We start from the raw sequence: 58,605 nt of genomic DNA on the forward strand, positions 1-58,605 counted from the left end.
GAAGGCATAAACAATGTTTTTGAGGCAATTTACCATAGTTTTCTTTATTTTATATATATTATTATATATATCTTTATTATATATATATATATGGGTGAAAAATAGAAAAGAAAAAGGTTGGTGTAAATAGAGGAATGAAGCTAAATATAATATACAATGCATTACCAAATCTGTGCTTAGCGCCCTATTTTTTCAGTGGCATTATAGCACTGAATTATTTATCAAACATTAACAGTATGTACATGTATATTTAATGTAGAAATAATCATCCATTTGCAGAGGGGTTTTAAATTAGCACATGGGAGAGGCTGCTTCCTTGGGTGTTTGCACAACTTTATAGAAGCTGCTCTCCCCCAGCCTGTGAACCCCATTCTATTTTTGAACATATTTCTCCGAGTTTTGATGCTCTTTGACAGAGGTCTAATAGAAATGCTACTGATTCCTCAGGCATATGTGGACTTTGATACCTTGAGGAACAGAAGAGAAAGAATATGAGCAGAGATGGGGACACCAGTACACCCAGCAGGGCCATGTCAGAGGTATGGGGAGGAGGCAGGGGGAACAGGCAAACCAGGAGCTCGGTGGGCACGTCACCAGTAAGCCTAAAACAGCCTGATCCCACTACCTAAAAGTCTTTTGCAGGGGGTGAGATACACTTGTCATTATATGACAAAGCACCATAGGCAACCAAGCCATTGCTTAGCCATCCTCCAAAGCAGTCCAGCTTTTCCAAGTTTTCCAGCACCAACATCTCCCCACCCAGCTGAATTCTTGCCACATCCCAAGGGTATACACCGAAGTGTAATTTCACTGACCTATGGGTGCAGACCCCAAGATGTTTTCAAATCCTTGAGCTGATGTTCAGATGTACTTCTTAAAATGAGGGTCCTGTTAAGATGCCAGGAGAACATTTTTGTATCTTTTTTTCCCTCTCCCACAAACACATGCAGCCCCCTTGAAAATCCCACTGCCTTTCAGTTGAAGGTTGGCGTCAAACATAAGCCACACCAGCTTAACTGTCTGGCAACAAAATTTGAAGCTTCAGCTCAGTTTTTGAGTGCATTGTTTGCAGTTTGAGAAAGATCAGGCCTTTGGTAATTTAATTTATTAGATTCCCAAAGCTGAAAAGTGACTGTTTTGCTAATCCTACAAACTACAGCTTAATTATCAGCCTCTGGCTTCCTTCTCTACCTGGCATAAAAGTTATGGTATTCTGCTTAGGTAGTGAGATGATCATCTCCCCACAAAGACTCTGTTTGAGTTATTCTGGGCAGCTCTCAAGAGAGGGGAAAAATAACAATAACAGAAGATTACCTACAGCTTGCAACACTCTAGCTGGGGAAAGAATTGCAGTGGTACAACTAAATATTTATAGTAAAACACTTACTAAAAAGCTCTGTACAGTAAATAATTACCATATTGCTTTAGTCAGGACTTCTCTGATGCAAGCCAGGCAGGGCCCATTCCTGTTGGTATTTCTGGATGGAAAGAAGCCATTACACGTATCTCAGTTGCGTGCTCCAGGGTTGTCGGGGAGGATAAAGCACCTGGGAGATGCCTGCAACTTCTTCTGCCACCACCACAAATGCTTGAATGCAGGACTGACTGGAAGGCTGTGGCAGCGGCTGTTTCCCGGGACATCCCATGGTCTGCATGAAGACACACACTCAAACCCAGCCAGGCACCATGTCCCACGTAGCACCATGCTGCTCTCTCCCAGCAGTGGCCAAGAGACCTTCCATCCAAGACCTTCTTGGGTCTGGATCTCCAAAAGAAATAGATGTTGGGCTGAGGTGATTTGCATTTGGCTTTTTGTTTTGTTTTCCTTGGTGATCTGTGTGTGCTTGCTTTTTTGTTTTGTTTTGTTTTTGTCTGAGTGGACAAATCTGCTTTTAATTTTTCTGAGATCCAAAATAATCTACTTCTTTAACCCCACAAAACTTTCATCTGAGGATCAAAAATTTCTTGGCATGTTAAGAATATTGTATTTTCCTTGCAGGATAATATATTTTGATCCTCTTGTGAACGAGCTGTCCTGCCAGTTTTAAACCAGGGAGGCCCCTTAGGAATCTAAAAGACTTGAAAGACTTGATCCTTCTCTGCATTAATGCACACATGTATTGTCACTGATTGTTTATTCTCTCTTTAATCTATTTAAATGTATAATATAGACTTCAAACATATTTTATTTCCATTTCAAATTGCACATGAGCCATTAAGCAGAGAGATTTGTTCCCTGCTAGTTTTTAAATGTTGGTACAACAACCAGGATTTGCTGTGGCCTTAGCCTTAGAATAAGTCTGTAAATCTATACAACTTAGAATATTGGTTTTATTTCTTACAAAATCCCAGGGCATATAGACAAGGCAATCTGAAATGGCTGACAGCTCAGAGGTGGTGGATTGAGTAAGCCCTCTTTGTGATAGATGAACATAGAAGCTATTAAAAGCTCTCCTTACAATGAAGAGTTTTCATTTTTAAGAGGTTTGGAAATAAAAAGTTATAGGATAAGGTTGCCTTTGAATGTGTTTGCTTGTGTTTACAATACACATCAGCATAGTGAAATATGTCTTAGTGTCCATGGGAGGCAGGACAAATAAAAGACCATATTTCAACCATCAGTTGCCCCAGGAGCATTTACATCGTTAATGAGGATGATAGCTGGAATTTTTCTCTTGAGAGGCATTGAAAGAAGCTGATTGATGTCACTGGACAACAGTGACAAGTAACTTCTGTAATTCAACCACTAAACTGTGTTTCACCCCCTAAAAGCTCGGGGTACTGTGGTAAATTTGGTGAGAATTCTCTGGTTTGTCCTGTGAAATAATGCCATTCAATTAAATGGCAAAGATAGGGAAAAATGAAGATACCAAACATATCGTGAAGAGCTCAGTGTGCCCACAGCCACTGGGCATCCTCACAAGGCACTGCCAGAAGAAGTCCAGAGCTTGCTGGATGCACTGTGTGGGAAGGCAAGGCTCACCCTGCTGTCTCTAACAGGAGATGTGTCCCTCGAAAATATGTGCCTCCCAGAAGCTGATTGCTCCTGGAGGGCTGTGGCAAATGAGCAGAAATTAATACATCATTGAGGTTGTCTGGACACCTTGGAGACCAGAGAGGAGAAAGCCAAAGACAAAACTCCTGTGTTTTATTTTTAGGCTTCATATGATAGAACTGGATTTTTTATTATTATTATTATTCTAATCCTTAACACATTGCCATCAGGGCAAGCGCTATACATCATCAGGAGATCTGGACAACATCTTTTATACAGATGGAGCAGCTAGACATTACTTGCACAGTCAAAATTGCAACGGATGGTTGTTTTTATTGGTAGCCATCAGGAGAATCTTTCCAAGCTGCCTAGAAAGATGGTTGTGTGGAAAATGTATTAGGGTGGAATGAGGCCATGCTATTTATAGAGTGAATCTGCTGAAATAGTTCTTTGTGTGATAATTCTTTGTCAAAATTATCTGAGTCAACACAGCACCTCTTTACCTCTTTTGGAAGATGGAGCATTAGAGCAATTTGGTATGTAGAAACAGAAAAATATCATTCACGATCACACATCAGCTTAGTGATGCAGTTTGGTCTTCAATCCAGATCTCACGGCTCTCATAGCCGGTTGCTATTAGGCTATAGGATAAAACCCAAAAAAGGAAATTATTCAGCACAAGAGAACATTTGCGAAAAGTCCATTCACTTTGGTACCAGCTTTAGTGTTAGCTTCAATTCAGTAAATTTCAAAGATCATCAGGATTTATGGCCGCAGATCAGTTTTGGTAATAAAATCTCAATGTTCCACTTTCTTCATGTATTCCAGCTTCTTGCTGTGACTGCTTCAGTTCCTAAGGGAGTGTAACGAAGAAAAGCTGGGCACAGGTAGTGTTGATTCAATGAATTTGCAGCTTGCTTAAAGATCACCACTCTGCCCTAACAGGATTTTATGGGAAACAAAAGAAGAGAGGGGAAACAGCTTCTCTGATGGAAGAGAAATCTTCTGGCTCTGTTAACAGCAAACTTGCTGCCACGTGATGATACAACCCAGCAACACATAAGTAAGCACTGAGATCAGATTGGTTCCACATTCAGTGGAAAAGAAAAAACAAAACAAAACAAAAAGACATAACCATCGAGCACCATTAAATCACTGCAATGACCTCCAAATGAAAAGATTTCATGCGGGCATCACTGGACAAAAATCCTGTAACGAGTTTTGTCTTGGCAATGGTAAGCTTGTTCCAAATGCCTTTTAAATGGAAACACTGGGCAGGGACCATTCCAGGGACATCTGGAGTGAGGAGCGCCCAGGGGTGGGTTTAGACATCCCCTGTCTTGGCCAGGTCCTGCCCGGCTCCTGACAGCACCAGGGAGCCCCTGCGGCCATGAGACTTTCCTTCTGAGTGGGGAACCAGGCAGAATCCAAATTTCTGTCTTCCTCTTCCTCCCCTCAGATCAGGAAACAGGGAAGGACCAGGCTGAGGCCAGGGAGTGGGAGTGCATCTCCAAACCCTCCATCCTCAGCAGGACAAAAGGCCCTGAAGATGCCAAGCACTTATCCCATCTTGGCCAGAGCAGAGCTGTGACCGCTAGTAGCAGATGGACGTTTTTTCAGTTTTTATCTGTAGACTTGTCTGAAGGAAAACTGAGGGAAAAACCTCTGGGATCGCACTCCTCTGGGGCCTCATTGTGTTCTGCTGGTTCGAGGCAAGACTTATGAAATATCGAATTTATAGTAATAAATAAAAGGCTAGTTATGGATAGGCTATATAGTTATATTTTGACTAGAAAACCATGCAATGCACTCTTCCCTGGAGTCAACTCGAGTGAGAGCCCATTGGATTTCCTTCTTGATTAAGCAATACTGTTGTAAAGTAGGAAACGACAAAGCTTAAGACTGCTGAACATGACATATTGTGTTGTATTGCTTGACTGAAGCAAGGACACATGGCTGAATATAATTTCTGTGTTGGAATGACTTTTGTATTATTATTATTATTTTAATTGCCAGCATGATGCTATTTCACTGCTGAACGCTGAAAGCCAAAGCCAAAGCTAATCTTCAGTTTTTTCTTGTTTTCTTTTCCTCACACCTAATCAGCTGTATCCAGGACTTATGAAGGGCAGGTCTCTTTTGCAGTCTGGTGGTATGACTACAGTTTGTGTCCACATACCAAGCTACCTCTAAACTTGCTCCCTGGGGTGCAGCAACAGAGCAACATAGCACAGATTTCGAAGCAGGCAGCTTGCCCGGCTATTTTGAAGCCAATTCCGAATCCTGCGTTACTGTGTGCAATCCAGTTTGGTTGTTTGAATCTGATTGGGAAACACCTCAGTCCACAGCAATTAGGCTCTCAGAGCACTGTGTGCATGTCTCCTGAGCTGGATGCCCAGTGTGCTGCAGGAACCCCGCACTAATGGAGCAGGGGTGAGCGGCTGGCCGCTGCTTCATAGGGGAGGGCACATCACTGCCGAGTAATGAGCAATTCTGTGCAGAGGTTACAACATCAGTCCACCTCTAATTCTGGTGAAATCTATGTTAAATCCATGAGAACAGCGTTAGTTTTTTCTTGGACAGACTGGTTTTGGGGATATAAGTCCTGCCTATAATATCCTGTCTGGAAGAAAAACAAGTAATATGAGCCTCAGCATGATCTCTCCTAGTGTAGTTCTTTTTTTTTTTTTTAATTATTATTATTTCTGTTCATCCAACCAATTGTTTTGAATGTAGGTGAATTTGGCAAAAACTAAGGAATCCAGAGCAAAAAGGGAGAGGTGGCAGGCATCACCGCTGGTCTCTGAGCAGGGAGCATCAAATCTTTCTGCAGGTAAATGACTGAAGCAAACACTTCCAGCTCTGTTAGTCAACATCCTTGTTTATTTTTATTTTTTCCATAAGGAGAAAATTGCTCCTGACTTTCACTGTGTGAGAACCAGTGAGTGAAGTCCACTGCTGGCATGTGCAGTGGGAACATCAATGAGGGTCGGGGGGTTTGTGTGCTTGAGGGGTTGGAAGGCCCCTTGTATGGCTTTCCTTGTGTTCCCAGCGGCTCCAAGGCACAAACCAGGGCTACTGGGACTCAATTACTCTCCCTCTGAAATAGAAAGGCTCAGACATGATGTTTTCTTGTCATTTTCATTAATTATGATTTACAGTTAAGAGGACCAATTCAAGCGAGCTGTCAGCGCGGGAGGAACGGTGACAGAGCTGTTCAGTCCTTTCTCCAGGGATATGATGGCATTAATAATATCATCATTTTCATTTTTTTTAATCTTTTATACAATCCATAAGAAAAAGCCTTTGAAACACCTCCTCCTATAGCCTGTCTCTGCCAGTAGCTGGTAGCAGTTGCTGAGGGAAGGGACTAATTATGTACTCTCAGATAGGCAACTGCTCTAACTAACAGGCAATTATTTGCTGGATTCTTGTATTTAAAAGTAGAGAATTTAAATAGTAAATGCAACACATAATTACTGAGACAAATTGTGAAATGTTCAGGCAAAATGACACATGGCATCTCAGTGGGATAAGTCTGTCAGGGTTTGGGAATGGATTTATTTATTTGGAGTAGCTTTCATTTTCCCTGCTTCTTTTTTCCATCTGGCCATCCCAGACTTTCATCAGCTTGACCGGTGGCCATTCACCTGTGACAGGATGGTTGGCCTGCACTTCACAAATGTTTTTCCCAGCATTTATTTGTGCAGCAGGGGTGTCAGCCATCCAGCCAGATAAGCAATCGCATTGCTTCTGTTGATACTGTTCAACAGTACTGTTGTACTGTTGTTGATGCTTCAAAGTATTTTTTTCTTCAACAAGATGGTGTTTCCCACACTTCCCATCCAACAAACAGGCAGCGCACTGGCTGCTGACTCCTCAGTGCCAAGAGCCCAACCACTGCTGTTTCCCTTTTATCATCCTCTGCCCTACAGGTTGCTGGGGAGGGGACAGAGGAGGCTCTTTCCCCCTGCACCAGTAAATGAGATAGCAGCCAGCAAGGTCAGCATCAGCGCCTCGATTACAATCAGCTGGGTTATCTGCTCACCACCATCAGGAACTGTCTTTATTAACAAAGGGCCTTCAGTGCAGCAGCAGATAGCTACTGGGGCAGGTTAGTAGAGAAAGAAGCCGCTTTTACAACCTGCTATTTCAAGATAAAAAATTACCTGGAGCATTCCTGATATTTGGGGTAAAATCCTATTCTGCTTCTCATCTGCACCCCTCCTTGTTTTTTTTTTTTATGCTTTCTCTCTATTTTATTTATTTTTCCCAATCATAGTGTATTATATCTATAAAAGATATGTATTTTTATATTCTGTCCAGATTAAAAATACTAGGGATTTTCAGAGAAAATGCATTATCAAACCTCTGCTTAGTTTTGTAGGGTCAGTTTTGTTATTATGAATTCAGAAATATCAGAACAGATCCTCTGTTATGATAAAACAGTGTAGCTATGGCAGTTAATATAAAGTGAAAACATGCTCTCTGTAGCTAAATGTTTATTTAAACAACATTATTTTTTGTTTATATATATATATAAAAATAGGTCTAGTCATCTGAATTACTGTTGAAGAAAAACCTTGTTTTATTCCAAATAAAAGCTAAATTTTAGGCAAATTTAGTCAGCTCTTTGTTGTTGGTAGCTGCCTCATGTCACCTAAACTGATCTGGTTTCACTAAGCTGGAACTTCTTCTTCAGTTCTGTTCTTTTCAAGAATGAGTGGCTAATGGGCAGGAAAAGGATCTTAATCTATGGATCTCTTCTTCATAAATAAACTTGCTGATTATTCATTACTTGCTTTACCTGTTTGACATTACATCACTCATAGCATTGACTAATAAGGCATCACAGAAGTACAACTACATTATATTAATGTTCCAGTAATGTACTATTGCTTATGTATCCTGAAATATTGCATATTTGCAAAGTATACAGCACAGGAGAGGCACTAATCTTCCTGCAAGTCCATGAATGAATGAATGTGTTCCAGCACCATGTACTGTCCTCATAAATCAGCTCATTATCTCTTAGGCATCAGTACATATAATTGAAATTGATGTCATGTTTATAACCCCTGCTCACAGAGCGCGCGTATGGAAATGGGCTCAAATCTATTGAATAGATGTTTTGACCTTAGGCGACCTTCATTTAATTGTCTTTCATACAACATGGAAGAAAATAGCAGTGTCACAGAAGAAATTAATATAATTTTAGTGAGTTTTCTCTAGCAGTCTCATAAGGTCAATTATGAAGTTCAGTAATCATGATGGATGTTCTTTTGATGCAGATTAATTGAGAGTTCAATATTGAGATTTTTTTACCTATTTTCAGAGCTTCACATGAGTTGCTGAGCAATATTCCAAAAAGATGTACTTCACTGGAGTGTAGCTTACTGGGATATGAGAAATGGAAATTTATGTCAGGAGTTTAGCAAAGGAGCGAGCATTGGTGTTAGACCACCTACCAGATAAAATTACACACGCAGTGCCGCATCACAGAAATGCAGTGTGTGAAGAATAGAAATGCCGCGGCTCGCCCTCACTGCTGGGGGAGGCTCTCCTGTTTTGTCTCCACTCAGGAGTCAAAAGAAGGCCCTGAGATGAAAGCCCAAACCCCTCATCGCTCCCAGCCGCAGTGAGGGGTGGCCATGTTGGAGGAAGCGGACAGACAACGCCTCGGTGTGGGCCACACGGCCTGTTGATATGATCATGCAGGCTGCACAGCCTGCTCTCCATCGGCGCCCCGGGGCAAGAGCAGCCCGTCCAACCTGGGGGACACAGAGCAGCAGGGACAGGCACCCATCACGGGTGCCACAGCCCACCCCGTGCACGCCAGCCCCTGTGTTCGGCCCTCTGGAGCCTCCAGCAAAGAAAGGATTGCAGAGGCAAACAGGGTCATGCGCTTGATGGGAAGGAAAGAGGGAGAGGGTGGAGCCAAGCTTTGAACTCGCTTGTGTGACCTCCTGGGAAGCGATTGTAATGTACACAGTTTTGTAGTTAACACTCACGTTGTTTAATTTTCTCAGTAGGGAGAAGTGCCACGAGTCTTTCCAAGGTAAATAAACCATTGCTACTTTGCACTCTGCGTGAATGCCAGATCCGAAGCCCACCGCTTCTTCCCCCACAGCCTTTCTTTTCAACACCTGGCCTTCCCATTCTGCTCAGACAACAACAATCCCTCACAGCCCGCTCCTCGCCTCCCTCAGGCATTTCCCATCGCAGCTCCTGTAACTTCCCTTGCTCAGCTCTGCAAAGTTGCCCACTTCCCACTCAGGTCCCTTCCAAAAATGCCCACCAGGGCTCTGCCCTCCACCTCCCCACCCCTTGATCCCTGCTTTGGGTGATGTTTAGCTCTTCCAGTGCCTCTGATGTGAACACCATCCTCTGCTATATTGGGGGAAACTTCCCAGCCCCGTGCCCACGAGCAGGTCTGCAAATATCATCCCCTCTGCCCACCATCTCCTCCCAGCCATCAGCCCTGGGACTCCCACACTTCCCACCAGCCCCCTAGTCTCAGTTTCTGCTACCCTCCAGTGCCTTTCCAGTCACTTTGTGTTTCCAGTAGCACGCTGTCCCTGATAACTTCCAGGTCAGGGATGAGTTAAAAGAATGAGCTCTTTGATATTCAGAAAAATATTTCAATCCTGGGCTCTCTGTGGTGTATCCAGATTGAACCCCTGCCTGCACTAGACTCCCCAGCTTGTCTTCACTCTTCGGGAGAGCTGTGCTGCTGGCAGTAAGCCCCTTCTCGTCCTCTTGAATCGAAGCTGTTGATGCCACTGATAAGGCCAACCATAAGTGTAGGCAGATGGGCAAGGAGCATGACGTTCTGTGTCCAGCTGCAGAATAAAAGTCTTTATGTCCATGCAATGTGCAAAGGGGGTACAGATGATATATCCACACAATGACAAAAACCAAACACCTTCTTGAATTACTACCAGGCTTGAACATGTTAAGACAGATCAATTACTTATAATCTTATAAACCAGGATATCTTTTTAAAATGAGTAAAGCTGTTGAGTGCCTCTGCCAGAACTGACACTCAAAAATAAGACACGGAGATTTTCCAATATTCTTCTTAGGTAATTTGTTTAAGCAAAGATTTTTCTATTTTCATCATTTAATAATTCCTTTGCCAAAGCTGTCGGAGTTGAATTTTGAATTTCAATTCAACAGGAAAAAAATGTTGGCTCATTTGACAAGACTGACTTAGTGCCTCTCATTGACTTGAAGCTATAACTACAAGTTGTGTCATAACTACCACTACTTCTGCTGAATATATAATGCCAGGCACTGGCCAATTACACATCCAAAGTTCTGTACATATCAGCATCTAATTTCTTGTTCCCAGTACAAAAGCTGAGGTAAAATCCAGATCTAATGAACTCTATAGCTAAAATTCCAATTTCTTCAGGTGGAGCTAAAAATCTCCTCCCAGATTTCCACAAACCACATGCATAAGAAGATATTTTCCATGCTGGCAAATGTATGGCTTTTCACATCTCATATTTAAACCCTCAAATAAGAACCTGCAATTTCATTCATGCCACCACATACATTAATCTCTCGCTATCTTATTTGATGTGAATTACTACTCAGATATTTTATGGCACTCTCCACTGCAGTTTCCAAACCCCTCACAAATCGTAATATTTTACCTCTGTCAAGTACAGAAGGAAACCTGCAAGTATTTAAGTGTAGATTAGATGCAGCTCTGTAAAAACTGATTAACTAACTTGGCCAGGACAGATGCAAACCACGGAAAGTCATGGGCCTGGTCCAGCAGCAAGCAAGCGTAGTGCTCAGAGTGTGCAGCAACACTGCAAACAGGACCTGGGTCTGCAGGGTCCCGGTGATTTCACAGGGCAGCCACCTCTTCTCTACCCACTTGTGTCAGTCTCGGATGCCCACCACTTTGAAAATGTGAGATGTGAGCAGCTTTGCTGGACCCGTGGCAGTAACCCGTGTTCCCGTGTGTGTCAGAACTGACTCGTGGATTGCCTCCCTCCTACCCAAGGGTTTTCCTCATCTGTGCTGAAACCACACTGAGGGGAACATTAATCATTGCTTTAATTCCTTGCAAAAAGCAACAACCCTGAAATCCCAACTAACACAGATGGAAGTTTTAAAAGAACTTTATGTCTGATCCCGATCTCCTTTAGCTCCGCATCCAGCCAGTGGGAAGCCACGAATGTGCTATTTGCATTCAAGTCAGATGAAGGAGAAGTGGTTGGGGAAACCCATTCTAAAAATTCAGCATCACATGTATGGCATGATGTCAGAGCATGAAAATGCAAACAACACTGATGACTTTTTTTTTTTTTTTTGCCTTTGACTCAGGGTGGGAAGGACGCATTAAAGTCTCCCTGTAAAGAGGCATCAAAGAGAAGAACGTGATGACCTCAGTGAAATTGCAAATTATGCCACAAATCTCAGAAATATGACCACTGCGGATCTCACAGGAAGCCTTTTGAAAAGGGGTTTTACTGTATGTAAGAGCTGCAGATCAGGAAAGCCGAGATTAGCAATCAGAGTAGGGCTTTTAAACACCAGCCTGAGAGGTGAGTCAGGTGGCCGCTTCAGAGAGGGCAACCTGCTCTAATAAGCCGCTGCACTAATAAGGAGAAAGCTCATTTCATCCACCATTAAATATCCATTAAGGACTTTAATTCTTGCCAGCTCACTTGTGTGAAGTGCAGTCAGCGGAGATCTATGTTTATTAAACTTCACTATTCATTTTGCCCAAAATGGCCTTGTACCCTGACAGGGAAAAGCCAGCAATTCAATAAATGAATCCCATGAAAACTGTTTCCAACCATTTTCCTACTAATAACATACATGTAAATGGAAATAGGCTTTGGTTGCCTTAAGGAAGCAGATGCTTTTCAAGCTGTACTTAAAAAGACTGAATGTCAGGCTTTTCAAAGCTGCTCATGAGAGGCAGCCCCCGCCAACTTTCACAGGGTCTTGTGCTCCTAAGCATAGCTAAATGGTGTCAAAAAGTATGAGAGTGTTGTGTCTAAGCTCTTGTAAATACGTTAGATGACTGATAATAGTCCAAATCACTCTTCCCCTGCAACCCATAGGTGCAGCTTTGCATCAGAGGTGATATTGATGGTGTTGAACTATGGGGAGCCCATTGGCATTGCAGGGTGGTCCAAGCAAGGCAGCAAAAGGTTATATATTTTCAATTGTCTTTAGAAACAAGGAGTTGTACTTCTTTAAAAATAGTAATCACAAAGGGAGTCCTCAAAAAAGGCCATTAATAAATGGTCAAAATCAGTTGTTTCTTCCTCTGGTTCTAGTTGTAGCTGTCTTGGATTTCGAGGTGCTCCATGAACTGTAGCACTCAGTTAGCCATAAGCTCACCTGGGGAGAGAATAGAGCAGCTGGAACTGCAGGTCACAGGATCACAGAATCATTTGGACTGGAAAAGGCCTTCAAGACCATTGAGTCCAACTGTCAATCAAATCCAACTGAACCATGCTTTGTTCTGTGTTTCCTAGTATTGATGCTCCAGGTGCTTCTGGATTTGGTGCTGTACTTCACTTATTTTCAGCCTCATTCTTTCCTTTTGAAGCTTACATCTCAGAGACTTTTCCTTCACACTGTTCAGCTGTCCAGTAAGAAACTAGATAAATCTTCCTTGGCCACCATGAATGATCATTTGCCCATGATCCATTAGCACTTGCTATGGCAGTTAATCAATTTTTGCCTGCTAAAGCGCAGACACTCAGAACAGATGAGGAGGCTGGACCTCCTCTGGGAGAATGAATCTGGAGAAGTGGGAAGGCAAGGGTGAAACAGAAGGCTGATGTCGATGAAGTGCCTCAGATGTAAAGCAGGAACTTGGCAATTATGGTGTGTGCTACTGCCCAGCTTCACACAGCTCTTCTTCACACAATTGCAAATCTCATTCAAGCCTTTACTTTCCATCTCCAATAGTTTCTTAGGTTGAATATTTTCTTTAAAATAGAATTTGGAAATAAAAATTCCCACACGTGTTTTTTAAAAAACACCTTTACTTGTAATTTAAAACTTCTCTGTCAAATCTAGCTTGATGTGCTTTGTTTTGCAGAGTGCCATACCAAAAGAGGCTTCTGTTCTTGTTCAGCTGAAGGCTAAAGGCTGTCTTTCATGGTGTTCACAAAAACTTCAATATCCTTCTGTATAATCCATCCTCAGGGTGTTTATGTCTGATCAGACTCGGGAGGAACACAAGCCCTGTGGAACACGCAGTCCTGTTTCTTAACTTACAGGAGTTAAGATTAACGTCAGATATTTCTGGGATCTCATAGAAAATGAAACCCCTAAGACATTTCAGATTTGTCACCTTCTAATTTTGGAAAAAATACTTTACACAAACTTAGATACTGTATCTTTAATTCATATTTCCTGTCCTATATCAAAAACAACTAATTAAGTTTCTGAAAATGTTTGAAAATATCAGCACTGCTACACTTTCTTCTTCTTCTGATCAAAAAGCATGACAAATAAATCCTCTACAATAGCTTTCATTTAACTACTGGCACTGCATATCACTCTACTTGCAACTGCTACCAGTTTAACAGACTTTTTTTCCTATGGGAGAACGTCTAGCCAGCCTCAACTAAATATTTGGGGTTACAAGCTGTTAAGAGCACTGTATTAGATTTATTTTTATAGCCCTAAAAGTGATCATGGCTGCTCCTCAGCACAAACTTGGTATTAGAGCCCCTGCTTCAAAGAGCCTATAAATATAAACCATGGAAGATCAAAAGAAAACGAGTTGCCATGGTGGAGGAGGTCTCATAGACCCATACATGGCTACCTGCAGTATGGTAGTAAAATTTGTCATGGAAGAACTTATTTTGTGATAGAGCTGGTCAGAACAAGTCTGATTTTACTTTCTTATATCGAAAATATTTAACAATATAATCAACAACAACAACAAAAAAGCAACTAAAAATATTCTGAGTCATGTTGAAAAGCAACCTGGAAACACAGAATGTTCCACAATATCAATATTGTGGTCCCCATGGACCTCCAGTATTCTTTTCTTTAGTGCAAACATTTATGTGTTTTTAAATATATAGCACTAACATGAAAATGCCACTTAGATTTTCATCTAAGTCCAAACGCCTCCTAAAGATTAAAGCTTCGTTCTATAAAGAAAAATGCAGCTTCTCATAATCTTTCAAAAATGGGCAAAAAGATAGGTAATTCTAGTTATTTTCCTTGGTCTCTCAGAAAGCAGAATACAGAGACATAAACTCACTTGAGATGGGAAAAAATAAAAAAGAAAACAATAGGTTATTGTTAAAATGCTCTCTGAATTGATTAGCTTCAGAGAAGGAGACTGTGTCCATGATGATGCACTTTAGCTCTGGCACAAGTACATAGATGAAGAGGTAAAATCTACTGACCCTCTCTAAAGTAGAAGCTGGTTTTTGTCTGCTCACTTGTTTGTTGCCCTTTCTCTGTTTTAAATCCTCCTGATGTAAGATGTCAAATGCTGTTGACTTTTGCAGATTTCCTTGGAGCTGTGTATCCGCAGCTCCCAGAAGATGGCCTCCATAATTACCATTGTTGCTGTGATCAGCATATTGATCTGCAATAAAACAGCACAACATCACCTACTTGAATGTTTCTTTTATCTTTGGGTTGAAGACTTGGAGAGCTTATTTTCATGTGAGAATATATCCTTCTTTTTTTTTTTTTCATGCAAACTATTGAAAATATTAACAAATTAGTAAGGTTTTATCAGAAAGCGAATTTTATACACAGCAAATATCTCAGAGATGGATCATTTTTATTTATCAGGTAAAGTGTCTAATAAATAAATCAGTCAGAGTCAAGTCCAAATGCTTTATTTAAAAAAGGAAAATGACAAACATGAGAATGCCAAATTATTTAGATTTTTTTGCAATCTTTTGCCTACCTTCTTAATGCAGCTAACACAAGCTACTTCCAAGATAGGTCTATGGCTTGCTGCAGATTAAACTACAAGGGCTAACTTCTCCTTTCATTAATATGACAACACCAACAGATTAAAGAATAGGCTGTGTTGTTCTCTTCTTAGGCACATGTGTCTGAATTCTGCACCTAGTGTTGCTCCTTTATATGCTGTATTCGTTTGCTTTTTGCTCTGGGCAGATAAGCTGAGTGCTATTAATATGCATTTCCTTGTATTAATATGTTAATATGCAATGGCTAAATGCAGATAAGTAAGGAGGTGGAATGAAAAATAGTCCTCTAGCCATCCGGATTTTCAGACATGTTCTGGTTTTCACTGTTTCTTTTTCAAGCACTTTGTTAAGATTTTGACTTTCCAAACTGATAAAAAACAGCACCTGAAGAAAAGCCAAGAAGAACATAAAATGAGGAAGGAAACCCCCACCTGCATTCATATGGGTCCCAATATCATTTGTGAGATCACAGCCATCACAGGCTTCCTTTCTGCAGTCAGATTAAGCCAAGATGTTATTACTCTACTGGGTGCTGTCTGTTTTTTAAGTAACTTTTCTTTGAAGCCCTGTTTTTCAACACTGTCACTCCACCATTGCTCTTCTGTGAATTGTATGCTGTTGCTGCAACTGGGCCAAGCACACTAACTGCTTAACCAAATTCTCCTCTTACTTCTTACATGTATATAAACTCAACACTAAAGAGTGTTGATATGCTCCTTTGGAGGGAGGGAGGGAGAAGAGTCACTGCATTGCGAGTTTTTCTTTTTCATTAGGAGGATCATATCATACAACCAATTTTCATCAGTTGCAATTAGAATAAAAAACAGGAGTCATTTAATGGCAAGAGACAGATTATTTGCTTAGAAAATATACACAACACTAATGTCAACAGAGGTCTGTTAGCAAAGATGTGCTCCAGATTTTTAGGTGTCCTAGTCACCTGAAGCAAGCAGTGGCAAGTGTGAACTTTCCTACTTTGCCTATAAATGTGAGGGTATAACAGAGATAAAAGATATTCCAAGTTCTTTTAGAAATATCTACAGGGAGAAGTCGTGCCTTGGTCTCCTGCAGCTGTATGGTATCATGAATCACTGGGTCATTGGATAAAAGTCTGTTCTTGTTATTGTGTTCTTTGGTGTATCACAGCCTAAATTATTCTTGGCCAAAAATACCTCCAGCCACAATTGTTGACTGCATTCAGCTTAAGTCTGTGAATAGTTTGGGGGTGAAAATAAACTGCAGATTTTGGCAAACAATTTCTTTGCTTCCAAGAATTTCTTGGCTTTGTGCAGAGCAACACCACACACTGCAAACACAAAGGCTCTCTCCTGAAGCTGGAGTGGGTTTGTTGGGCAAAAGCCAATGAATTGTGTAAGCAGTATGGTGATACTAATCTCAGAGATTCATGTGGGTATTAAGAGCTCAGTCCTCAGGAGCTCTGGGCCTTGCCCTGTTCATGTAACAAGGTTTGACCTGTTTGCCTCCAGAAATGATAGGCAGAAAATGCAAAATTTACCTAGACTCAGGATAATTCTTCTGAATCAACTAAAGGTATACATTTAAAATGCTCGAGTTAAGTTTAGTTAGGTGCACAGACTTGTGGTACAGCAATGCTAATTTAATACTAATCACCCTTACTAAGATTCACTTTGATTCATTTTTTGCATAGAGATAATATAACTTTGAAGAAAGAAGAAAATGTACCTGAATTTTAAATGAAGCTATCCACTTGTGTTTCAGCACAGTTTAACCTGTACAGATACATTTTCATTCAGATTAACTCTCATGAGAGTCCCAAAGTAGATAAGAAGACTGTTACTTTCTTGAGGGCTTGTTCTGGGGAACACACTAGTTTTGAGTAACAGATATATTTTATATGTGACCTCAGCATGCAAAGATTTGTACTCAAGTTTCAACACAGTTAATATTACAAAATTGATCTGCTCTACTACCCAGAATGTATCATTTTTGTATTGCTGTGTTATGGCTGGCTGTAAGCAAAGCACAAGACCCACGGTCCTCCAGAAAAAGCCCACATGGGGAACAGTCCTCTCTTTTCTAACAGTTAAAAATGTCTCCTTGCACACATTTTACAGCCCTTTGTCTCCTGCTCTTAGCAATCACATTTTGGTGCAAATAGTAAATTTGACACAGAAAGCAAAATAAGAAAGAGGGAAATAAAGGGAAAGGATGGCACAAAGAGGCTTATAGAAGAGAATACTTTTTTTTTTTTCAAGGAACTTGAAGAAGATCCACCAAGTCCAGCTCTTAGAGACTGAGATCACTATTCGGTGTTTCTGTTTAGCAGAAAAGAGAAATGACATTGTTTTAATTTATAACTAAATATCGTAAATCAGAAGTCTCTGTTTCATCTCCTTTTGCTGTCATGACAATTGTAGCTTTCCATTTACTTACATGTCACTATCCCTTATTCTTCACAACTCAATTTGCTTTTGTCAAGGCATAACAAATGTCGTTGACTAAGCATGTAAGAGATGAAAAAGAAATCAACAACTACAGGGGAAAAAAAAAGTATGAGATTCTGATTAAAGCTCAAGAACCAAGGATATACAGAACCAGTTACACAGATTGTATAATATCACCTTTCATTTGAAATGCTGGCTAGCTATTTTCTTGTACTATTCTTCATAAATTATTAGTAATAAAAATTATTACCTAAAAAAATCTCAGCATAAATAAAGAAAATACTATATTTCTAGAAGAAAAAAAAAGGGGGGGGGGATAGGGGAGTATTTTACTTTGTTTCAGAGAAATGTGTTCAGAGACTCAGAATGCAAATCATTATGCAACTGTACCTTAGTTTCCCTTACCACTGTAAGAACAGCATGTTTGTTTGTTTTCTGAAGTATGTGCTGCTTATCAGCCTCCATCAATTTCCTAGAGTGGCAACAATCTAAAAATGTCAGATGTACCTATATAGAGAATCTAGCACATCAAGATTATAATAGGGGTTTGAAACAGCCTTTGTATTAGTTAATTAGATTGCATGTAGCATGGTAATGAGGTCACAGGGACTCTTTTGATGACCTTTTTTATAAATATCCATTAATTAATGTATAATTAATCTTCACATTCATCAGAGACATTGCATTTGAGCTGTACATGAAAACAAAATTAGAAAACATCATATTCTGTGATGTAAATGATTGTTGATTAAATGGCTACTGTATCTAGATGATTCCCAAATCATCAAACTAATAGACTATGAAGGTAATCAGATAACAACGATTTGTACAGTATTATAGTTTGCTCTGTGCACACGTGTCTGATGACTACAAGCTAAATCATAAGGCAGCTGCGTGAACACAATGCAGACCCGTCAAGATATCCTAAAACAGCATCCCTTGTTTACAAACTCAGGGTCTTACCTCTGCTAAAGTTTGGATTTCATGAGGAGGAAAAAAAAGAAACATTTTCTACTATAAGCAACTATTTAACGTCACGTGGACATTTAATCAGATCCTCAGAGTCACTGGAAATATTCCTTAGTGACAGAACATGTAATTTATTGTAAGAGCAAGGTAAAATACCTCTGGATCCAGGGATTTTGACTGCCATGCTCTCCCATCCCCTCCCTCCAGTAATTGCTGACTCTTGTAGCCCCTAGATCAAGCAGCTGTGACGCCCTCCTAATACGGCTACACAAACTGGGGCTCTTTTTTTTTTTTTCATTTCATTTTATCTTCAAAAACTCTTGTCAAGCTTTGGTGGCAATACTGAAGAAAATAGATTCCCCTGTGTTTCTCTTCTCTTTGCCCTCAATCCCTCCTCCCTCAGCATAGCAGAAAGAATAAATATTAGCAGAGCCTAATGGCCACCAGCTCTGGAAGTGTGGATTTAAAATATGAGATTAATTCAGTAAAATGACTTTAAAAGTGGTACATCTTGACCAATATTATTAATGAAGAAAACATCATGCTTTCTTGCTTCACAGATGAGGAGATAACTCTTAATGAGAAGCTATATACTAGGACTTAATACGGGGAGCTGGCAAGAAGGAAACTGTTGGCTTACGAGATACTCAGTGTTGTAATATTCACAAGTGGCCATACTGATCAGAGAGGAGATGACTAAAATTTCTACGGGATCTTATCCTTTATGTATTTGCCACAAGCATATGAAATGGTAGTAGCATAAAGAGCTACAGTAGAGTAGAGACAGTGAGAAAATCAGTACTGATTGGAAGAGACAGGGAAGAGGTGAAGAAGAAGAAGGAGAAGGAGAAGGAGAAGGAGAAGGAGAAGGAGGAGAAGGAGAAGGAGAAGGAGAAGGAGAAGGAGAAGGAGAAGGAGAAGGAGAAGGAGAAGGAGAAGGAGGAGAAGGAGAAGGAGAAGGAGAAGGAGAAGGAGAAGGAGAAGGAGAAGGAGAAGGAGAAGGAGAAGGAGAAGGAGAAGGAGAAGGAGAAGGAGAAGGAGAAGGAGAAGGAGAAGGAGAAGGAGAAGGAGAAGGAGAAGGAGAAGGAGAAGGAGAAGGAGAAGGAGAAGGAGAAGGAGAAGGAGAAGGAGAAGGAGAAGGAGAAAGAGAAAAGTCATGTCCCTTCTCTGGTCCCCTCATGAAGTCAGCAGTCCAAAACTGTCCTAGTACTTGAGGAAGAGCAGGAGAACAAGGCATCACAGAGGGCAGGCAGTACAGCCACTGCAATTGGAGTGGCAGTGACTAGGAGCCAAGCTCCCTGGAGACACCTGAAAGCAAACAGCTCAAGAAGAGATGGTGATAAAACCAGCGGCTTCCCTCAATCATGCTGCTTCTTGCTCGACTTTGCTCCTGTAACGATATCTGACCGGGATTGTCTCTTGTTCTTGGGTGCCTCTTAGCTTCCCATTCTTACTTGTGCTGAAATGTGAGGGTAGAAAGTTTTGGTGGAGATCTGCTAGGGGGTCTGTTGGTGCTACTAGGTAAGAGTCTCCTTAAATCTTAACAAGTACTGTCACAGAGAATCTGCCTATAGAGTATGGCTGCACTGCCAAGTCCTCCATTTGCAATGGCTCTGATTCCAGCTCAGACGCACATTTTTTGAAAAATCACTCCCAGATCACTATAATCCAAGTAATCATTTCTGCATGGTCATAAGAGAATATTAAAAAATGTTCTATATGTCGAGGCTTGACCATTTCTAGAAAATGGTTGTAAAAATAGTGCTTTATTGATTCTAAATGATTTCCAGATCAAAATTGTTCAATTTTCAAATTAAAGCCTCAATCTGCAAGCGTTTATAAGTAGCAGCCTTCTTCATGTCAATAGCTTTATTGAATTCATGTTACGAATTGAGAAAATGAAACCAAGTCCCCTCAGCTTTGCATACTCAAGCTAGGACTCAAATTGTGTTCTGTCTTGCATTATACAAATTACAGAACTGGATTTTCATTAGCACCAGGGCTAATCAAAGACATTTGATCCAAACTGTTTTGACAGAAGATTGGCTACTTGACAAAATTAACATTTTCATGAGAATGCTTTCCAAAAAAAGAGGACTTTTTTCGCTAAAAAGTTCTCTCCTTTCTTGTTCCCTCCCACAGTTTTAGACACACGTATACATATATATCAGGGATTCAGAGATGCCACCATAAATTTGAAGTGCTCTTTACATTGAGGTTCCTGTGCCACACCACCTCTCCTGTGTTGATCTGATCTTCCAAATTAGAGGGCAAATGAGGATGCTTCACAGGAAACAGCATCCAGGCAGAAATCCAGGGATTAAAAAAAAAAAAAAAAAGTAACGGACTCCTGTTCTTCATTTTCCATTAAATACTGCTACAGCTTTCTGATTCCATTTTATTGGTATTTGAAAGTATTTGGGTCTCTGAGAAGTTAAATATTTCTTTGAAATATGTTCCTCTGTTTCAGATTAGATATCACGCAATGTTTTCTTGTAATTGGTAAATCATATGAAAAAGAACTTACTGGAGCATAGCTATTGCCCTGGAAAATAGAAATTAAAAAATACTTTAAAATAGTGCCAAGTTGTTTGATCCCTTACATAGAAAACTGAAAACACAGAGAAAAAATAATAATTCTGGGTTTACAATCAAGAGTAACATTTGAAAATGTCCTTTCAGCTAATGTTGAACGTGTATTTTAAAAAATCCGTTAATATCGTTTACTGTCATAATTATAAGTATCCTTTGGATTTGAATGGAAATAAAAAATGAGATCAATACTAACAGCAAAATGCAAGACCAAGACATGTCTGAAAGTAATACTCATGTCTGTTTTTGAGTTAAAATCAGTATATCTGGCAGAAAATACAATGGTGATCATGCAAAAACTTGACCTCATTGTTTAAATATTGAAAAGAAAAATAAACAGCTAAAATTGGGAAGCTCTTTGTATATGTAATGAAATCAGACTTTTCATTAGTGAAATGTTCAATTTTACGTTAACATATATTTTGGACAACTTACTTTACAGCTCCTCCAGTCAATGTGAGGGTCTCAAGAACCAGGGCATGCTTGGACCATTACGTGCTCTGGCAGGATGAGGTGCCCTGATGAGGGAGACTGAGGTTTCCATCCATCACTGCTTTTTCTTCTGCAATGAATGTGATTCAAGGCATAGTACATTTGAGTAAGAACATTGTCCTTCATTACCATTTCCCTTTGCTGTTACCTCTGCCAAGTGACAGGAGAGATAAGTTTTCACACAAAAGAGGAAAATGAATGCACTTTCAGCACAGACATGCATTTCAAATTGGCAGTGTGCTTTCCCTAATGCACACAACGTTATTCCTCAAACAGAGGCATTCAACAAACTGTGAGGTGTTTGCGTTTGATTATACTGCTGAAGGCTGAAATATAAAACATGAGCCAGGATTTCAAAACATGGTAGCTGTGGCCTGGCTGAAAATGTGTTCCTCAGCTGCTCTTTGGGCTGGAAATGACACAGTTGTTACAGCATGAAGCTTAGTGCTGGCTAATTTACGCAATTTCTCTGAATAGTAAAAAGATCTGTGCAGATTTTTATACAAATAAAGTTATTAATGTCGTAGTATGGAGGGTATCAAGAATACAGAAATCAAATTGGATGCTGGCATTCCACTATTCATGCAGATAAAACACACATTTGAAGACAGACACTAAACTCAAATGTTGGCTAGGATTATTTCTGTACATTTCTGTGCATTTTGATCCTTTCCTTACATTTGCTGTAGAAAAAGTACTAAAAAAAAAAAAAAGAAAAAAAAACAACAACAACAATAACAAAAACCCATACCAAGCTCGTTGAGCTACCTGGATGAGAGGCACTGTATGGTTAATAAGTGCTAGGCGTGTGATATATTCTTAATACTCCTTTAAGAGTTCTCTGCATAGACATAATAGGAAAACCCATTGCTGCTTTTATCGGGAGAGAATCCAAAAGCTCCCACTAAGGTCAAAGCTAAGAATACACACTGCTCATTGGTGAAGGTAACGTTATCCACACATCCTTGATTTTTATAACTGGCACTGTGATATTAAATTTAACATAAGCATTATTTCAGAGTCGCCTGCAAAATAGGTGGATAGAAAGGGGCAAGGAGTTATGATGGTAAATCCTGGCTCATTTCCCTCTCCTTGGTAACAGTCTGAGAGCAGAGATTATGGGAATGAGAGGAAAAGTGGAGGATTCAGCTGATAATTCTCTTATTTGCATAATGAGTCTCAAGTCCAATATCACACAGTGTGGTCTCAGCTCTCACTCTCACTCATCCTTTACCTACTCTTTATTTCTTCAGTTCCTGAAGCTAACCCCCTTATTAATGTGGAAGGATGCAATTTAGAAAAGTACAGTTTAATTTGCTTCTTTCCTTCTTCACAGATCCAACATTCAAGCATGAAACAAAGCTCTACCAACCTAAAAACAATTTATTCTGCATTAAATGACTTTTATTGAATGACTTTAGCGCTGAAGGTTTGCTTTTCTGCTGAAGGATATTAATGATTAAGAGCAAAGAGGCACTTTGAGGGTTCACACTGTCTCAGGCTGCAATAGCCAACACACAAAGTGAGGGACATACTACACATGTAGGCTCTTAAAACACTGCATTTGCTACCACTTGTGGTAAACTTGCATGCAAGAGAGAAGAAAGGACAATTGTCCTTTGGTGGATGGATACAAGGAAAACAGCCCCACGCTGTCAATCGTACTGTAACAGTTGTGAAGATGCTTTCTAAAGTTGTGTTTATGCTCCAGAGGTTCCCTTCTGCAAGGACTACTGCCCACATGGAGAAGGTCCCAACATGGAGCTCGTGGGGTCCCTGTCTATGATGGAGGAGCCCTGGGGGACAAGCAAGGGTAGATGAGTAGCGAAGAGATTGTGGCACCATTGGGCAAGCTCAGTGACCTGGTTACTTATGGGGTCAGTGGGAGGAAGGGTTGGAGAACCAGGCCTGAAGGAGCCCTTTCTGCTCGGCCGCTGCCTGCCTCCTCTCCCAGCTGGGACAGGCCCTGCCTCCCTGAGTAACACGGTTTGAAAGCAGCGCTGTGGAAGGTATGGTGCCTCATGCCATGACCAGGAACCAGAGGTTACAGGGTTGACAGCATTTCAGGATAGTGCTCTGAACCACTGGCAGCATCAGATCGGAGCTAAGCCCAGTCTGGTCCTGGCAGACATTTGGAAACAAGAAATCATGTGCGCTCAGCCAGGCTCATCATGAACACCACTAGATATTTCAAATGTGATGATTTCCTGCTTCTGAAATGTCACTTAGATGCCAGGAAACTGCTCTGTGAGAGAATGGGTGCTTGAAGGTATTGAAAGACAATTTTGTGTGCTGAAGTGCTGGTCATTCATCTGCTGAAAGTGAGGTTCTTCGGGGAGCACCCTAAAACTAAATCATCTTAAAAATAACAAATTCTCAATGCAAGAAAAAAAAAACAGACCAATTTTTTGTGAAAGATCTGGGATAAAACAGACTCAAAAAACTACCTGTGTATTTATTTCATTTCATTTATTTCATTTATTTCATAGTCTTCTTTCATCCTGACTCTATGCCGGGATGAGTCCCAAGCCTGCATTTTTCTTTCTTCCCCATTGTGGTTTCTGCAGTGCAGCTGTGGGATGCTGGAGCTGGACAAAGGAGCAGAGGCTGAGGATATTGATACAGACCCGAATTTAGCTTCTATTCTAATGCAGCATTTCTTTCCTCAATAAAACAAACAAACACAAATAAATAAATAAATAAACAAACAACAAGAACAACAACAACAATAATAATAATAATAATAAAAAGGATGCAAATAATACTAAATAATAGAGATTAAAAAAAAAAAAGCAAACTTATTTGCTCTTATCCTACAGTTCTTTTATCCAGCTTTTCTGAAAGGACCTTCATATTCCATCATTTTCCAATGGTAGATATGCTTGTGTTGCCTTTTATTTTATTACCCAAGGGGCTGTAGTGTAAAATGCAATTTTCCTACTTGGATTCCAACCATACCTGCCATGCATAATAAAAAACATGCATTCATTTCAAAAAAAATAAATCATTTTCCTTTCGGAGGCATATTGTTATAGATGGCTGAATCTGCAGTGTTTCTGATTAGCCTAAAATGAAAAGGAAAGGGAAAGAAAGAAAAATTTTCTCCCTCTGGATGTCTGCTCACAGTGTTACACCAGCTTCTGGGAAGGAGGATTGCCTGTTTCTTTATGTAGGGTATTGCTTGTTATCCATGTGTATCCCACAATTAAGCGTGAGACAATCGCTCCAGTGTCTGAAGGCCCAGGGGGAACGTACGCACGCAGATGCGTTCTGCTCTGCTAATGTGCTGGCCAGCAGCATCCTGCAGCTGCTCGCAGCCTTCCCCCCTCCTTGCTGGCTGATTCCAAGGGCCGGCGCTGCTCGGTGGGCTCAGCAGGGACAAAGGCACAAACCCAGTGCCGGAACCCCTTTCTAAGCAGGGAGACGACAGGGATGCCGGTCTCATTTGGCACCCATGGGAACAGAGCCGTCCTACCACGCTCACATTGGAGCGGTATGATTCTGATTGATGCTTAATGCCTTAATTTCCATGCAGGTCAATGGGATCTGGGCTTGCCCAGCACCCTGGAGGAGTAGGTACTGATTACCAAGCAGGCAGTGGAGCAGCAAAAAGCACTGAACACAGGAAAGCCAGCTGTGATGCCATCCAGAAAATGAAGACGCTGTCATGATAGCTCACAGGAAATCATTAGCCACCGTGTTTTATAAAATAATGGCAGTGTATACTGGTCCCTGCAGTTCGTGCTTGCTTCTCCACTAAATATAACACAGGTTCATAACAGGTAAGGCGAATATTCCAGCACCTCTGAAATCTTCATTAACAATGGATACTCTGTAGATTCTCTGTCCTTGGCTTGCCTATCTCTGGGCACACAGCCAGCCTGAGAGCCTAGAAAATCAGTAGAGTCCGTATGAAGATATTTGTGACTAAAGGCCAAGAAGAGATCCCGTATACATCTGCAATATCTGCTTAAGGCTGCCATTCCTTCTCCCAGATCTTAATCCAAACCTCACTGAAGCCAAGTAAATGACGGCTTTGGCTTTCCCTGGGATTCAGATATGTCCCTAAGCCATCTGACTGCATAAAGCCCCTACTATTGCAAAGGTTCCAGGGAAGGGCTCACATTACTTATCATATCTGCTAGGTTTTCATATGGCTGGGGTGCTTCGGGGATAACATATCAGCAAATGCTCATTTTGAACATGCTTGCTATTCTTCCTCTGTGTCAGAGTTGTAACATGAAGTGAGGTTAGCTGTGTCTGTTTAACTAGAGTCAAAATAGAACCACAGCATGTAACAAACATAAATTTGCAGAAGGTGGGAGTTGTGTGTGATTCGGCAAGAAAAATACCTCCTGGGACTCCTACTGTCTTATCAAGTGATCTTAACGTTATAGTGGCACTGTTAATTTTGGATACCATGCTTCTTTTGACTGAATAAATAGCTCAGTAAATAAGCACAGAATTTCATTAGTCATTCATTCAGATCTACAGTTTAATTCAGTATATAAAGTCAGATTTGATTTTTCTTCCATCCTGTAGGGGAAGAAAACATTTGAGCAAAATGTGTTCAAGTATTCCACTAAAATTCTCCCAAAATTATTCAATCAGAATCCAGACTTCTGGATACATTTACACCTAATGCCCACATATAAAGCTCCAACACAAGCTGTACAAGATGATTAACCTCATGTTAAACAAACAAACAAACAAATAAATAAATAAATAAATAAAAAATCAAACCAAACAAACAAAAACACCAACTAGGAAACTTGACTATCATTGTCTTTTCCTCTTGCCATCTGTTCCTTCTGTTCCTGATTGCCTTTGTTAGAACATCTATAGGACTACAAGTGCATTTTGTAGCCATCCTACCAGTGATAAGATTTGTATTTACAGTAAAGAAAGCAGTAGCAGACCTCACAGGAGTGACCTTCATTCACAGCTACTGCTCACAGAGGCTTTTCTGAATGTGATCTGTCACCTACCACCTCATCTGCAGAGCTCTGGGAAGGAAGAGCATCGACTAAGCTGTAGCTCATTTATCCCCGTGTTCTCTCATCCTTCAAAGGAAGGTGCCACAAAGCAGAGGGAATGAGGGAACCCTTTCATCAACTCATCAACTTTTCTCAGTCTTTCTCTGCCTCTGTCAGCAGCTTAATGTTAAAACTTACGCATATAACGGAAGAATATTTAGTTGGGTTACTTGGCATTTGAATTAGCAGGGTTACCTTCACAGTACCAAATCAGACATTTCCAGGGTGATATATTAAAATTCTTATGAGAACACAGGCAGAAGCACTAATAGTGTGTACATCATTAACTTCAAGCTGATAAAACATTAACTGCTTAATTCCTGCCAAAAAACACTAGATATGTCTTCCAGCACTATGTTAATGTTTGAAGATCACCCATCAGGAACTGACAGTAGTTTAAGTTTGGTTAAATTGTTTCAGCATTTGTGCAGTTTGGAGTACTTACTGGGCATATATAAAGAAGCAAACCATTCAAACAAAATGGAAGGTTTCAGAAATTGTATTAGCTTGTATTTTCCTTGGTTATTAGAATTTATGGCTTTTTAGCTCAAACATTTTCAGACCCTCTAATCTATCGAGTTTCAGAAAGTCCAAGGAAGGGGAACAATGCAAGAAGGCATGGGCTGGAGTGCCTGGGAAGAATTTTGACAAGAAAAGTTGGGGTATGGTAAAGAAGGTGTGCAATCCCACAGAGTTTTCCATATTTTTTTTATGGTTTAACTTTAATAAATGTTCCCTTATGGCCCACTGGATGGCTCTGTGATCATTTAGTCACAGAGCAAGGCTGGATGGAGCCAGTGTAAATAGTGTAAATCAGGAATAATTTTGCTTTTGTCAGTAGAACTGCAGAGATGTCAAATTTATCTGTGTAGGACCAGAATTAGCCTCTTGAGCACACTTTTAGTGTCCTTGTACTCATCTATTGGTCAAAGTCAGTGGCACTTCCCCAGGCAATTCAGAGTGTTGAAGGGTCAAGATTTTTCCTTGCTTTTATTTGGGATTTTATTCTCTTAAACAGATCAGGAGAGGAGGAAGATAGGGAGTACAGCTCTTTCAAACTTTGTCTTCTGGAAACAGACAGAGCTAAAGGCTTGAGATTTTAGGTCCACATCATTTGGAGGTAAAAAATATCAACCTATTATCTTTTGGCAACTGTTACTGCAGAGCTAAAAATTACCCTGCTACTTCTAGGAACAGGGAGAACAAAAAGAAATCAGTGACATTCTCCCCAGCTGTTGACAATTGGACGTTAAGTAGAATCCTGAGGCTTAGAGAACTTGGCTTTGTTGAAAACATCCAGTGAAACAGAGAGAGGTATAAGACATTTCATCGTGACAACATGAGAGCTTCTTGTGACAACTTCATCAAAAAGTCTTAAAAGGAGGAAAAATATTCATGTACAGATAATTTTATAAAAGTCACATAGATCTCAAGAAAAATCAACCAAGAATCATCTTTTTCCATATTCATTGCTATGATCTTTTTAGCCACAGGACGAAAAGCAGTATCTTGGCTAGGTTTCATGCATAAAACTTTTGAGCCAGATTCTGTGGCACCTGTTAGCTGTCATTTTTTCTTCAGGATAGTTCCATAATATGACCTTATACTGGGAGAAGTCTATTTTACCTTTATAAACTAGGAAATCCCGAGGGAAAAAATAATAATAATAATCTTCTTCGTTCTTTATAAATCTTTGAATAGTTTACCTGTATATATAATCCGTCCTTTCAATATTTATTGGAATTTGTGATCTGGGACAAATTCAATAGCCCTTTAATTCCCTTTCTGAGAATAAAGATACTACTTGATGAGGAAAATTCTGCCTGCCTGAAGATGTATTCATACAGGCATGCACCTTGTGTGCCACCAGGTCCCAAAACAGTAGTGGCTGAACTGAGGTGGGGAATTAAATTGGAGCACTTTGGGGAAATGTGTTCATTACTTTTTCCTCCTCATGCACAGCATGGGAATGACTGGTGAGGTAACACACGCCACAGCCTGCACAGGCTGAGTAAAGCAAAGCTAACATTTACCTCATGGATATCCTCAAATCAACAACGGCACATTTATCAGGGGGCATCCAGAAAAAGTTTTATTAATCACTCAACCAAACCTCCATCCACGCTGCCTGGATTTCCTAGACAGGCTTAAAAGGGAGGATGAAAGGGGGAAAAGTGTTAAATCCCGCAGTCAAGGGCCAGCAGTAAGGCAGTGCTTTGCCATTAACCTCACTGAGCACTGTGCCAGGACATCCCTTGACTGCATTCCCAGAGGATAACTAATGCTGGGAGGACCCAGGGGGCATCTGCTCTGACTCCTGGCTACAGCCACTCATGGGGGGATGCACCAGGCACCCACCCACCCATGGCACCCATCAGGTCCCCAGCCAGATGCCAGGGGCCAGGACACCAAGGAAGTCCCCATATCTGGGTTAATCACCAAATGCAGCTGTGCTACCAGCTCTTTGGTGTGCCCGTGGGAGACACAGTGCCCCCCAGGCTGCTCTGACTTCAGGGGAGCTCCCTGCCCGCCCAGGGAAATGGGGACCTCTGGAGGTGGGCAAGAAACTGCCACCAAGACTGCACAGCAAAACACAGGTGAATTCTCCAGTGTTCTGGTTGTCAAATAACAAAAATTAAAATATGCATATATATACCTAGATTTGCAAATATACTATCCATATATCTAAAGCTATGACCATAGATCTGTATTCTACCTCTGTATCTCACCCATCCACATCTGCATACACATACCTCTTGGGTTTAGGCTTAAAGAGTTTAAATTGCACCTAAAGGACAAGGTAGGTACCTTGTTGCTTTTCAGATGCTGACACCCAGTTCCTTGCATCAGGAATTTCACCAAGTAACTGCTTCTATTCCTGACATCAAATTTAGTTTGTGTTTGCCTGTATTCAGTAAGGCTCTGATGGGCAATTGTACTTGCCCCACCGAGTAATATACACAGTTCAGTTCAAGCATGTAATTAATGGCTGCTGCTTAAAAGCTGTATTTCATTTGATTTATAGCACATGACATTCTTTTTCAGCCCCACTTGTTAATTGGCCCTATTAGTAGCCCTTTCTTCCTTCATCTCTTTCTTTAGCTACGTACAAGGGTTTCCTGACTTTGGGGGGCAAAGGGACAAAGCGAAGGCCTTGCAAAATTAGCTGCAGGTTAATTGTCTGCTTGTCTTGATTAGCAGGGTCACAGTTCTGCTGGCAGCCTCAGTTGCTGCCGTGCTGCCAGGGTGGCGTTCATTTCAGTGCAGGGCTGTGGCACGTTGCTGCTGGGGGTGATGCAAGGGAGAGGCAAAGAGAAGAAGCCTGGGGCTCTGGGGCAGAAAGTGCTGGTGGGTTATCCCTCGCTGGCTCCGATCCGCCCTGCTGCAGCTCCCCTGGCACCTCACCTGAGTGGTGGATACATCCCAGCTGCTTGCAGGGCCACACAGCCTGAGAAATATCCTCTAGCCGCAGCAAAGATCAAGCTGGAATGGAAAAGCAGAAATAAATATTTGGGAGAGCCCTTCGTCTGCACTTCTGAGTCAGACCTTTCCCCCCTCTTCTCTGCCAGGTGTCTATCACCAGCCTCCTGCAAGCCCCAGGCCCTCGTCCTCCTCAGGAAGCAACAAAAACAGTGCTTGGGAGGAAAATGGGTCTTCTGCCAGGTGAAACTCTAAAGCCTGAATTTGAATAGACTCACCCTGCTTGCAAGTGGCTGGGCAATGCTCAGAGGCTGCCTAATTGTCACAGATAGATCAGAAAACCTCTTTGAAAACCGTGTCAGCCCCATTTAATTATTTTGCTTCACACTCCAGTGCCTTTAACACAACAGCGCCTGCAAGGTGCTCTCCGTGCCCGTGGCTGCCTGGGAGAGGAGCAGTTGATTTGAAGGCTGAAGGGGAACTAAAAGCAAAGATTCATTGCGGTTTCCAAGGAAAGTAAAATGAAATGAAACGAGAACTAAAAACAATTGCCCTAGTAATCAGGCTCATGATTAAGGAAATGGACCAGAGAGAGAGCAGAAGATGCAACATAAATCTTCAGGATGGGCTCTCCACACATAGCTCCATGATGTCTGGCTGCTCACCACCTTGGAAAAGTTTCACTATTAGGATGCTAGGAAATGTTGTGGTGCCACCTGGGCCCAACCAAAACTGGCTGGTTCCTCAGCAGATGGAAGCAATGCCTCTGTGTCCTGGTGATGGGAAATCAGGACCTTCTGAAATACTCGCCCAGAGCCAGCATAGAGCCTCGTTGTGCAGAGTTCATTGAGAGCCCAGGCAGTATGAAGAAGCCTTAGAAACTGTAGAAACAGAACATCTGAAAAGCCTTTCCTAAGGCCACATCCATCGCTGCTCTGCTGGGAGAAATGATGTTGAGCAGTTTGCCAAAGAAGTGTGTCAAAGTGTAACCGCTGGCGGGGCACATCAGGACGGTGTTGGCCTGTCGGGGATGTAGCCTGATGTTTGTACAGCTCAGCAGAGAAATATCTTCTTGGTTTTCACTGGTATTTTTTGATATGTAAGCAAGTACTGAAGTTTAAATATATATATATATATTAAAAAAAATGCTAATGTAATCCATCTTAAGTGACTAATTATACTGTTCAATTCCCCTTCTTTGCCATTAATACCTTGTCACATTTCTTCCTCTTCTTTTTAAGTATTTTTTTTAAATAAACATTTTCAATAAAATCACACTGGTGTTTCTGCAATGGATATTGGCATAGATATGTTGATATACTGGGTCTTATTTTCATTTTCTCCAGAGCTCTCCTGAGCAGCATGTAGTTCATCCCAGAGGTAGACTAACAACAAAGTGGATTTTTCATGTAAGTAAATAATGTTCTTGATTTTTTCAGGGTTGTAAAGCGTCACGCATGGTCATGTATTAGAGATACAAGCAGTAAAGGAAGTAGCACTCAAACCCCCCAAACCTGTAAAATAATATTAGCTATGATCAACATTAATTTTACCAGCAGTTATGTTTTCCAAATTCTGTTCTCCATCTTCTAATAACATTCTCAAATTATATGGCACAATACTCAAATTGCTACTTACAGGAACAATAAAATGTAATACACTAACATCGAAATCTAGCAATTACTCCTGTTGCTACAACACAATAAATATATGAAAAAAGAAGCAGGTATGTGTCTACTCTATGGCTGTCTCTGTACAAATCAATCTATCTGCTATCTGAATTTTTTTTTTTTTTTCACAAGAGAAAGGGAATAAAGCTTGGTCCCTATACGGTAAAGTTGACTCAAATGCCACAGACACCTATTCTAGACTTTCTCCTTTATAAGCACTGCTTTCCTCTTGAAAATTGTTGTAAATTAGGTATGATTTTTAACAAAAAAAAAAAAAAAAGGAAGAACATTAGATAGGATCATTGGAAAAGGATGATTTTTCATTAGTATTTTATATTTTCTTTAACCTAATTGTATTTGCAATTTCTCTATCACATTTTAACATCACAGATTTCCACAATTAGCATCTTACAAGATTCTTCTCTTTTTATATGTGATTTTTCATAAAAAACTTTCATCTTAACACAGGCAAAATAAGAGTTTTAGCTGTTACTTGTAGCTAATGTTTATGATTTATGTTGATGTAACATAACTATTATACATTATAATAATCAGTTAATAAGCTTATTACTTTTAGTTCCTAGCTCAGGGAGACCATAAATGTTACTGTAATGTTGAATCAAATATAATGCTGCACTTTAAAGAGTGACCTCCCTTACTGATGAGCTCATTTATTGTCTTGTCCACTGAAAGTGAAAAGTAAAAAAGCAAAGGGGAAAGACTTCCAGCTGTAATAGCAATGAAATAATTGCAGGAAGGGGGCTGACGGTTGTGAAGGAGGGACAGTATGATTTCGTGGATCTAGTGAGATCCTACTCTGCTCAGGAAAAGTCTTTTTATGGCCAAAATTTTGCTTCAGTATTTGGAAACATTATTTATTTATTTATTTATTTGGGGAATATAGCTAATCAAGGTGGGAGGAGGTAGGGTTAGCAGTTTTGCAGAGGGAGGGAGAGAGGCTGGTGGTGGTGTCCTGGATGTGCAGGTGTCCTGGATGTGCCCAGCAGATGTTGCTTTGGGTGGGTTTACTCAGGACATAACAGCTGAGAGTAAAAAAAGCTTTAATACCTGCCTGAAAACTCTGCTGTGTTCCTAGAGTAGCTCTACAGAAGAGGTTTTTAATCTTATACTAACTCTGGACTGACTCAAGTTAAAAAATAAATGCATTAGTGCTCAGAAATGGAAAAGGCGAATATTGAGAAAGACCGGATGATATCTGGAAAATACACATCCCCCTCTTCCATCTGTCGTCGTGGGCACCCTCCAGAGAGCACCCGCAGCCCAGCTTTGTGACAACTGTGGCGCGGCCACACAGAGGTTGCCATTTGGGATGCAGCCTCGTCCTGCCCCTTCAATAGATGTGTGGCCGCCACAGAAAGCAGCACGCGGCTGTAATTCAATAGGAACTTGGCAGGGCCTCCTCGCTCGCTGCTCCTGGCAAAAGATGAGAATACTCCCAGGCATTTCTGTATTTTCTGTGCCACTTGGGTCCACAATGTTTACGGCCAGCCCCGAGAAATTCTTGGCAGCTACAGAGGGCAGATCCTGAGCTGAGAGATGTGCACATGTCCAAAAGCAACTGTGTCTGAGCCCTCGCCTTGCCAGGGACTGTGCTGTCAGCACATGCGTGTGTGTGTGTGTGTGCATGTGTGTGTACGAGAGGCTGGGGAAAGAAAAAAAAAAGCAAAGAGAAAAAAGAAAATCCAGTCTGTACTATCACTTCTCAGGCATGATTTAGTTGGTGGTATGTGAAAAATCATTGGATTTCTGCTTTGCAGAGAAAATTGTCGTTGGTGCCAGCTTATCACATACCTCTGTGGGAAATTCACATCAGACGTAGGAGTGGTATGAATAAAAAAGGCTACTGGCTATTTTCACATCTTTCCCCACCCCTCCGCCCCTCCTCTGTGCATTTTTCTGCAGTTTTAGATTCCAGCTGCCTCTAGATCTTTTATATGAGTTGTGTCTTATTTGGAGTTTATTTATCCAGAAGATGCCTTCACATTCCCAAAGGTCTGAACTCCATTGACTGCAATTTCTGCTGTGTGGGTTGGTTGTTAACATGGCTTTAGAAAATACACAAAAATATCTGCAGCTTGGCAAGAAGCAAAGGAGATGAAAAACAACTGTATGAGAGGAAGAAAGGCCAAAGTGCTGGACAATATTCTGAAAAACAGTCTTTTGTTAATAAACACATTGTTTTCCAAGAGTGTCAGACCTTGGGATATGCACACTGTGGGAAATCTTTCTCCTAACACCAAGGAACCTATCAAAAGCACTGCGATGCTTTGCCACGTGGACTGAAAACATCCACCCTAGGATCATTTCAGGGCCAAATCCTTTCCCTGTAAGTCAATAAGCACACAGAACTTGTGAGGATATTTTGCTAGGCTGAGAGCAGCTCTTGGATGGGCTTGCAAGAATGCTGGTCACATTGTTATCCATGTGTTCAGAGGAACATTTATTATATGCCCGTCTTATGGGAAATTTATTTAAACAAGAAGATAAAATGCTGCAGGAAAAGGTTTTTTTTTCAGTTAAAAAACAAAACAAAACAAAACAAAAAAGCACCATGACATAGCAGAGGACAGAATTCACTTTTATCTGAGCTTAAAAGAATCATTGCTTCAACTGAAGCAAGTGATAATAGATTAAATGCAAAATTCTCTATATTGAACACTTTTCTTTCCTACACCTCTTCTGAATTTCTTTCTGTAGTGTGCTGATGGCTATCAAGAGCTTCACACAGATATGTAAAGTGGGATGCTTTCTCCCTTTCTAGCAGGCTTTGGAGTTATCTCGCACACACCCATCACTCCTGCTGGAATGACATCAGTAGTGCAAATACAGGCTTGCAGCATCACGGGACCAAAGAGATGATAGAGGAGAGCTGATTACCTGGGAGAAACTTTCTGTTACAAACAAAGAAAAACAAAGTCACTGGTGCTATAGCATTTAATGCTTGAGATGTGGTGCTAGTCGGGAAATAAAAAAGAGGTTTTTGACTACAATCCCAGTTCTACATTTCCCAGTTGTCACAGCCTCAACAGCAAAGCCTTTAATGATTCATAGGTACCACAATTAAAAACAATTCAGTGTGTCAGCACCTATACAGGCAGTCTCTCCTTGCACAGTGGGATATTCTTTCTACACTGTCAAGAAAGTGCCAAAGAGCTAAAGCAATTGGGTTCCATAAATCCTAGCATAATAAAGACAGTTTCAAACTGGCAGCTGAATCTCCCAAGTGACAGCTCTATGGTCATTATAATGTGGCTGTTGTGGAATATTCTCTATTTTAAAGAAGCTCCCTGTGACTACCTATGCTGAGAAGAGATGCACTTACTATTTGCACTACGAAAATAGCCTGGCTCCATCCTCTTCGCACCCTCCCTTCAGGTACTTATACACACTGATAACTGTTAGCCTTACTCCCACCTCTGCAGGGGCAACGGAGCTAAGAGCAGCCCAAGCTGCTGTAGTAGGGCAGCAGGTAGTTACAGGGCAGGCATCAAATACAAAATGTAATTGCGGTGCATGACAATGGTTGCTCAACTGTTTTTAATATACAAGCCATTCCTTTTTACAGGAGAATAAATGCAGCAGACAGTACAAGCAGGTTTGGAAAGAGATTGAAAAATATAGCCTTGAGACTTTTAGGGAAAGATTCATGGGGTTTCAACAGCGTAGAGAGATAATGCAAACAGCCCAGAGGTCTGAGTTATGGCCAAAATTAAATGAACATGATGTTGCTTGTCTAGCCCCATGGGGAGAATTGTCCACACGGGAGAACCAGCCTGGCCCCATCCAAAGTGGGTCAGAGCCGGCGTGAGCAGGGGATGTTCCTGGCGCCCCAGGCAGGGCAGCAGTCAGCACAGGTGGACATGGTGGACATGCCGTCTTCGACGTGTGCGTTGGGCATGATGGACTGGGGGTTGAGCCGTGTTTTCTGTCCACATCTTCCCTTTTGCAGCATAATTGTGGTCACTGCTGCCTGTGGATGCTGTCTGTCAATGTAATAACGAGGGCTGCCAGGATGGCAGCAGGTCCACCCCCTATCGCTGGACCATGCTGTGCAGATCTGAGCTCATACAACATTCCAGGAAAGAAAGGAAAGACATTTTTTCCCCTCACATCCACCCCATCCTTTTTTTCAAAGGATGAGGTTTTGATTTTGATTTACTGTAGAGCTGAACAGTGCAGTCAGTAATAGATGGGAAAAGAAATTGCAGCAGTATTTCTTTAATAGTTTGTGAGGTGTGGATGACCTCTTTCTTACTTTTCTCTGTCAAATAATGATACTATGCTGCAACTTTTTTTTTCACATTAAAATTTTCTACTGACTGTTGTCATATTTCATAACATTTCCTCAGAAAGACTTTTTTCAGTGTGCTTTCTGCAAACTTGCATATGTAATCCCTGTTGACTGGAAAACAAAAGCAAATATCGTTAAACCCACATCGATTTCTTTTTCAGTCTCTCCCTCTCCTATCTCAGACAAGATATCAACAAGTACAAAGTGTTCTTATCTCCTCTATATCGAGATGTTTTTTCACTAAAATATATCCAAAATATGTGCTAGATTCAAAACTCTCAAAGAAGAGACAGTCAAGGTAGATTGCAATTACAAATAGGCTTGCTGGAGGAAAGGAAACACTTCTTGTTGAGAATGGGGGATGCCCCACCTGATGCTCTGGGGACCGGTTTGTGTGGCAGAGGTGGTGGTGTCGTGCCACCCACACACCGCTGTCCTCAGCTGGGGACACCACGCTGGACACCTGCGCCACATGCCAGCGATGTCTTCCCCTGTCCTAAGCTGGGGATGTCTCACCCAGGCTGCCCATGCTGTCCCCAGCCCTTGCAGCACTGATCACCCGCAGATCGCACCGACGTACTCTTAGAGACTTTGGTCTTGGCATCAAGGTCTCTGTGGACCAGGCAGTCATGGACAGGGCAGCTCACATTGGTTTTTGGCAGGTCTCTGTCCAAAGAAATAGAGCATCTTACATGGGCTGGTTGGATACAGGAATTAATCATTAATAAAGAAAAAAATCAGTAAAACATAGAAATATCTTCCATTTTTTACATATAAAGCCATCTGCACTATACCTTGAAAACCTGTCAAGCAGGAAACACCAAATCCATCACATTTGAATGAGCAGCATTAAGAGACCAAACCAGCTCCTCTGCTCTCTGTTAGTAAGAAAAGTGCATGAATACTTTCTTTTCTGCTTCTAAACCACCCACCCATCACAATTTCTTTTACATCTAAAAACCAATAATCACATAATTCCTTACAGCTTGTTCCCACATTACAGACATAATGGTCCAGAACCATACAGAGGAGTAATAATTTAATTTCAGCACTCAGCTTCTGCACACGAGCAATGCAGAGAGCAGCGATCACTGCATTGCAGTTTAGGACTGTGCACCACCATCCCACATGCGGAGCAGCACCTCCGGTACTTGTGGTGTTGCCTGGCTATTGCAATCCCCTTGCACCATGAAGTAACATGTCTGGAGATCACTGAAAACATTCAGTAGTGGATGAGCACGACTGTGCAACAGTATTATTAACCGCAGTGCAGTTTCAGCTGAAACCGTGTTTATCAGCTCTGGCGTAGCCGAGAGCAGGATGGAGCAGAGCAGAGAGCAGCTCCTCGTGCCACAGCCATATCTCTGATACCGACAGGGGTTGGTCAGAGCAGATAACATGCTTGGAGCAAACACCCTACCATAAGATGTATTTGCAGTGTTGTGCAGGGAGAACAAAAGGGTGGAAATGTTTTGTCTGGGCTCCAGAGCTGGCCCTTCCTCCTCACCCTCCCAAGCATGCAGTTCAGAGCCTGGCGGTGATGATCTACACCTGGCCAGAGGCAGTCACCTCTGTTAATGTATCTCACGCACTGCCAGCTTCAAGCCAAGTGCACACAACACGCTCGGGCTTACACAGCAGTAGGGATTGTGACCAAGTGTAAGCCACATTTCGAAGTTTGAAAAAAACCTGCAAGTAAAAGGGTCAAATTTAAAGAAACGTTAATTTGTAACTTCTGCACAATTCTGTTGTTTTCCACTGACTGTGGCACATGGCTGGCTGACTTCACCCCCACTGAAGCAAATGCATGGTGAACATCAAAGGTCTGACAGGGAACGTCCAAACACTTGGGAACAAAAGTGCTTGGTCCTGGGGAGAAGCAAAAGCTATGGAGGAAGTATCCTATGTAGTTGCATGAGACTTGAGGCAGCAATAATTCAGGATGAACACAGCTGCAGGTAATATTACACAGCATAGAGGTAGGAGTCGGTGTTCTTAAAGTGCTCTGGTGTCAGCACTTCAGATTTGGGGCATTTCTATGAAAGATATTCCAAAGGGAATTTGCACTGAATAACAGAGACCACTGTCATTGAGCTTAGAGAAAAATAGGCACAGAGAGAAACCTAAGTGTTTCAGTGTCAGAGTAGTGGGTTCCACCTAGGAACCATGTTGGGGGGACCATATGTGACCAAAGGGCCAGAAAAGGCATGCCGAGTTACACAAAACAAAAGCAAATTCTGTTTTCTACCAGAAAGGTGGGCAAATAAGGGGAAAACTGATCAAATAAGGTCCTGTATCAGACCTCTGGAGTACAAGAAAAAGGCAAAATCTTATTGTGATTGCACAGGCATGTTTTACACATCAAGCCTTTAGTCCATGGTTTATTTAAAATTCAAAGACTCATAAGTGATAAAAAAGAGCAACACTAAATGATATGTGTGTGTGTGCACGCGTGTGTAAAAACACATACGCATGCAAAGACACTTTACTTACAGATACTGCTTTCTTAGGGAAAGCTCCCTTAAGAACCGTCTGTTGCCTGAACTCTGCATGTGCTCTGGCTGAGATCTCATCAGTGGCAATAAATCCATCTCATACAGATCTAATCTTGTCACTGAAGAAAGGATTATGCTAACTGATGACACTCAGGCTAGCATCTAGTTCCAAGCGGTCAGCTAGTTTGTTTTATCCATTAAATCTGTGGTTCACTAGAAAAACAGTTTTCAAGTGCACATTTTCCATGCAGCAGAGATAATTCAACATCTTTTGTTCTGAAGTATTCCAGAACATTTCACAGACTGTTTAAGCTATGTGCATTAAATTTTGCTGTTACATTGCTGCAAATCCACAGTTACTCTATTGATTTCAGTAAAATTAGATGTCTGGAGCATGTATACATCTCTGTAGCTTTTATGTTTCTCACTTGAGAGTAACATGGTATTTTTTTACGCATAGTTTCTTTAAAGGGAATTCCAAAGCATGTCATAAATCTTTCTCATAAATGTGCATATATGGAGAACAAACTCCAAAGCCAATTGGTGCATGTGCCAGCTTTTATCCAGATTTCTTTCTGAGAAATATGCACAGAGGTTTTATTAGTAAAATGTTACAGGAACAATTCAGCCCAGCTACTTGAGGAATTTACAAAGATCACATAAAATGTATTTTGTTTCCTTCAAACACGTAAGACCCCATCCAACGCCAGATATGTCAGACTTTCCACTGACCATACTGCTACAGAAGCTGCATGAGACGTTGGCATTTGCAGCCAGACTGGCTCAGGAAACTCCACTCCTCTATATTCAGGTTGCTTTTTGCCTTCTATTTGTTCCCATCCTTACGCTTCAGCTCACGACCCCATCAGTTACAGGCAGCAACTTGTGGCTTGGGAGCAATTACGTCAGAAGGGGTTTGGCTGCTGATGCTGGCACAAGGGGGCCACGGCTGGAGTTTCAGGCTCATGAAGCAATTACTATACCCTCTGGAAAATGCAGCTAGGAAAGGTCCTATCAGAGCAGCCTTCATCTGGCAGCAGCTAAGGCTTGAGTGCGAAGGAAGGCACAGGTGAACCCAAGGCAGGCAGCAGAAGAAGGAGTTTCTTGGAAGGGAATTGCCTCCCACGGTGGATAATGTCCTGTGACACAAGAGACATTGGTACGGGGAAGGAGTCTGGCAGTCGCAGTCTCCTGACCGAGCACACCAGATGCACAACTGCCAGGAGCCTATTAAATATTGAAGAGCAAGCATTCACTAGGCAGTGGAAACACAACATATTGATTGACTCATTTTGTTGCTCCTAGGAGAAGGGCTTTGTGATATGACTTGCAAAAACAATATGCTTTTCCCTCCTGTTTACTGCAAAGGAAAGTCACAGAAGGAGACTGTAGTGCGAAAGCGGAGCCACAACAGCCACCCCATTGGCTTTGATCCAGTGTGTTGTGGTTTTACTCAGGTGGGCAGTTGAGCTCCACCACAACTGCTTTCTTACTCCCCCTCCTCAAAGGGATTGAGATAAGGACAGGGAGATCACTCAACAATTATTGTCACGGGTGAAACAGACTCAACATAGGGAGATTAATGTAATTTTTAATCTATTACTTACAGGCTAGAGAGGTGAGAAACAAAATAAACTAAAAACACCTCCTCCCCCCAAGTGGTGCAAGGGAATGGGGGAATGGGGGCTGCGGTCTCTGCTGCTCCTTCACGGTCACTCCCTGCCCCTGCTCCACATGGGGTCCCTCCCATGAGATGCCGTCCTTCCCGAACTGAGCCTGCGGGGGCTGCCCACAGGCAGCAGCTCTTCAAGAACTGCTCCAGATATGGCTCTGTACCATGGGGTCCATCCCCCAGGAGCAAACTGCTCCAGCACGGGTCCCCCACGGGCGGCAGCTCCCCCCAGACCCCCTGCTCCTGCGTGGGCTCCTCTCCACGGGCTGCAGCTCCGGCCCGGGGCCTGCTCCTGCGGGGGCTCTCCATGGGCCGCAGCCTCCTCCAGGCCACATCCACCTGCTCCACCGGGGGCTCCTCCACGGGCTGCAGCGTGGAGATCTGCTCCGTGTGGGACCCATGGGCTGCAGGGGGACAGCCTGCTCCACCAGGGGCCTCTCCACAGGCCGCAGGGGAACTGCTGCTGTGTGCCTGGAGCACCTCCTGCCCTCCTGCTGCACTGACCTTGGAGGCTGCAGGCCTAGCTCGTACTCCTTGCTCTCCCAGCTGCTGTTGTGCAGCAGGTTTGTTTGTATTTTTTCCCTTTTTTAAATCTGCTCTCCCAGAGGCACAAACATCACTTATTGGCTTGGCTCTGGCCAGCAGCGGGTTCCTTTGGAGCCGGCTGAAACTGGCCTTTATCTAACATGGGGCAGCTTCTGGAGTCTTCTCACAGAGGCCACCCCTGCAGCCCCCTGCTACCCAAACCTTGCCATGTAGACCCAATACAAAGTGATGCCCCGAGCTTCTTACAGATTGCTTTTGGCAGCTCCACAGTTATCGAGTGCTCCCTGCATGCAAACAAAAGCTTTGACATTCACTTGGGGGCTGTAAATGGCCTGCTGTTAATATCATAACTTCTGCATGGTAGACATAAGCAGAGTATACCTTTTTCTTTTTCCCCTCCATAGCACACGATAGAGACCGAGGATCTTTCACAATGGGAAACTGGGTCCCTTGATTACAGTTTATGCCCTTGGGTGTCTAAGCAACTGTTTGCTGCAGTTGGACCTTGACCTTCAGGAAGGTTCACAACCCGATGTGGGAGAAACATTTTATTCCAAACCATTCAGTTCAATCAAGGAGCTTTTCATTTGGCTAGAAATAACAGCTTTTATCACCAGCTGGTCAGTAAATGAATTATCACAAAAATATAATTACAGTATGCCAGTAACAGGTTGAAGCCATTATCAAATTTCACCACTTCAGAATAGTAATTTTTATGCAGGTGCAATAAATAATAAGCACTGTTTTACTGAACATCTTTTGGTTTTAGCAGTAGTGGAATAATTTATTTTTAACATACACCTGAATTTAACCAAAACCACACTCTAGCTTGTACTCTTTCCATTGGATGACATACATTTTCCTAAAAAAACCATACTGTAGGTTTTCATTCTTACATTTGGCTATAAGCTAAATCTTGGCAGTCAGCCTGATAGACAGTTAAAAACTTGATTCTAATCTTCTGTTCTTAAGCCTTAAAAAATGAACAGGTCTTTAATTTATTAATTTAATTTAATTTCTTTATTCATTCTTTAATTTAAAATTTGCATAATTTTCTAAGATTTCCTTGAATATTAAGAGAGAAGCTACTTCATACTATACCAGGAGAACCCTCTTTTCAAAGAGATAAAAGATGGGCCTAAAAACTAACTGCAGTGTTATCTTCTACACTTTTTGGATGGCTCCTCCAGACTATAGGACATTTAATGCCTGGGAGGTATTCATACAGCCAACATCTGCCCCTTTCTTGTTCTGTATGATTGCATGGTGTCTTCTATTTTCCTCTCATCTCTTCATTCTGTTCATTAAACATAAATAGTTTTCATTTTTTTAATTGCCAAATTCATTGTTTGAACTCTCTTTTTGGTCAGCCTGAGAACATACTTCATATATTTATTCCAATGCATAGTGAGTAGTAGTTACAATGAGTTTGGAAATGGGTACAAAAGTAGCAGTAGTGCTCACTGGAGCAATAGCAGCTCTCACCACTGCAAATCTAACCTCAAGTTCTCGAAACCAAGTTAAGAAAGACTTTCTTGTCCTTTGTGGTTTTTTTAGGGATATCATTACTTTTTTTTTTCTTCAGAATTATTGTTAAATATTATTTAGAAAACAGTTATTCACATGTATTGCATATGTTTTATTTTTGTTTTTCTTTTTTTTTTTTTTCATAAATTACACATCTTCCAAACTTCAGTTTTATAAAATGTTTCCTTTATTTTTCTGTACCTATGACCTCATGGTCAAACAGAGTAGTTTGCTACTGTTCTTTGTGTACTTAAATGATAGACTTTTCCTTTTGTGCCCAAGCCTTTGTGCTCTACCTTGCATCCTTCAAATGAAAATCAATGTTGTGCGTGTGGTTTTTCTTGTTTGTTTTTTTTGTCCATGAGTAAAAAAAATGAATAGCCTCCATGCTTGCCTTAGACCACTTTGAAAGTATAGCTCAAATCTTCCTGTTTTTCTTAAATGCCCTTTTGTTTTGTTTTTCTGAATGGATCTCAACATTTTAATGCTTTTTTGTTTGTTTGTTTTCAAGTTATATCACTGAAAGGAAAAAAAAAATAACTTCCTCACTTATCTCTGCCAAAAATACTTCTATTCTGATATGGATAAATATCCTCTGGGTTGGTGAAGTTAGTTTACTACTGATAATCATTCTCATTTTGGAGAAGGTCAGGCCTAAGACCAGGTTAACCTAGTCAGGATCAGTAGGCAAGAGGAAAGACAAGCTCGCATTTTTACTGTAGCAAAATATTCCTCACTTATTACCCAGAAGCCACCTAAGATTTCTCAACATCTTTCCCATTACCACCTCTCTAGTGACAGTATCCTTCTGATGGCTTTCACAGCCATGAAAAGCAAGCTCAGAGCTGAGACAGTAACTGGGCTCACATCATTGTGAACCCACAAGCCAAGATTTTGGGTTGCAGTGTAGTAAATGTGTGGAGAAGTAGCGACAGGCCCACCACTCCCATGGGCTTCTCTTCCCCACATATCTTCTTATATAAACTCCTCATGACATATTCAGCTTTTGCAGCACGAGAAGGTGAGCAGAACCAGGGCTGCACCCTTGGGACAAGTAGGGAAAAGGGAGCTGAAAACATTTTCTATTTTGTACCTACTGCTGGAATGCCAAAAAGGAGCTGGGGTCCTGTGAAAACTTAATCTGTTTAAGGCAACATTAACTGATTCTTTGCTATAGGTCGTGAGGATTTCCCAGTTGAGGGAGAAAAAAACAGAGCACACTGCTTCTCCCTTGCTACACCTCTTCCTTCTGGCCAGGGCCAGGGCCAAACTTCAGGCAAATGAGAAATGATTTTGTCCAGGTTAGAATGAACAGTCTCCAACAAAGCCCAAGCCTGCCAGCTGACCTGGCTCCCCTCTATTCCCTTTATGATGATCCTTGTGCTGTGGGTCAGAAACCAATTTTTCTTCAATTCTTGCTTTAAGCATTCAGCTTCTCTCTGTACAGAAATTGCCTAATGGGATCCACTGACCAGCTATTTTGGTGCACTCTTTCTTGCAAGCCAACAGCAAGGTCATAAAAAGCCTGCCCTCAGTCACGCATTTAATTGAAAGCTATGACCTGTTTACAAAGACTACTGCAACTACAATTTTAATTAACCTCTGCACTTTCTGCAACCAACAGGTCACCTATTTTATCTATGGACAGAATTAAACAGGTCTCATTCCCATCATAACCTGTCCACCCTCAACCCACACACCTATGAAAATGGCTTAGTTTTATCAGGAGGTGGCACGAGGGGCCAGTCAGACCTGGACTGCTAAAATGACTGCGGTCTAGGTATACGAGTCACAGTTTGACATAAGGGCAATGTTCAATTTCTTATCTACATCTCTTCAGATTCAGCTCTGAAATTGTAAGCCACCTGGATGAAAAACTCCTCAGCTCTAATAAAATGCACCTGATTCAGAGGCAGGAGACATAAAAAGGGTAGAAAGTGTTTGCTTCTTTCCTTCTACTCATTCCTTCAGGGATCAGATGCTGCCGCCTTCTGCTGTCTCCCAGGTCCAGTACTGTTTAATGAGACACATCAGGTACCTATTTCAGCCTCTTTATTAGCCTAGGAAAAAGCAAAAGAAAACCTCTCTCCTTTCTCACGTTTGTAGGTCCTGATTTTACATTTAAATCACTTCCAGTCTAGTCGATTTACATTACTGTGTGAAGACTGAGTGCTATATACTATTCACCATCCCTGAAACTAAAATACATGCCACTTTTGAGCCATCAAAACACAAAAAGATATCAGTGACTTTTGGGGGGACCCAGTCCAGCTCTCATTAAAATCAAGGGGAATTTTCCAGTCAATTTTGATGGGGGTTGGATCAGACCTCCCAGAGTGTAAAAATTACAATTTTCATGGTTGGATGATTCCAACATAGCAGATTTGATTCAGCTTTTGAAAATGATACAGTCCTGGACTGCAAATATGAAATTATTATGTAGATAGTCAGATAGGAGACTCTGAAACTTGAACAAAAGATCTCTTCAGACTTTTTCATGCATTTCAAGCAAAATAACTAAATAAGCCACTAAGTGCAGTATTTACTAGAGTGTTTCAGGGAAAATAACTTTTTTTGGCATAGCTAATAATGAATCCAAGTATATGACATTGCTAATTAAAAATGATCATTGCTGTTAACTGCCGTGAGCTGGATGACTTTTAGGCCTCCCTCTGAATGGATCACAAAATTTCTGCCCCAGTGGACACAAACCAGACTTATATCCTGAAGAGGGCCAGTCCATCCCTGCTCCATCACCCTCAAAGAGGACAGAGCTTGTCTCCAGAAATAACATGGTATCTTCTCCCCAGGCTTGGAAGGGGCTCCAGCTCCAGGCTGAGCTTCCCCAGGCAAATGGCTCTGCCCCATATGGGGCAAAAGAGGTGATGGGCAGGGCAGAGCAGGTGCCCAGTGTACCAGGACTGTAAATCCTTTCTTTGGTCTTCTTATTCTTCCCCCTTCTCAGGGGCACTCAGGTATTTCTCCTTTCATCTTGTCCATTTTCACAAACATGTGAGCTGTCCAAGAGGTGCTAAGGCCACCTGAGAGCACATATGGCCTTTCAGTTCAGCTGCATTCCATCAAGGTGAGAAAATAGCTATGACCCAGAAGAGGATTTGGGGGATAGGATGTGAAGGAGAACATCTAGTGGCTTGTTCCAAACCTGATTAGAATTTCTTAGCAAAAGATAAAAGTTCCTTAATCATTCTTCAGGGTTAAGAGGTTCACATTTTACTCCCATGTGCTCTGACCTTCCCTAATTGGCATGCTGTTGGTATTTCACAGCTGAAATACGAATAAGCTATTCATTATCATCATAGCCATTATTCTCCTGCAAGCCACCAGAAAGAAAAAGTTGCTTCTTTTCATAGGAGGCAAGGTCAATCTACTCTATCAGTTGACTAAACCTGAATAATGTATAAACTGTTTTTCACAGCAGGCTTTGTCAGCTGAGAAGGTGATAAGAAATGCATATCCACAAAGATGGCCGGCCAGAAAAGATAATCTACTACTTAGAAATATTTTTACTGTGATGTATTTGCTACCTCTGCTGCAGTATCATCTGAATGAGTGGGCCTTTGCAGATAGAAACCTAACTCTATTATCTCTTTACTTCAGTTCCTTCTCTTTAACAGAGTGGGAGTTATGATGCAGGATATCCCTGACACTGAAGATTGAAGAACAGGGATTTTGTAGCAGGAAATATTTCTTGTGTCTGGTGGCTGGTATCAGAAATATCTGCATTCAATGTCTACGTTTGTTGAGCCTGGGGAAGCATGTATGGAGAAGTAATAGCTTTCGTTAGGCCACCTAAAACAGCTGAAAAAATAGGTGAAGGTCTGGGCACAGGAGTCTTTCTGGAGGTTAGAAGACGAGACCCAATTTCACTGATACTTGTCTTTAGGTCTGCAGAAGTCTTTGTGTGCCAAAAAGCTTGTATGATTTCTCCAGCTGCATCAAAAAGCTTGTATGATTTCTCCAGCTGCATCACTTTACTCATGTTCTCACCTCTCCTTTCAAACCTTGCTTTAATATGCCCTTAGGGTATCACGACACAACATTACTGCTAATTATATTAACTCACCTCATATAATGAGAATTAATGAGAATTCTGCCATACTGAAGACAGGTCAATAGTACAGCAAAGCACTAAAGGCATTCTTAGCATTTCTCATCCTTTTTTTGTTCGATGTTATTTCTATTTAATTCATTAACTTCATCATAGGACATACATGGACCACAAACACATAAATCACTTTCTCATTCTTCCAGTGATAAAGTTTTGTGCTTCTGGCTCTATTCTAGGAGACGAATTCCATGTCAAATAGTTGTATCACCATTTGTCTATGTCTTTAATTTAAAAAGTAAAGTGAAAATTGTACATTTTTCAGTCATGCTTGCTTCTCCAGATGTACCCTCCATCCAGAATTTGTTAATATCTGTTTCAAAGTGTTTTGACTTAGGAGATATATCAAAATATTTCAGGTTTAATATATTAAAAGCATATTTAACATATTAAGATTTCTTTCTTCCTGTTTTCTCTGCATTGCCCTAAGACCTTAATACAAATTTAAACTTGTTGATTTTGTCAGAGATTTATTACCATAAAGCCCCGTCTACCTATGAAAGTGACTCTACCTATGAAAGTCTGCTACTACTGCATTTGCTTGTGCCCTGGTATCTCTGCAGTTATCCCTCTAGGGCTGATGAGTTTAAGGTCAGCTGAAGGTAAAGTCCTTGAAGGTCATACAACTATAAGTCTGCTTTGAGGATTTGTTTAAATCTTCCCTGAAATTCCATTGTTATCCGTGGTCTTATCCCATGGCTTATGCATGGTCTAAGTGCTACCCTAAAACCATTAGGAGTCATTTCACAAGTGCTGTGTAAATGAAAAACAACTGTAATTCCTGTCTGTATGAATGATAACAACAAATCAGAAATATACTTTAAATGCTTCAGGTCAGACTTGCTAACTCTCTGCTTAACAAGTTTCTCACAATGAGTCATTCATTTTTAGAAGAGGGAAGGCTATGTGACGTGGCAAAATGATAAAAGAAGCTTGTTTCCACAGTCTGCAGGATTTACTCATTTTAGATGATTGCCATATTTATAGCTAACTTGATGAAAAAAAAATCTGAAAGAAGCAAGATTTTTCCGGAATATTTGTGGTGGAAGAGATGGGGCAACCAGTGTGAGGTTATGGCCAAAAATAAGGTTGAACCCGTTCCTCAAGTCTTGCCTAGAAAGTTTTTACAAAAATGGTGCTGTTTTCTGTGGTGCTATTATCCATGCCTATGAAGTCTTGAATTTCTTTCAGCGACATCTAGAAATTAAGATCCTTCACTTTGTTGATAAGTCAGGTGACATTATTTAAGCAGCGAGGACAAAGAATTTACATTGGACATACTTGAAGTAAAATACTGTTATCCATCACTTTTGGTATTGAGACACTTCTTCCTAAGCATATTATTAGAAAGTTAAGATCACAATTTAATGCCATAATTTATTTTTAAGAAGTAGAGTAAAATAAATTACTATTTTTGTTCAGGTCAAAAGGAAACTGGAAAAATATTTTTGAATCTCTCTGAAAAACTTTAAGAAAAAGGTTTTTCATTTTGTCTGTAGAAGAGCAAGTTCTTCAGGCAGTTCTTGTAAGGGTGTGTATTGAGACATTTGTGGGAAACAAATGTCTCAATATAATATAATACACATATATGTAGGCTAAGCAGGATAAGACAGTCAAAAGTTACATCAGGTACTTCCAGGGTCTGAACTCATAAACATCCTGATCAAGAAACTTGTAAGTGCCCTTTTTTCCTTCACAGCTTGTATTTCTGAGGGTCTCTGCCACAGAAACCGAATGTCCTGAACAGGAGGAAGACAGAGCTGTTCTAAGAGCCTGGATGGAGTCAGAAGTTTCACATGGAAGTTTTACTTCAGAACTTGGCAACAATTTTTGATTTTCTGTTTTTCACTGAAAAAAAAAAAATCTTAGGGTTATCAGCTTTACTTCTTTGGGTAATAATATTTTAAATGAAAAAGAGTATTAGTGTGAAAATGAAAAAGCGTATTATGACCAGCTTTAATGAGATCTTCACCTACAGCACCTAAAGTACTGTTCTCTCCTAAATCTTATACCTGTTACAAGAAGAACAAGTTGCAATGCTGACTGAACAGATTTAAAAAAAAAAAAAAAAAGAGAGAGAGAGAGAACAAATGTCCTGCAACACAACAGTTCACCCATAGTAACAACAATAATAATAATAACACCAGAATGTATAAAATAGGGAACAACAAACTAAGCACATGCTCAGTGTGGAACTCTTCAGTGACAGAAATCTTCAGTGACTTGAAGTGAATCAACAGCTTTTTGAGAAGATATCAGCCTATGCAGAATGCTCCAATACACTTATTTCTATTTAGTAAATGCTTGAATGATTTCTGAACCTAGAGAAATCCAAACGTGACTACACGAGAAGTGAAGAACATGATAAGGAGAGCAGATGTTGCTGTGACCAGTGCTCAAAGCTCTAATTGCCAGCTGGCATGCTTTTCTTAATCCACTGGAAATATCAAATTGCTAAACTGAAACAGAGTTCATCTGAGCTCCAGGAATATTGGGTGTGTAGCTCATCATTTCTTGTGGAGTGAAATGCTAACTGTAGGTGTTATTCCTCATTATCTGTGGAACACTGCTAGTTTGAATCCTTGTTAATCAGAAAACCCAAACCTAAATTCAGGAATGACAATATCTTTTTTTTTTTTTTTCATTATTGCTGCTGCAGACAGCTCTCAAGACTGTTGCCAGAGGTAAAATCTCCTAGACATTAATGGCAGCAGCAGTCTTCCTTTTACAGCGAGGATAGAGGCTGCAGATTTTTGGTCTACTAACAGTGTTGTACAAAACAAATCTGTAAGCCAGCATCTCCAGCAGTTTGCTATGGGTGAAAAAATGACATTTTTGAGTAGGCATTTTGAAAAAAAAATAAAAAATAATAATAATCTTATTACCGTTACAAATTACAGGATACAAGCAAAATCCAGCAGTCTTTCTCAGATTAAGAGATCTAGGTCACAGGGAACTCATTCTGGAGCCTCCCAAAAACAGGACAATGATCCTCATCTACTGTGAAAACTAATTGAAGCTAAGATGTAGGCACTGAGACTAACACTTTTCAACTGAGGGCAACCACCAGCAAAGGCACTCTGGGCAAGAAGGATATAACAGCACCATCCTGAGAATTTCTTATAGGTGCACAGAACAGCTTTGCCACAGAAGATGAATTGACTGTCATCCTGAAAGCAAAGGGAACATTTATTATTTTTAAATTGAACACAGGTGCAAAGATGCCAGCGTGGTGCCACAGAAAGTGATAACAACCCCGAGAGAAAGGGGTTGCACAGAATGCAGCTGATTCATACTGGGAGGAAATCTCTGCCTGCTCTCCAGCAGGAGATGAGGAGAGGATGTGGATCAACTTTTGCTGGAAGATGAAACGGAGCATATCCACTCAAAGGCTGCACCCTTTAATTTATGTCTAATTCAATGAACATTTAGAAATGGAAACTTTTCTATATGATCTAACTTTGAAGTTGGTCCTGCTTTGAATTTGTGGTTGGACTAGATGACCTCCAGAGTTCCCTGCCAACCTATTTTTTTCCTATGATTTTGTACTTAACTACATGTAGATTTTTTTTTGTCAAATATTTTTCCTCTTTCAATACACCTATAAAATTCTGCCTGAAGCCCTCAGAAAGAGAGCAGTCATTTTTGCACAGCCAGCATCCCCCATGAGAGAGGCCACTGAGTGGGTTGAATTTGCTACCTGAAATACCTCTCAGAAATAGATAGACAAGTTTTTTTCTTGTGCAATTACAGCTGCTATAAGTGATTATTTGGTTTGTGAGGGAAAAAAAATCACCACAAACAAACTTAGAGAAATTTTTCACGGAGTTAAAATAGAGTTTATTCTTACTAAACTGATACAGACAGAAATAAGTTGCTTGGGAGAGGTAGTACAAGTTGAGCCCAATAAAACAAATGACTTCCCCCGCCAGCCCACTTCCAGAAACAAGGAAAGGGAGTTAAAATTAGTTATAAAGGTGAATCATGAGAAATGTGTGACTGATCTAGCTGCTTCTGCCATGAGCTAGTGACACCCTGGAGTCAGGTCCCTCAGCTGGGCAGATGTGGGACCTGGCTTAAGACACTGCAGCTTCCCTGTGAGCGCTGGTCTGTGGTTTAATCTCTCCAGAATCTGGGCATCAAAAAGGTTTTAGGCTTCCAGAACTGACAACTAGCCAATACAGTTTAGAAAGGCCATGGATATATAGAAGATCTGTGCTGAACAAACCTGTCTTTAAATATCTTGCTTTAACACACTACTAGTCCTGAAAATACATACACGGGGCTGTTTTTGTTTCTTTTTCATTGTAATACAAACCTGAGGATGGTATTTGTACACAACTTAAGCACAGAAAAGTTTGTTGAAAAAGTTTAAATAAATGCCATTCTGAATAGCAAATAAATAAAACCAAAAAGCAAATAAAACATTAGGTAGCAGTCTGACAGTAGGTGAGATGTGAACAGAAATTGTGAGAGCCATTGCTGAGGGTAAAAGCCTGAACAAAATAGCTAAGGCTTTTAGCACTAGATTACCAAGCCAGCTTGTTCCTAACATCTATTATGAATTGATGGCAGAAGTTTTATTATGACAAATGATTTTCTTAGAGACACTAGATAATGATCTGTAATCTGGGACAAAACATAATGTGGAGAAGGGCATGCAAAAATGCTGTAAATATCTGTGTTCCAGTATATAAATATTTATAAGCTGGAAAAAATGTAGCTCAATGCATCATCCTATTCACAGGTGTATTATAACACTGCATTCTTCATGAAACAACAGAAATACACTGTCACTACCTCAGCCTATATATTTATACTATAACAAAACAGTAGTAAAGCATGTATAAAAGTAAATTGAAGCTGTTCTGCACATCTTCAGAGAAGGCGACCAGTACCAATTTAAATTAATTTTGCAGAAACAGACATTTCATGACAGCCACATTTCTCAGGTCCAGCAGGAAATTTTTATTCAAAGAAAGTAGCAAAACATCCCAGGTAGCTACTAAGACCTGCAAACTATCTTAAATCAGGTAGAAAAGTGCCCTGGGTTGTGTCCCCCGACTTGATTGTGCGTGAAACAAGGGGCTTTTCTGGGGTGACCTGCTTTGAGAAGAATATCATCTTGGGCTGGACCCAGTCATCTGCCAAAATTCATGTTTATTCAAAATGCATGTGGAAAACCCTACTGATCTCTTCCTCAGCTCTTCAATGACTACTCCATTGGTTAGGTTATGGGCTTTCTCTTTCTCATCTATCAAATATTTAACCATGCACACAAAGTGTAAGAACCCCAGCAAGAGGCAAAGACTAAAAGCGAGTGGGCCAGCAATTAGAGGGCTCATCTGAAATGGCAGAAGGTAGCTGGCTCTTTCTTTCCCCAGGAATATCTAGTCATTTATTCAACACAGCATTGGCCCTAGCTTGGAATGTAAGGGTTGGTGATCTGGACATGAGCATTCATAACTCATTAAACAATATTTTCGTATTTCTAATATTAAAATAATGTACAACCTCAGCTCTATTTCATATCAGTCTTTTTATCCTCTTGCATAACTGGTTCTGTAGGAGGTAATCTTGCAGCTAGTCATAGCACTATATGTAAACACATAGACACGCACTCACAAGCATGTCTTCAGAGAGCTCAGTCCTTCTCTACAGAACATTTATCTTACTTAACCAGGAGATAATTGATTACTTCTGTTGCTTTTTTCACAGAAACCAGGACATTCATTAAACAGTAGGCTGGGTGTATAATCGTCAGGAAATAGCTGGTTATGCCTTTATGGATGATGATCCTGGCATGTCACATTACTATGTGAAGTAGCCTGTTTATCATTATACCTTATAGTACTTCATTCTTTCTTTGTTCTTTTTTTCTTTTTTTTTTTGGTTAAAAAAAATAAAAATAAAAATCTGTTGATTGAGAAAATTTAACTGATCATCTAAAGTGAAATTCAACATCCTGTGCAAATATTTTATTGATCTGAAAACTCCTTTTACAGCATTCTATTCTTCGGCACTACATATTATTCTTGTTTCACTGCATATGCGTTTCCTTATCTATGGCAGTATATAATTCGGGATGAATTTCTCTCATTTGATTGCCCATGACCAGGAAGACGTGTTTTCTTCTTGATGTGGAACTCTTTAACACCAGCAGATGCTGCAGTCAGGAGTACACCATGTCTCTCAGTAACTGAGATCTGCAGTGGCTGGTATTTCCCACTAGCTATGTGGGAAACGCATTGTTTTTCACTTTCTGAAAGTGTTGTGTTCTCTTTTCTGTAACTTCTTTTAAAATTATTTTTGATTGAGTAATACAGAAAAGGGGATAACAATTAACGTTTACAGAAAGAAGTAATAGAAATGGATTGATCCTAACAGAGAAATTGTGGCAGTCCCAATAACTCTCTGGTTTCCTGCAGGGTACACGGCAGGAAAACTGAAACGCTTGATGGGGGAGAATAAAAGAGTTTGTCTTGGCACCGCAGAACTCCATGAATCACCTTTTTGAAGGAAAAGAAGCTGAAACTTTAACTTTTAGTGCATTTAACAATGCAAGTGACAGATTCTTGTACTGCATGTGAAAAATGAACTGGGGACATTAAAATACCATTACCTCTTTGATTTCCTCCACCTGCTGCTCCACATGAAGCCTGTTCTAGACAGCCAGTGACTGACTGCATTTCAGGAAACACAGCTTTCCTTTCCTCCTACTCTGATCTCTCGGAGTGTTTATTAACAGCTTACATTTTTTTGGAGCACCTTTTGTGGGAGTGGTATCTTTTCTCTGGACTGAAACCAAACCCTGTTCCTTCTGTGATTTTTCCTTTCTGCAGTGGCCTCCACATATTTTGCCCTTCCTACCCACTGCAGAGGTCCTCAGAGTCTCATTCTTGGTCTCATTCTTTATCACTTTATTCTCCAGAGTAACTTTACTCAGGGTTTTACACAGGGATATTGTGTCAATGTGGATACGTTATATGTCTCCCTCAGCTCACTTTAGTAACCACTTTCATTTATCAGCCTGTCTTGGTTCTTTCACCCATAGCATCACTGTGACTTCCTACTCTTCAATATTTCAATTACAAAATCACCTAGCCAGGTAAAAATATACAAATGCCTGCAAGTCCCAGCCTGGGCTCTGACAGCAGTTCAAGTTTGGTGAGACTGCTCCTCAGGTCTCTAACTTGAGCTAAAGTCTGTATAATAAGTTATATTAACAGTAACTTTGGCAGTTCCTTGCTTTCTCGTGAGGTGATATATCAAAAGTCAGAAGTGTGAGTGATTTGCAAGGTGTAGACAAAAACTGAGGTTCAATGGCACAGCGTGTGATGCCAGGGCAACTCAAAGAAGTGGAAAGACTGGTCAGCCCCCTGGGCCCCGAAACACAGTCAGAGGAGTTTCAGGAAATGATGTCTCACAAACCTGCACATTGTCTAGAACAAAGTGCAAAACAAGGTAGTTAAGAAACCAAGATAAGGAAAAGAAAACCAGATAACTAACATTTAATCAGACTGTGGCTGACTTTTCTGATACCAATTCAGAGCTGAACCATTGAAGTGTTTTTTTGTTTGTTTTCATTTAATTTCTTCTCATTTTATGGAAAACTCCACAAAATGGGGTTCATTAGCAAGAACAAAACTTTGCAGTAGTTCCTGGTGAGTTTTTGAAATCACAAGCAATTTCAAAATCAGGGTTGAAGTCTGCTGTCACTCCAGTTCACGACTGAAGAATACACTGGAGATTCAGCCCATTGGTCTTAAAGCCTACAATTTCGGTGAACCAGTATGAATTTGGTATTCCTGGAATGACTGTAGTCTCAGATGAAATGCTTTTATGTTATGTTTACAGTGTAAATATTTTAAAAAAATAAAATAAAACATTCAGTGTTTCCAACCCCTTTTGCTGAAGAAGCACAAACACAGAAAGGGCACAGAAGTATGTGGATCAAAGAAGACACTTTTTATTCAGATATTTCACATTACATGCATACTTCTCAGCCCTGAGTATTAGGTGGGGGACGTTTTCTGTCAGCTGGATTTTTTTTTTTCATAATTTCATATATTCTCTTACTCCGTCTTCCAAAAGCATCTTGTGAAAAAATATGAGAGAGGTAGAAAGAGAGCTGGAAAACCAGTGAGCCAGTCCCCTGGTGACTAAGGCAGGCTTTTATCTAAGACACAGGATGTCCAGTTTGACGTTCACCTTTCACACCAGGCACAGCATGGATGGAAAACTATCTGGAGGGTCAGACACAACTCCAAAAGATTGTTTATCAGCTTTTCTTTCCACTGTGCTGATCATTTCTGTGCTTCTTTTTCCACTGCTATCAAAACTCCTTGATATTGTAAAGCATTTCAGTGGAACCTATTAGATTAAGGAAAGAGGGACTGATTCTTCGTGAGGATGGGTGTTTTTTCCCCAGAAATAGCAGTGTTTAATGACAGAAACATAATTATTTTATACATGATGTAGCAATGCTGTTTACATACAAGCAACATCAGTGCTCATTCTCCCTCCTATATCTGATGCAGGTTTTTCCCTCTGGCAAATGTGAGGCATGAGGTTAGACTCCTAGCTTAATGAGGTGAATTATTGCACAATCCTGGAAACTTCAGTTGCAGCAGGGCCCTTGGGATCATCCACATAAAGCATACTGGGTATGCAGAAAACTCCGCGGCATCTCACAATGCAGTGAAGGACTGATGCCTGTTAGATCCACCCTACAGCTCCTGAGACAGACATAAGATCCAGGTGAAGCTTGTTCCTGTTGCTTAGGTTTTCACAGGAAATCAGCTATTTTCTGCAGAAGAAATCTCATGGAGTCTGTCTACAGTATTCCTCCCTGCATCCTGAAAGCTGTGTGAGGGCCACGTGTAACATTTATAGCCAACACTCACTTGGGATTAGCTTGTGTTACCTCAGGGACTGTTGATTATAGTATTGTATTTCTCTTTCTGTTGTCCCAAGGGGAATTCTGTATTTAAATCAGTGTGTCATTGGGTTGTTTTCTTTTAATCGTTTACATATTCTGATGATCAAAGTAGTTTTCAAATGAATTTCAATTCAGCAGTGGTTGGAAAAAGTCTACTGTTGTGAAATAATTCATTACAGAGCTGAATTCTTAACTGTCCTTGTACTCATCTATATGCCTTCCAACATAGCCTTCAGCCAAGATTTGGGAGGTAGAAATCTTGTGAGCAAGAGGTCTGGTGGGATAAGTAATGAATTTGGAGGAAGAATAATTTAAAATTAGACTGGTTTTGAAGAAAGTGAGGTAGGAAAAGGCTGGGACTTAGCCAGCCCTTGTTACTTCAGGTCATGCTAGCTCTGCCCTTTGACAAGCACTACATGGAAGGTGGGTGACCTGTCATCCCACACGGGAACACAATCAGGGAACAGGATTACAGGCTTACAGGGGCAGGCCCAGGGCTTGTTAAGGACTGATGTCTTCAAAGATGAGGACAGTGAAGAGAAATGCATGAGCTCTGGGAACCTCTGCAAGCTCGGGAATAATAAAAGTCCATAGATCTATCTGGGTTTGTCAAGAGATGTTGTCAAGTTTTGGCATGAGGAGGGCAGTTATGAAAATCCTGACCCATTATTTCTTTGGCTACGTTCCCTTTGACCTTAATGGGATCATGATTTCATTCCTAGATTTTATGGTGAGGGGGAAGCAGCAGTGAGGATGACTGTTCCTCATCTGCAGACCATCATCTCTTTATAATGGCTTCATTCATCTTTCTACATAAGTCATTTGGTTTGTGCATTTCTTAATATTCCTAGGATTTGGGGAAGGAGGTGGCAGAGGGAAAGGGGTTCCAAACTCCCATGCGAGAATTCATATTCCATAAAGAACAAGTCTTATGAGAAGTTGTTGGATGAGTTTGACCTTTCACACTGTAACATCTTTAATTCAGATCCTGTGCAAGGTTTAACTGCTGGTGCTTCAACAACCTAAGCCTTTTCAATTTATTCTAGTTCAGTTTAAGTTAGCATTTACTATCTTTCTTGAGTTATCCTGTGTCTGTTACTGTACATTTTACAACAGATGAGCAAAAATAACATCCACGTTTACAGTGGACTAAGAAGCTGTTATTTCAAGCCTGTAAGTTGTTTAAAGTGTGACTGCTCCCTGTTTGTTAACTTACTCTTGAAAATAACTGAATAATCTTGTATTATTAATTGTTATTGACACAACAGACAATAGATTTTGCTTGCTGCTTTCTGTCATACATATATCACTCAGGCAATCTTGATCCCACTAAGAATAAATTCTGAAGTGCACTGTAAACACTGTTAAAATCCCTTTATGTAGTGCGGTCTTTTTACAACATTGTGGTGATGGTCTAGTTTGTCATTCTGCATCATCTCACAGGGTTCACTAATATGGCGCGCTCGTAGTACTCCCTCTTTACATTTTTATTTTAATAACACAACATTCAGCCATGTGTTTGGAGAAATAATAATACCTAGAGTCACTGGGGATGGCCATAATCCAGCCGACAGCCCAAGCATTTTGGAGCTGCGGCTTGGAGCGGTGTTGATATTGCTGACCGCTATGATGGACTATTCCCATTAGAGGCCACTGCAGCTGGATGCAATTTAAAGAAGCCCTGGGGGGGTGCTCTAAGCTTACAGCCCCTGCAATTCTTGAGGATAAGGAAAGCAAAAAGGTGGTTTGAAGCCATATGTTTCTCAGCTGTCCCCCTTTCCCCCAGCACTCCCCAGCATGCCAGGCACACACTCCTCAACTGACAAGCCAAGGTTTGACACAGCCAAGAATTTGGCTAAGTATGGGGAAAAAAACAATGGATTTGAACTTAATATATGCTGAGTAAAATGTCCAGATTCCCTACAGCCATATCTCTTGTTACTAAAACAGAGTGTGCAAAAGCCATGTGATTATCCATGAGCCCAGGGAAAGGCAGTCATACAAAACTGACATTATTGTTTAATAGTGGGTACAAATGACTAAGCAGGAGGAAATTGTGTTAAAACAGAACATCCTTATTTAGTTTAACATAAAAGCAGACCAGCATTAGACATGGCTAAATCAGACTTTTCAAAGCACCAAAAACTCCTTACGAGGGACAGGACTTGCCTAGTAGCTTGAAGTTTGGTGCACTTTTTTGGCTATTGGATGCTAACAAACGCAGCTGTTGAAAACTATCTGCTGGCATGAAATGATGAAGACCAAGACTTAAATCCCTTGCATTACAGAGCAGAGGTGTAAGACCATCTCCCAGTGTAGCTGCCTATGACATACTCCTTTTTGGCTTGAGTTTTTATTATTCCTGCAATTATTTGCATTTTTAAATTCTATGGGAGAATGGTTAGCAGAAGCACAAAACTTTTATTTGACAAGTTAGGCTTGGTTTAGGCCACAATTTAAAGCTTTCAAAATTAACAACCTCATCTTCTTTGTTTGTAGTAATAAACAAAAATAAACAGGGTAGAAGGATATTTCCTCTGATAAAAAACAGTCTCACCCTACATATACATATTTTCATATACTATATTCCCGATTAAAGTTTCATATTATGTTTGTAACCCCACCTGAAAAATTCTTGTCTTTAAAGCTAGAGTTGGAAAAAAGGAGGAGAGGAAAGGAAAAGAGTTTTTTCCTTGAAGATTTGCTAACACTGCTGCATTAATGATACGCACTTCTGAAATATTTGACAAGGTTGTGTGGTGTGGATGGATTATTGGCACCACATGGAGAACTGGAGTGCTTCAGGGAAACTGTTGTGATAATCCTTCTCTTCAAACAAGGCTGATGTATTCAAACCAGCCTACAGAAAAAAATAAAAAGAAAAAAAGAAAAGGAAAAAAATAAATTAGCAATCATACAGACAGATATATAGGCAAGTAAGTAGCCAGGCAATAAATAAAAAAATCTGCAACAATCTGCAGTGATAGAAGCCCCGAATGTATCCCCAAAGCTGTCAGTCAGCCCCATCACTTGGACAGCCATTCAAGATCTTGTTGTCTTATTCAAGACTCCCCAGCAATCTTTTGTTTGCTTTTGGTTTTGCTCTTTCATATAACCTCTCCCATACACCTGCTCCCCTTGATTCAGTTTTCTGGACTTTATTAGGATTTCTTCCTTGCTTATAGCCTCACCATCCTTCTCAGCTGGGACTTCTCCTCCAGCACCTTTCTGCAGATCCTCCTGCTGAAGTCTGTTCCTCCCCAGCAGCTGCTGCTGCTTGCATATCATTCACTCTCAAATCTGTACTTGGGCATCATTGGCCAGCTGTCAACAGTCGGGTAGCTCTGTCCTCTGGTCCCAGTACCACCAGTGGCGCTGCTTCTGTGGAGAATGTGCAAGTGCTAATCTCAGCAAAAATGATGTTGAGCAAAACCG

The 58,605-nt window shown here is 40.9% G+C and overlaps 1 long non-coding RNA gene across 1 annotated transcript; it reads left to right on the forward strand.

Moving 5' to 3' along the window:
• The first annotated feature begins 44,065 nt into the window (after positions 1-44,065).
• LOC308194785 lies at positions 44,066-48,198 on the forward strand. The gene is made up of 2 exons (XR_013950869.1): positions 44,066-44,137; positions 47,929-48,198. It is a non-coding gene; the product is annotated as an uncharacterized lncRNA (long non-coding RNA).
• Positions 48,199-58,605: the final 10,407 nt, after the last annotated feature.

The sequence above is a fragment of the Anser brachyrhynchus genome, assembly GCF_964034855.1.
Source record: "Anser brachyrhynchus genome assembly, chromosome: 4".
NCBI classification, from domain to species: domain Eukaryota; kingdom Metazoa; phylum Chordata; class Aves; order Anseriformes; family Anatidae; genus Anser; species Anser brachyrhynchus.